This window comes from Capsicum annuum, chromosome 3 (genome assembly GCF_002878395.1).
Source record: "Capsicum annuum cultivar UCD-10X-F1 chromosome 3, UCD10Xv1.1, whole genome shotgun sequence".
Classification (NCBI taxonomy): domain Eukaryota; kingdom Viridiplantae; phylum Streptophyta; class Magnoliopsida; order Solanales; family Solanaceae; genus Capsicum; species Capsicum annuum.
This window is the reverse complement of record NC_061113.1, coordinates 75,788,740-75,860,828: the sequence shown is the minus strand read 5'-3', so window position 1 is coordinate 75,860,828 and position 72,089 is coordinate 75,788,740. Positions and strand designations below refer to the sequence as shown.

General features: G+C 35.5%; 1 protein-coding gene across 35 annotated transcripts; it reads left to right on the top strand.

Annotated features, from left to right (window-relative positions):
* The first annotated feature begins 21,704 nt into the window (after positions 1–21,704).
* Positions 21,705–54,209, top strand: LOC107863758 (probable polygalacturonase). 35 transcript variants are annotated; one of them, XM_047408055.1, is made up of 8 exons: positions 21,707–22,006; positions 22,818–22,872; positions 23,563–23,634; positions 23,999–24,067; positions 24,471–24,591; positions 25,217–25,432; positions 26,828–26,932; positions 27,035–28,930. In XM_047408055.1, the coding sequence occupies exons 4-8, from the start codon at positions 24,032–24,034 to the stop codon at positions 27,238–27,240; spliced, it is 684 nt and encodes a 227-aa protein (XP_047264011.1). In that variant the 5' UTR covers positions 21,707–22,006; positions 22,818–22,872; positions 23,563–23,634; positions 23,999–24,031; the 3' UTR covers positions 27,241–28,930. The 35 variants fall into 35 exon arrangements, 27 of the variants coding, with proteins under 27 accessions (XP_047264018.1, XP_047264017.1, XP_047264011.1 ...); XM_047408056.1 differs by having other exon boundaries at positions 23,529–23,634; XM_047408058.1 differs by having other exon boundaries at positions 21,707–22,038.
* The last annotated feature ends 17,880 nt before the right edge of the window (positions 54,210–72,089 follow it).

Sequence of the window (72,089 nt, the reverse complement as noted above, 5' to 3'; positions counted from 1 at the left end):
GAGAAGCACCGCATCGCGGTGAGGGGACAAATGGCATTGCGATAATGATGCATCATGCTAGTGGCCATTTTCCCAATTATCAAAATCTAGTGAGACTCTACAATGATGTCACGTCACACTAAGGGTCTATTTCATATTCGTCTTTTTTATGAACAGTGCCATCCACATTCCAGTGGCTCACCGCGATGCCACCACATCGCGGTGGTGGCCAAATTTAGGATTTTTTAGTGACAAAAATTAATTTCTTCCCAGGGGTAAAATGGTCTTTTTCCATGGCCTAATCAGTCCTAAACACAAAATTAAGCCCTAAAAGAGCACTAATTGCTTATTTTTTCATTATTCACTCAATTTCTTTTAAGATTAAGTCATTATATCTCAGAAAGGGCAAAACCCTAGTTTTCAAGAATCAAGAACAAACCCAAGAAATCCTCCAAAAACCTTAAAGAATTAATCTTTCCATGTATGTTAGGTGTTGATTCATGGGTTCTATCACCTATGAAAACCAAAATCCCTTTTAAACATAGAAGATCTTAGATTTATGATTTCCATGCTTGAATTAGATTGAATTCATGTTCATGATATTATTTAGGATTTAATTCCATAATTAATTAAAAGTCTCATGAAAAATAGATAGTTTGTGGGTTGAATTATGTAATCTTCATGTTGAACTCTTAAATTACAAGTTGAATGTAGTAGCCATGATATTATAATATGTTTAGAGTTACATGAAGTAAGCATGCTCCTCAAGTGTTTGATAAAATCCTCAAGTACATTGGATAGTGAATTTATGAAATGTTATTATGTGGTTCCATTTATGTACAAGTTTATGTATACCATGTGTTTGACAAAATGTTTAAATGAGTGCATTGTTGTGCTTTTATGGTCACGCTATGCTTTACTTTTAATCCTATCGAGTCCTGGAGGTATTCAGTACTTGAAAAATCTAGTTGTTTACCTAGAGCTACAGTAATTATAGAATAGTCTCTGTAATATCATGATCAAAAGTAATCAATCAGTTACAGAACTCAATGAAACTCAGTATCATTCCAGTTTAGTCTAGTATAAGACATAGTGTCTTTTATATGGGAGTAGGATTCAACATCGAGTGAACCCAAGGATGGAGGCTCACCTGCCAGTATAGGGTGTGACCCTTAGTAGCAGTCCTTGCATTCCAAAACTATGTAGCTAGCATAGGTTGAAACATCAACCTGCCAATTAAGGGTTGATGAGGTATTTTACCTGCCAGAGGAGGGTGACTCTTTAGCTTCTCTTTACTTATGGCACAGTACTGATACCTTTCCAATTGGGGTTATATGTTGGACCCCAATTATTTTATTTGAGGAATGTCAGTTAGATGACTAACTTCCACAATCTTAATTCAGTCTCAGTATAAAAATCAGTTCAGTTATACAAAATCAGGACTATTAGATATAGTCACTTAGTTATTAGAGATTTAGTTATTAGAAATCTCAGATATCAGTTACTCAATTATTAGAACTCAGTATTTAGTTTTAGTATATATGTATATGCACAGTAGTGCATACTCAATACTTACAGTAGATCAGTTATCCATGCACTCTTATTTAGTCATTCCATATCATTCAGTTAGTTATTATTCATGCATATGAAACCTTGCATTTAGTATTACCTCATATAGCATACCAGCACATTCCATGTATTGATGCATACTTTCTTTTTTCACTATGATGTCTCATATCATAGGTTTAGAGGCTCAGTCTCCTGACCGTACATAGACAAATTTAGATAGCCGTAGTAGTTTCAGTAGTGAGTTTTCATCTATCAAGGATATACTTTTATTTCAATATTTCAGTAGTTGGAGTTAGTTGACGGCTTGTACCATCAACTTCATATTCAGATAGTTCAGTTAGAGGCTTTTCAGACTAGAATAGTTCAGATAGTATTTAGATTTTAGATGTTTTTTAATCAACTTTTATTATTATGAATATTCAGATTATGAACCTTATGGCATTTTAGCCTAACTTCCACATTATTTTAGTATTATTATTTAGTGCTCACAGCAGGTACCAGTTATGGGTTAGCTTGTGGTCCTTCAAGGTTATACGAATCGTGTAGCGTTTGGGGGTACAGACTTGGGGTATTACAAACTTAGTAGTCGAGCCTAAGGTTCAACAGAGTCCTAGGGAGTCTAAAAGTTGTATTAAGTAAAGTCTTATGCATGGGTGTGTAGTGCATAACACTTTTTTATTAGTATTCATATTGCGCTAGTAAGCATACGCTTATGTTAAAATCTTAGTCTAATTCATTCGTTCCTTACATCTATAGAACATGCCTCCCAGAAAAGTTAATAGAAGAAGGAATGAAAATTAGCCAGCACCTCCACCCGTTCAGGCAGATCCCCTGAATAAGTACTTCTCCCATGCAGAATTCAGAGCTATTTTTATTGCCTTAGCTTATTCAGTAGTTGCTCAGAGCAATCAACTGGCGATTGTTCTATCTAGGATTATGGCCTCTGTTTCGCATAGCGAGGAGAAGAAGCATAGGGAAAAGGGGAGAAAAAAATAAGAGGGATAGAATGTTAAGGCCAAAAAATAATCGTACTAATCCTCTCTGTAGAAAGTGTGGTTGGAATCATCAGGGCATGTGTAGAGATAGTAGTGGTTTGTGTTTCAGGTATGGTGAGCCAGGCTATAAAATCAGTGATTTTCCTCAGTCAGGATCACAGGGACAGTACAATCATCCCCAAACTCTGTCCAGTTGCCCGAATCAGTAGGGTGCCGCTTCTAGTGCCACCAGTGGGCAACGCCAAAATAGGCTTTATGCACTTCAGTCCATATAAGGTTAGCAAAGTTATCTTGATGTGATCACTGGTATGTTACAAATCTTCCATTTAAATATTTATGCCTTATTAGATCCAAGAGATTCTTTGTCTTTTGTAACTACTTACATAGCAGTCAACTTCAAAGTCAAACCAGAAATCTTAATAGAACCTTTCTCAGTCTCTACCTAGTGGGTCAGTCTATCATAGCCCGACGGGTATATAGGAACTATCCGATTATGATATCTTAGAAAGTCACTTTAACAGACTTAGTAGAGTTAGAGATAACAGATTTTGATGTCATTCTCGACATAGATTGCCTCCATTTATCATATGCCTCAATTGATTGTAGAAACAAAATTGTTCATTTTCAGTTTCCAAATGAACCAGTCCTTGGATAGAGGGATAGTACCACAGTACTAAAAGGTCAATTGATTTCATACCTTAGAAAGATGATATCCAATGAATGTGCCTATTATCTCGTGTGAGTCAAAGACTCTAGTTCGGATGTGTTTCCCGAAAATCTTCCTAGAGTTCCTCCCAAAAGGGAAATCAACTTTGGAATAGACCTTTTTTTAGGTACTCAGCCCATATCTATTTTGCCGTACAGAATGGCTCAAGCTAAACTTAAAGAATTAAAATAATAGTTAAAGGACTTTTTAGATAAGGGGTTCATCAAACCCAGCATTTCCCCATGGGGCACACCAGTCTTATTCGTACGTAAGAAAGACAGTTCTCTTAGAATATATATAGACTACCATCAGTTGAATAAAGTCATAGTAAAGAATAAATATCCACTTCCTAGAATCGATGACTTGTTTGACCAACTTCAGGGTGCCGGGTACTTTTCTAAGATAGACCTTAGATCAGGCTCATCAGCTTAGAATCAGAGAATGTGATATTCTGAAAATAGCTTTTTGACCCCGGTATGGTCACTTTGAGTTTCTTGTCATATTCTTTGATCTTACAAATCCCCCAAAAGACTTCTTGGACTTAATGAGTCACATGTTCAAGCAGTACTTGGATATGTTCATTATAGTTTTCATTGATGAAATTCTTGTCTATTCTCGTTGCAATAATGATCACATAGATCACTTCAGGATCATACTTCAGACTCTTAGAGCTCATTAGTTGTTCGCCAAATTCAGTAAGTGCAAATTTTGGCTAAGGTCAGTAGCATTCCTTGGTCATAACATCTCTGGTGATGGCATTAGAGTTAATTCTCAAAAGACCAAAGCGATGCGAAACTAGCCTAGATTCATTTCTCCATCAAATATCAAGATCTGGGTTTAGCTAGCTATTACCGTCGGTTTATTGAAGGGTTTTTGTCTATTGCATCTCCCATATCCAGATTGACTAAAAATAAAGACAATTTTCAGTGGTCAAATTCTTTTGAGAAGAGTTTCTAGAAGTTGAATACTCGACTCAGTACAACCCCAGCTTTTATGTTACCAGATGGTTCAGATGGGTTTGTTGTGTACTGTGATACATCCAGAGTAGGTTTGAGTTGTGTCCTAATGTAAAGAGGTAAGTTCATAGCCTCTTCCTCTAGAAAGCTTAAGCCCCATAAGAAGAATTACCCTATCCATGACCTCCAGTTAGCAGCAGCGGTATTTGCCTTAAATATTTAGAGGCACTATTTATATGGGGTGCATGTAAATATGTTCATAGATTACAAAATCTTGAAGTATGCGCCCTCTTAGAAAGACTTGAACTTACGTTAGAGAACGTGATTAGAGTTGTTGATTAAGTAGTTCACAAAATTTAGAATTATGGCTTTAAGCTAAGGAGAAGATGATAGGGCAAATAACTAAGTTAGGCTCTCAAATTCTAGTGGCAATACAGGGTATTGTAGATCATCAGTAGAGGGAAAGATGCTCGAACTATTTGTACCTCAGTTCAAACTTTTGTACTTTAGCTATCATGATATCTATTCATGTCTTACATGTCAGCCATATGATCATAACCCATATCCATGCATTTTCCATAGAACCATGTACGCTTCCATTTCCTAGTATGAGGAGTTCCAGTTGCTCAGAAGTCCAAATCATATTCCATGAAGTTATGGACTTCAAACCTAGGTCATGTAGCTCATGACTCATGTATTCATGTTTTACGGTGTGTTCTATTTCCATGACTCATGCTATATTCCTAATGATCAGGTAAATTCAGATTATGTCATGTATATCCTCAGTTTAAATATCTTGATAAATCAATGATGTTCATATTCTGTTCCTCGGGTCTCAGTTATATGTCAAGTCCTGTATAGTATCCATTCATGCTTCAGGACCTTATGTTTTAACCTTTTACTGAACTTTCCTTATAAAATGATGTAGTGATAAGCAATTACTTAGACGAGAGGGAGTAAATATGTCTTGTTAAAGAAAGATTATTGCATACTTATTTTACACAAGGCTGCAGTTATGAAGATAGGCTTGAAGGTCATGTTGGAGTGTAAGTGTATAAATGTATTTTGCATAGTGAATGGCTAGTAGGAGGTTGTGTTTAATTGTTGAAGGGAAAATTAGAATTTATTCAGGATATAAGAAGTTATGAAATGCTGAGCTTATTGAGTTCATGAATCAGGCTAGTAATACAGTGTTATGTATGCATTTCGTAGATTTGAGTAGGCTTGAACATAGTGGGAGAATTCAGTCCAGCTTAGAGCTCAGTAGGCAGAGTTATCAGTGCCCTTGTGAATATTTTCAGTAGCCTCAAGTGAAATGCGGTGTTAAATTTGAAATGGGGCTAAGATTGCATGTTAGTAGCTGCAGTGCATAAGGCTTAGTAACTCTATCCTTGATGATGTTTCATAGGCCTTGCTCCATGTTATAGAATCTTAGCCCTGCTATGATTTCTTATTCAGACCATGCTAAGATTTTCTTGCTCCCTGAAGTTAGTAGAACTCTATAGAAAGAGTGTCAAGAAATGCTCCAGTTGAGTATAAGTTTTTAGTATGAGTTAGTCCGTAAAGCCAGCAATTTAGTTTAGCAGTCAGGCGGACAAGTTTGTATGGTTTCCCATTTTTCCACCCATTTTTCCAATCCGAAGTCTTACTAATATGTCCATTCCAAGATGGATAATTCTGGTAGTTGCAAGTTCAGATCACTTCATGTATCATGCCTTAGTTTTAGATCCCAGTTATTCAGTCACGATTCAGTTCGTAGGTGCCTCGTGCCTCGTACATCTTTTCAGCTTTTTCCTCAGTATCTCAGCCAAGTCAGCATTCTTCGGGGGACATAATGTCCCAACGGGAAGATACACTATAACTCCCCGAGCTTTTATATCCTAAACCTTCCAGTTTCTCTTCACGTAGCAAGATCCAGTTTGGAGTAATAGGTACTCATAAGTTGACTCTCTCATTCTAATGTCAGCCATATGAAATGTACTCCAGGGATCAATTCAGCTCATGTATTATGTTTCAGACTCAGTTATATTCTCATGTTCCCTTTCATGCATGTTCAGTAAATAATCTCAGGTTCATCAGCATTCTTCGCTTGAGGTAATAGTCTTTCTTATATTTACTCAGTTTCTTGATTCAGTTTTAGTTACAAACTTGGTATCAATTACTGTTACATATCATCTTCATGATAGTCATGCATTCATGAACCAGTTTAGTTATGTACTCATGCTTCAATTATGCATGTTCAGTATGTAAACTTAGTCTATCAATATATCTCAGCTTAATCAGTCTTATTCGAGGATGAATGTTCCTAAGGGGGAGATATTGTAATACCCTATATATCTCTAGCTTAATTTAGCTCTCAGTACATAAGTAATTCTAAATAAAATTTTCAAAATACTTAGAATTTTCCAGTTTAAGACCTACCATTGTGTAGGAAATTCAGTCAACTTTCCAACGATATAAAATTCGCGCAAATCCGATAACCGGGTAAGAAGTTATAGCAATTTTTGTAAAATAGTGTGCCAACTGGAGAAGCACAGCGTCGCGGTGAGGGGCCAAATTATATTCGTCACTTTCCAGTGTGCATTTGCGATAATGACGCGTCATGCCAATGGCCATTTCCTAATATCAAAATCGAGTGAGACTCCACGATGGTTCCGCATCGCGCTAAGGATCCATTTCACGTTCGTTTTTTTTATGAACGGTGCCAGCCATATTCCAGTGGCTTACCACGATGCCACCGCATCGCGGTGGTGGCCAAATTCGGGATTTTTCAGTGACAAAAATTAATTTCTTCTCAGGGGTAAAATGGCAATAATTGCTCTATAAGAGCCCTAATCAGTCGTAAACACAAAATTAAGCCCTATAAGAGCAATAATTGCTCATTATTTCATTATTCACTCAATTTCTTTCCAGATTAAGTCATTCTCTTTCAGAAAGGGCAAAAGCCTAGTTTTCAAGAATCAAGAACAAACCCAAGAAATCCTCCAAGAACCTTAAAGAAGTAATCTTCTCAGGTATGTTAGGTGTTCATTCATGGTTTCTTTCACCCATGAAGTCCAGTAACACCTTTTAAACATAGAAGATCTTCCATGCTTGAATTAGATTGAACTCATGTTCATGATATTATTTAGGATTTAATTCCATGATTAATTACGTCTTATGAAAAATAGATAGTTTGTTGGTTGAATTATGTGATCATCATGTTGAACTCTCGAATTACAAGTTGAATGTAGTAGCCACGCTATTATTATATGTTTAGATTTATATGAAGTAAGCACGCTCCTCAAGTGTTTGATAAAATGCTCAAGTACATTGGATAGTGAATTAATGACATGTTATTATGTGGTCCCATTCATGTACAAGTTTATGTATACCAAGTATTTGACAAAATGTTTAAATGAGTGCATTGTTGCGCTTTTATGATCATTCTATGCTTAACTTTTAATCCTATCGAATCCTGGGGGTATTCAATACCCGAAAAATCTAGCTGTTTCCTAGAGCTACAGTAGTTATAGAATAGTCTCAGTAATGTCATGATCAGTAGTAATCGGTCAGTTACAAAACACAGTGAAACTCAATATCAGTCCAGTTTAGTCTAATATAAGACATAGTGTCCTTCAGATGGGAGTAGGATTCAGCATCGAGTGAAACTAAGGATGGGGGATCACCTACCAATAGAGGGTATGACCCTTAGTAGCAGTCCTTGCATTCCAGAACTATGTAGCTAGCATAGGTTGAAACATCAACCTACTAGTTAAGGGTTGATGAGGTGTTTTACCTGCCAGTTGAGGGTATCACCATTCTTATTTAGGGCACCTTCCAGAGGAGGGTGACTTTTTAGCTTGTTTTTACCCGTAACACGGTACTGACACTATTCCAACTGGGGTTACAAGTTGGACCCCAGTTATTTTATTTGGGGCATATCGATTAGATGACTACCTCCCACAGTCTCAGTTTCAATCTCAGTATATGAGTTAAGCATGCTCCTCAAGTGTTTGATAAAATGCTCAAGTACATTGGATAGTGAATTTATGACATGTTATTATGTGGTCCCATTCATGTACAAGTTTATGTATACCAAGTGTTTGATAAAATGTTTAAATGAGTGCATTGTTGTGCTTTTATGATCATGCCATGCTTTACTTTTAATGCTATAGGGTCTTGGGGGTATTCAATTCCCAAAAAATCTAGCTGCTTACCTAGAGCTACAATAGTTACCAAATAGTCTCAGTAATGTCACAATCAGTAGTACTCTGCCAATTACAGAACTCAGTGAAACTCAATATCAGTCCAGTTCAATCCAGTATAAGACTCTGTGTCCTTTAGATGGGAGTGAGATGCAGTACTAAGTGAACCTAATGATGGGGGCTCACCTGCCAGTAGAGGGTGTGAGCCTTAGTAGTAGTCCTTGCGTTCAAAATCTATGTAGCCAGAGTAAGTTGAGACATCAACCTTCTAGTTGAGGGTTGATGAGGTGTTTTACCTGCCAGTTGAGGGTACCACCGTTCTCATTCAGGGCACCTGCCATATGAGGGTGACTCTTTAGCTTATCTTTACTCATGGCACGGTACTGACACCCTTCCAACTGGGGTTATAGGTTAGACCACAGTTATATTATTTGGGGTATATCATTTAGATGACTACCTCCTACAGTCTCAGTTTAAGTTTCAGTATGGAAATCAGTTTAGTTTTATAGAATTAGGACAGTCAGATATAGTAACTCAGATATCAGTAATTCAGTTATCAGAAATCTCAGATATCAGTTACTCAGTTATCAAAAATCAGTATTCAATTTCAGTATATATATATATATATATATGCAATAGTACATAATCAGTACTTACAGTAGATTAGTCATCCATGCAGTCTTATTCAGTTATTCCATATCATTCATTCAGTTATTGTTCATGCATATGAACCCTTGCATTCAGCCTTACCTCATCTAGCATAATAGTACATTCCATGCACTGATGCATACTTTCTCTTTGTGCTATGATGTCTCATATCTTAGGTTCGAACGCTCAGGCTCCTGACCATGCTTAGACAGATTCAGTTAGCCGCAGCAGATTCAGGAGTGAGTCCTCATCTATCGAGGATATGCTTTTATTTCAGTATTTCAGTATTTGGAGTTAGTTGGGGGCTTGTACTATTAACTCCGCATTCAGACAACTCAGTTAGAGGTTTTTCAAACTAGACTAGTTCAGATAGTATTTAGATATCAAATATTTTTTATCAGATATTATTACTATCAGTATTCAGATTATAAACCTTATGTCATTTCAGCCTAACTTCCGTATTATTTCAGTATTATTATTTAGTGCTCATAACAGGTACCAGTCAAGGGTTAGCTTATGGTCCTTCGGGGTCATAAATACTGTGTATCGTCGGGGGTACAGACTCGAGGCATTACACTGACTAAGCTAAATCATGATCTATATATGATAAAATACAAGATAACATAAGTAAGTAGAGATAGAGACTAACCTGAATCAACTCCAACATCATTATAAATAAATAGGTAAATAACCGGAATAATAACATAACATAAAGGATAAAACACATGTGATTATACATACAAAATTGCCCCCCATAAGCCAATAAGTACATAAAAGAAAATAACCTAATGTTGGCACCCAAAAGTATGGAGTGTACACACAATGATAGTATAACCTGAATCCCCATCACTACAAACCTCTATTATTCGACTAGAATCCATCCAAGTCATGTCACACTATAACAATTTTCCATTTCCAAACTTAAGCCAATATCCATATTGCCCATATATCATACTCCTTTGTTGGCCTTGAATAGATATCATATACTCAATAACATAAGTAATAGCCGAACTTGAATCGACTCGACAAATATATCATCAATAATGTACTCTATAGCTTAACTCAAACCTGTAATAATATCATTAATGCCATTATTATATTTAGACTCAAATCAATATTAATATCATCATATTTTAATAAATGCACAAACTTTAATTGGTTAGTAGATTATCATTATTAAAAGTCAATATCAAGACTCAAACTGATAATCATATAATCAATATCATTAGCAATAGGATAATCACTAGATCAATCAATAGAATAATAACTAGCATAATCAATAACATAATCTCTAACACTATAAATAAGCCTCAACTCTCAGTATTTAACCCATTATCACCATCATGTGCCAAAGTTTCTCAATATTACCTCAATAAGCAATTTCAAGACGTATAACAAGCGTATCAAAGGTTGTCAATAGCTGACACAAATCTTGACCTAGGGAAGGTCAAAAGGCCCACTTCTAAATCCCTGAAATTCATTACTAGGCAATATTCACCCAAGAATATGCTATAATATCTAAATACACTTTTAGATTTCAAACAAGCCTTAATTAACCCTAAGATACAAATTCTACTAATGATCTAAGAAACTAAGCCGATGCACCTCAATTACGATTTCTGAATAGCCTAGATAGTCCAACAAACCCAAGTATTTCCAATTTTATCATGAACACCTAAAACCCATCCCAAATCTAACATAATATCATAAATATACTATGACATAGCTAAATCTATGAAGGGGGGAAGCCTAGCTTACCTGGACACCAATGAAAGCTTAAAGGATTCACTAGATAACTGACTTTCCCCTTTGAGAATCTTCCGCATGATGCCAAGCTATCAAAATCACAATCTACTCTTCAACACAAGAATAACGTTACCTATATTGCACCATTGTCCTTTGGGTAAAAAAGTTGCACTAAAAAATCCCATGTGAGTTACATTTACGAAAATTGCATCTCAGAAGCCAACCCAATATTCCATCATGCACAAGGAGTAATTATCCTTAAAAATGGTAGAAATCAGAGCTATATTGGTGCTAAAATCAAGACACCGGGGTTTAGAGATTTTAGGGAAGAAAAGGGGAAATTAACCATAAAATTAGTGAAATCATACCTTATATTTGGAGAAATGACGTAATAATGTTTGCCCAAGCTCCCAAATAACCCACAATCTTTAATTCAAAGCTTTTAGATTTCTTAGGGATTAAATCTTAAGAGAACGGATGATTAATTTGCAAAAAAGAGTTGAAAGACGACCCGGAACCTCGCAATCCCACATATGGTGGCTACCATTGTAAGTGTTACTACCCGATTTCATCAGGTCATGATGGCGCCTACCATAAACCACAAGTAGGCAACCCAACCCATAGTACAAAATAACTGGTAACGGACTACTCAATAATATAACAAAAAGAATATGGATTATATAAAAAAAAAAATCAATACATAGAAGAATCCCAAAACCTGGTGGTATAAGTACAACTACTTCTAATATAAAAAGATTACAAAAGTGAAATATCAAAAGAAATACACTGATACAACTTATATCTGAATACAACTTAGAGACTAGCCTAATACAAAAGAGAGAGATAAGTAATACACCAAACGTCAGGAGCTCACTTTAAGTCTCTGAACCAGGGCTGCTTCGCACAATGCACACATCAACAGTGATAACTCGTACAATGATCTATAGGCAGCAGAAGTGTAGTATGAGTACCAAATGAATGGTATTTAGTAGGCAACTGGCAACTGAGCTCCAAAGTTAAAGCAGATATACATAGAAAATAAACAGAATAGAATCTAAACCCTTGAGTCAAGAAATCATATAATAAGTTAATGACAATAATAAGGGACAACTATTCTTTTCATGTCCAAGAGTATAACATAGACTAAGGACATATAAGGGTGAACTATCCTACTCCAGCTACATTCTATATACGCTAATGTTATACCATATATCATAGGTCAATATACTATTAAAGTGCAAAAGAAAGATACATAATAATATATAATGGTAAGAAATGACTATACAACATGAACAATGAAGGAAGGGATATACGGTAGTATCATTGCTTCATATAGCTATATATATATATATATGTATATATATATATAAACACGAGGTCATATTAAAGCATAACCTATATCATCATATTCTCATTTTGAGACCTTATTATAATAGAATCGGGATTTAAATACTATCATACTCGGGGTTTCTAATCCACATGGATAGACATGAAATAATTGTGCATAATAATGCAATCATAAGATAGGAGTGGCCGAAGACATACCTCAAATCCCGATACCGCATCAAAGAGAAATCTGTCATAAACTAGCCATAATAATGATCATAACAATGATAACAATAATATTAATAACAACGTGAAGAATTGGCTACTTCAGACAACCAAATACCTAGCCTAGCCTACGCATACCCCTACCGTCCCAGGCTTAGAAGGTCCAATCAACATACAACAACACAAGGCATATTTTTACCCATATCTATGCAGCCATCCCATACCGACTGATATACATAGGTGCATACTGGTGATAGGCAATGCGTATGCAAGAATGAATGCAAAGTACACAATCATTATCATAAATCATCATAACTATCCTCATCAGGACCATCATCATCTTAATCAACCTTCGAACTTGCCGGGTATCAATACGTTATCAAATATCCTTTGGCCTTGCTGGGTATCAATATATCATCAATAAATCCTCCGGCCTCTCGGGTATCAACAGATCATCAATATATCATTCTACCTTGCCGGGTATCAACATATCATCACTATATCCTCCGGCCTTTCGGGTATCAACATATCATTAATATATCCTCTGGCCTTACTAGGTATCAACATATCATCCATAGATCCTCCATCCTTGAGCATCATCACAACAGTATCCTACGGCTTTGCCAGGTGATAATATCATCAAAATGTATCCTCCAGCCTTGTCGAGTATCAATATCATCACAATAGTCATTACCGAATAACATACACTAAAATACTCATAAATATAATCATGTCACCATAGAATTTCTATCTAGTCAATAAGTCTAAACTACTCATTATTATTTAACCAACACTTATTATAATAGAATCACTAGTTCACTAATCATCGCATAACCTCTACTTATTAGCCTAAACATTATCCTTCACATAATCCTTACTCATGAGATAGTAACTAACCACTATTTATTAATTATCCAAAATCTATAATCTAGTCAAGGTTAATCACTAGGCCAAAACCGCAATTTATCCACCATTCATCCTTACCAACTAATCACCCTATATCCATTAATAATTACTAGACCAAACCTTACTACTTGTCACATAACCATATTTTATTAACTGACACCATTCATTAACTAACCATTGTTAGATACCATGTTTCAACTAAAAAATATTAATTAACTAATATATTAGATTCCTAGCAATCAAGTGCTATAGTCACCTAATAAACAACTAGTTACTACATAGCTTGTTCGTCTAATAAGAAGAGAAGTCATAAGATCACATTTAAGCTATAATCACATTATTTATAATGGTAAATAATCATGAACGTACCAAATCTATGCATGCCATCACCAGTATTCAATCAATGGAATAATATGCATCATACCGTATCTTTCTCCGTCCCATATCGGCGAGATATGTTTACAAACATATACATATTCATTTTCATAAACTGTAATCACATCATTTATAATGATAAACAGTTCTTGGCTATTCAATCAATATCATAACACGACCCTTGGACCATTAATTTATATAAAATAATTATAACATCATAATCACGACCTTAGGACCATACACATATTCAGGACTCATATCAATAATCATATTTATAAGTCGTATCATATCTCTAATCATCTCACATATAGGAGGCATCTCACATATAGGAGACATAATATCAATAAGCATATATTTATCTCTCACACAAGAGGCATCTCACATCTACAAGGCATAATATAGATAGATCTTTAATCAACTATAGGATAATCTTACATCAATAGGTCCTATATGATGACTATGAGAAATATCACTTCTCTAGGCCAATTTACATATCCATGAGGAATATCGCCTCTATATGTCAAACAATCATGACTAAAGGAAAAAACAACTTTATAGGCCAATCATAAATTCTAAGAGGAAATAGCAACCCTATAGGCCAATAATTAAGTCTTAGAGAAAAGAGTATCTCTATAGGAAAAATATCAAGTCTAAGAGGAAATAGTATCTCTATAGGCCACATAACGTATCTAGGAGGTATCTAGGAAGAATATCATCTCTTAATGTCCAATATCACTTCCATAAGGATTATCATAACCATAACTCAAAAGCCACAATTCGGGTACATCAATGCAAGTTACCAAGTTATGAAGTAACCTTATTCTAAGGTATAATAGTCTCATTTATGTCTATCATCCACACTAAAACCATAAGACTTAACACAAGCTTAGGCATAAGTGGGCCGAACGATCCAACTTCTAATCCATAATTTCCATAATTAGGCATACTATTCCCCAAACTAGGCTAAGGTATATAGTTCTTCTTCAAGACGTCAAGTAAGCCATATTCAAGCCTAAGATAGCAATTTAAACTAGAAACAAGGGTACGCAAGTCAATTCTACCCAACTTATGGTTTAAAGACTACCATACAAGCCCAATAAGGCTAAATATACAAATCATGCTTCAAAAGATAAAACCATATTCCAAACATAGCATTATATCATATCTATGCTATAACTAATCTAAACTAAAGAGGGAAGGCAATAGGATACAAAAAGGTTAAAAACATGCCATCATACTGTCCAAAACCCTCATCTAATCCCCAAATATCTATATATCAAGGCTAAATTATCCCACTCTTAATCAAGACAAACATCCATATTAACATGCAACATATATCACACATCATCTATGAAGAAAAGTAAACAGAACCCTATCTTAAGGCCAAACTGGAAGACCTCACTTCATGCATCATATGCTTATCTTTACTTTACAACCCTCAAAATGTCATCACACTATCAAAACAATAATCCACTCATCAATACGAGACTAATAATACATATATTGCACTATTGTGCTTTGGGTTCAAAAACAACACCAAAACTACAAGTGGGTCCCATATATGGAAAATAAGTTTTTGAGACCAATCCAATGTTCACACATGAATAAGGAATCATCACCCTCAAAGAATGGATGAAAACTAAGCATACTTGGGCTAAAATCAAGACCTAAGCAAAATTGGGTTTTGGGCCCAAACTAAGAAATTCAAGCATGCATTCAAGGAATTCTTACCTTAATCTTGAAGATAATCATGATACAAGATGAAAATTAATCACCCAAGTCACTCCCAATGACCAATTTTGAGTTGTTACACTTATTTTGGGGTTTCTAGGTCTAAATGGTGAAGCGGAAATTCCCCAAACATGTCCTGGGACCTTTATATAGCCACTATAGGTAAAGAGATACCGCTATCGCTAACATATGTGCCGCAACCGTGCTCCTGCGATCACACACTCTTGGCTACGATCGCGATTGCATCAGATGACAACAAACTCAAAAATAAGTTTTTAACCCTCAGAATGCATCCGCAATCTAAATAACATAATTCAATAGTGAATTTGAGTTTAAACCATATTTCAAATCCATTGGAATCATCAAACCTTTCATGGAAGATTGTTTAGGCAAAACATGGGGCCCCACACCTATAGTTTCATCACTTTTCATAAAATTCGCTCAATAGCCCATAATAAGTCTAGGAGCCTTAGGACATGAACCAAGGGTCTCCCTAGCCTAAAATAGACGTTTTGGACTCAATAGAGAAGTAAGATTTTCAATTCGAGCTCGTTTGACCAAAAATAGTTCACATACCCATTCTTTCCAATTTTCAACTTTTCGACCAATAGGTCAAAATGAGCTCGAGTTCATTGGGACCCGAACAAAAGGTCTACCTAGACTAAAATTAATATCTTGAATCTACTGACGCAGTCAGAATTTGCATCTGAGATTGTTTCACTAAAGTTTTCTCCTGGTGGCTAGTTGGAATCAGTGAAGACTTCAAAATAGGGAATTGGCTCTAAAAACCGAATGAACTACTCGATAACCAAACCGTCAGATCCAACTAGTGATAAATAACTTGGGGCACCCATGGAGAAGCTCAAACAGTGAAAATAAGCATAAAATTGGAATATGACATGAAGAGTCAATATAATATCCACTATTAAAAGGACTTTCATCCTCAAAAGTCAATGGATAGAGAGAATCTAAAAAACTCAAAATGATAAGGTACTGGGCCCACATGCTCCAAGCATGACTTCCTAGGTAACCTCAATAGAGATAAAACATTTCTAAGGGATTTGTCCACAAATATCCCTTTTTTAACCAACACTCTCATTCTACTTCAAAATTAGTCAAAACTCAACTTAGACCGCTAACTGGCCTCCAACTAAACTAAAAAGGGTAATAATCATAGACTGAATCACAACCCACTAATACCATCACTATATCCACATAAATTAACAAAGGATCATCCAAGCAAGTGGCAAACCCAGACATGAGTCATAAAACCCACTCCAAATCCAAAAAAAAATTCCTTAACCATTTTATACATGCTACAACTCAAACCAGGAGGAAAATCACTTAAGTCTCATCCACTCTATCTCATCGCAGAGAAATCAAAGAACTAAAGCTAATCCGTTGAAGGTATATAATGAAAACATGGAAATAAGCTCTTAAATCTCTATTCGGGCATACAAATGGAGATAATCACGGAATGAAAATTGTGCCAATACTATAACAAGTCCGAATAAAAATCAAACTGAAATCTTAAAATCAAAGGTATAACTACTCATGACTGAACACTGCACTCCAAGATGTCTCATCCATCGGGAATGAAGCCATACTGAATCAAACTCAAGTATTTTACTCCCACTGAGTAAATCATAAAAAATCTCCAAATAATACTGAGACTTGAGGTCAAAATTGAAATAACCAATACGGGGTCCATGGTCTATCATCCAATCATTTATTATGTATAATCCAACCAAAGTCTAGAAGACCAAATAGGCAACCACGGAGTAGGATTAACAAACTTTTAAATGAAATCTGAAAAAGGACAAGTCTAAAGCAAAAGCTGCATTCAAGCTCTACAACACCAAGCTAAAATCTAATATAAAGGCTGAACCGTTAGATCTCAAATATCCAAATCAAAACTAACAACAAGTACAGATTAAAGCTCTATATTTATCATACTTCCAAGTTTCCATTGCAAGGAGTCAAATCAAATACTAAGCCAATAACGCTATATCAATGTCAACTATCTCAAATCAACTCTAGTATCAAAATCTGACATATTCAAGATAAATCATACCAAGCCATAGTCGAGACATATCTAGAGAGAAAACTTACCACAAGGATAACTACTGATGAAAAATAAAAGTAACCAACTCTATATCAGTTGGGGGAACAAAACATAGCCGCAAAATAAGAATCATGCACAAGGAAAAATCACTAGCTAAATGTGCATATAACCCACTCTATATCCACTGGAGGTCAAGAACTATCATAACATACTCAAAATATCTCAAGGATGAAAACAACACCTGTGAAGGCAAAAACTTTAGAGACTCAAAGGAATTCAACTTAAGGGGGAACTAACCAATCCTATACTCTATCTAGGCAAAGAAACAACCACAGGCTCATATCATTGAGGAGAATCACTCCACCAAGAATACCTAGGCTGAACAAATGTTGAAAAGGGGATTTCCCAAATCCACCAATAAAATCATCGAAGAATAAATGTCAATCTCAAAACCAAGGTCAAAGTCGAGATCACTACTAGAGAACCAACAACTAAATCTAAAGAGTTTCAAATTTTCTAACTTAAGAAGCGATCACAGGAAAGGACAACTTCTTCTAACTTTCTAGCCCTACTAGGTAAAATTATATCACAATAATAAAAGAGTATCTACTATCCATACTAACAACAAGGCAAACTATCATGAGGGAACAAACCCAACATACCTATGAGATAAATCCATTACATCTCAACATCAATATTAAATTGCTATTGAATGATGACATAACCACAAACAAAGAACGAACCTCAAATTAGCCCATCTCACAAATAGGTTATATCGAAAGGTATGCCAAAACAAAATCCTTCACAACCCAGGAGGCAAGTCTATGGATCTCAAACTATAAAACAGGCAATATAACTAAATTGCTGACTCAAAATTCACAAAAACCATGAAAGGTCACGTACCTTTGATACCACAACATATCCCCGAAATTAATATAATACAACTAACCAAGAGGGAACACAGTTATCCTTGCTACACTAAGGAAAAAAATCATCAAATTGGGCTATATCTACTCAAGTCACAAAATAGTATCACCAGAAAATTAAGGTCTAACTAGATAAAAATAGTCTATGCAGCTACCCAATGAGAATCAAATTCATTATGTAGCAAAATCTAGTAACAATATCAAGTTATATCAATAATCTCACACAGTGTTAGCAATATCAACAACAATATCGATATCAACGTACTGAACAGGTGATACTAAAATGAATATCAATATCATATACCACTCAATGGCCATAACAAGTCTAATATGCCAAGATTAATGGGATTCAAACCCAGAACCATACCCATATGGGGAAAACATCAATATAGATCTACTCCATCCACTACTAAAAGAAATAAACCATAGTGTAGTAACATAATATGGAATCAAATAATAAGGCACATAATAATCGATATCAATTCATCAAGGCATATAATCTTCAATGGGTATGAAAACCTCGATACACATAATAAGAGATAAATACAACAAATAAGAGAACACCAATCATGGTGACATCTACAATCATATGCCTAATGGGCATAGGGAAAATATATTTGAATGGTTCTAAATCAAACCGACCGACTGAATTATCAATTGAGGCCCCAAGTGCACCATCTCTAATTGAAGATGTCACAACATCACAAGCTAATCTATCTAAGCTAAATGATTAGAATATCATGTCAGAGACAGTCCCTAGACTAGTAGTCGGTCTCTCTACGACCATAGCAATTTTTGAAGTATTAATATGGAGAGAACACAAACTGAGCAGAAATGGCTAGCCAACTGACGTTAAGAGAAATTCCTAAAATCATGTCAACACTTCCAAAATCACAGCCTATCTAGGAACTCCAGGCTGGCGGGGAATACTTACTAACTCTAGCTGATTACTTCTCTCATACTAGGGGCATTCTCAGAACCAGTGTCTCATCATAACACAACCAAACCAAGATCCTAGAATACTTCAAGATACTACCCTTCATAATCATGAATGGTCGTCATGGCCCTAAGAACCATACCATACTCCAAAAGTCTGATGGGGACTCTGCCCAAATCTTTTTTAGCTATTGTTGAAGATCTTCGATATCCATCTCTAACTTGGTGCTGCACTGAAATTTTGGAAATATGTGTTGGAGTCTTATATGCATCTATCAACAATATAGCATTGTCCTTAAAGATAGAATAAAATCACAAATTGTGTTTAAGATTCATAGGAATGCGTACAGACGATAAGGAGTCATAAAGTAAATTTCCTAACATGTCCCTATAACCTCTCAAAGATAGGTTACAGATGTCTCCATACCAATCCGCAAGACTTTAATATCACTTATCTCTTTTACTAATACACCTATGAAACCTAGGCTCTAATACCAATTTTTCACTACCCAATTTCCTCAGGTCATGATAATGCCTACCATAACCCACCAGTAGAAAAGCCAACCTATAGTAAAGAATTAATCGTAACAGACTACTCAATAATATAAGAAAAAGAATGCAAAATATATGAAATAGAGATCAATACATAGAAGAATCCCAAAACTTAGTTGTATGAATATAAGAGCTTCTATTATAAAAAGAGTACAAAAATGAAATATCAAAAGAAATACACTTATACAACTTATCACCAAATACAACTTAGAGACTATTCTAATACATAAGAGAGAGATAAGTAATACTCCAAACATCAGGAGCTCACTCTAAGTCTCTGAACCAGGACTGCTCCGCACGATGCACACATCAACAATAATAACCCGTATTATGATCTGCAGGCTGCAGAAGTGTAGTATGAGTACCAAAGTAATGGTACTCAGTAGGAAACTACCAACTGAACTCCATAAATAAAGCAGATATACATAGCATATAAACAAATCAGAATCTACACCCAAGAGTCCAGAAATCATATAATAAGTTAATGGGAATAATAAGGGACAACTATCCTTTTTTATGTCCAAGAGTCTAACATAATAAGACTAAGGAATTAGAAGGGTGAACTATCCAATTCCAGCTATATTCAATATACATCAATGTCATGTCTAATCACCTTATTCGCGACCTCCATACCTTCTTATCTAGTGTCATGTCCTCGGTAAGAAGCAGCTACTCTATGTCATGTCTAATCACCTTCCTCCAATATTTATTCAACCTACCTCTACTTTTCTTATAGACATCTAATGCTAGCCTCTCACACCTATGAACTGGGGCATCCACATTCCTCCTCATTACATGCCCAAACCATTTCAGCCTTCCTTCCCACATCTTGTCCTCCACCGAAGACACTCCCACCTTCTCTTGGATAATTTCATTCCTAACTATATCCCTTCTACTAAGCCCACACATCTAACACAACATCCTCATTTCTACCACCTTTATTTTTGGATGTGGGAGTGTTTAGCTGGCCAATAATCCACTTCATACAACATGGCTGGACGGGCTGCCACTCTATAGAATTTGCTTTTAAGCTTAAGACGCACCTTCTTATCATACAACACTCCTGAAGTGAGCCTCTATTTCATCCATCCTACTCCAATACATTGAGTGATATCCTCATCAATCTTACCATTCCCCTGAATCATAGACCCAAGATACTCTAAACTATTTCTCTTACAAACATCTTGGGAGTCTAACCTCACCACCACTTCGTACTCCTACCTCAAGTCACTAAACTTGCATTCCAAATACTTCATCTTGGACCTACTCAACTTGAATCCCTTAGACTCAAGGTTCACCTCCAAACCTCGGGTGTCTCATCAATCAGTACCACATCATCCAAAAATAAATTACAGCAAGGCACCTCACCTTGAATACTCTGTGTCAACACGTCCATCACCAATGCAAACAGAAATGGAATAAGAGTCGATCCCTAATGCAACCCTGTCGAGACCATAAAATGCTCTGAGTCTCCTCCCGCTGTCCTCACCCTGGACTTTCCTCCACCATACATGTCCTTAATAGCTCTGATGTACGCCACTGAGACCTCTTTCTCCTCTAAGCATCTCTAAAGAACCTTCCTCTGGACTTTATCATACATTTTTTCTAGGTCGATGACACCAAGTGTAGGTTCACTACTATAAATTACCCCTATTGCAATAAAACTTTTGGAAACGATTCCAAAAGCATTGCTATAGAGGGTCTATTGCAATAGTATCAACCATTTCAAAAAAAAATTGTTCTAATAGAACTACTAGATGTTATAACCATTTCTATTATTTGATAACCATTGCAATAGGGTGCTTTATCACAATAATTACTAGAACCGTTGCCATAGAGTCAGCTACACAATGCTTTATTAGGAAAAAAAGGTACTATAACGGTTTATTTATTGTTCCCACCACAAAATTTTACTAAGGTCAGCCAAAAAAAACCCTTTTATAATCTTTTTAGCATATAATTCCATGACTAAGACCGCCACTGCTACTGCTCCGACCAAGTCCGACCCGCCGCTGCTACATCGACCATACTCTGACCACCATACCACTGCTCCAAAAACCATTCTACGACCATCGTACCACTACTCCGACCACCGTATCACTACTCTAACAACCGTACCTCAATTTTGAAGCTACTCCGACCCATGTTCCTCTTTTGCAAGAATTATTCTCATTCTTGGTACTGGTCTTTCTATTTACCTGGTCTTGCTGGTACATTATCTCCAGATATTTTGTGATTTCTATAAGTTAACTCAACTTGTTCTTGTCTCTGGCATTGTTATTGGTCCAATCCCTTCCCTACCAAGAAGACTTGACGAAGCCGAAAAGTGCGACCACCATACCTTGATCTCAAAGCTGCTCCGACTTTAACTCCTCCACTGCTCCGACAACCACTTCAATTTTACTTTAATTTTTAAGAAAATTTAGGCTTTTATTCTTTAATTTAGGGATTATTTGGTTAGTTAATTTTTTAATTGATGATTTTAACCTAATTCTTGAATTTTTATTTTCGGTTTTCTTCCCCTTCACTTTATTTGCTGACCGAACATTTGGGGATGAGTTTGATTTGGGTGTTTTCAATTGCTACCTCTTTCTAGGTTGATAATGCATTTCCTTGTCTCTGCTCGTATTGTTCTAAATAGATGACCAAATACTCGAACAAGAATGTTGTTAGTTAACTGGAAGAGAGACATAGAGTAGTAGCATCTGTGTTGGAGTTAATCAGAAGGAGAACACACGGAGCTGACGGGTATAATTAGGCAGGACATGCCTGATAAATAGAGGACTTCATATGAATTCTGCTTTGCACATGCTGAGCTGGTTCATCCTACCTCAGGGGTAGAACTATAATTTACCACTATACCTATCATGCCAGAGAAATGGCACATATAATTGAAATTCATATATATTTAAGCATAATTAAACTATAAAAATTGGTGTATTTAGTATTCATTGCATGACCAAGAGATTTATTTTCCTTTCATTTTCAGGTTGATAGGGTGAAGAAATAAGCATTGTGTTGAGAAGTGGATGGCCCCTCAGAAGGTTTGTAGTTCTGCACCCTTCCGCTTATCACCTTGAGATGTAAATAAAATTAATTTTAACTGTTAGAGCAATCATCGAAAAATATCTTTGATGAAATTAATCTTAATGGAGTAGTAGGTTTTGAATTCTGGCTTTAACAACTCCTCTCTTTTCTGTATTAGATAAGTATCTTAGCTATTGTAGAAATAAGTATGTCATTTACTTTTTGCAACTTAGGAAAGGTAATATTTCAGCAGAGGGGATTCATTTGAACCCCTTCGACTAAGAATATCATAAACATGGATTGAGCTTAAATAAATGAGTGAAGATTTACATGCCCAAACTATACATGTTTGGAACTGAGATTTAATTATTATTGTTTTGTTGTATAAAGTATAAAACAAAAATGAGAAGGATCAAGTGGACGCGCTCATCTGGTTGATAGAGAAAATTCAATGTCCAAAGCCTTTTTATTCCAGAATTTTCAATTGAGTTGCTGAGGTCTCTGAATGATTCAAATAATAGAATTACAGATTGGAACATTAATTTTATGTCTCCATGTTTCAGTTGGTCTCATGTTACATGCAGAAATGGAAATGTCATATCCTTGTAAAAGTTCTTTTCTTTTTGTTTTAAGTAAATCAAGTGGATTCATATAGTTAAACTCAACTTGTTAGGGACTGAGGCGTAACTGTTGTTGTAATCAAACAGGAGCTTAGCTTCTAATGGATTCTTAAGAACACTTTCTCCATGGATAACCAAGTTGAAATTTTTGGTTAGCTTGTAAGTATGCTGCAGTTTTTACTAAAATTACTGAAATATTGTGTATCTGATACTAACCCTCACCAAGAACCCATAAAGTAGAAATCCTGACTCCGCTTCTAGTACTATACCGCAGTGTCTTGGTGGGCCTAGGTAAGTTTTATCGATTGTTGCTAAACTACTAACGGTCTATGCAGGGATTTGCAGAACAATAATCTATCTGGTGCCTTACCTGATTAACTTAGTAGCATGTCAAATCTACAAAACTTGAATCTTGCAAACAATAGTCCTAATGATCAATTCCACCAGCTTGGGGTCAGCCCTACAACCTTAAAAAATTTAGTATTTATTTTTTCGTTGTTTTTTTGTTTCCCCGTTTTCCCAGGATACCAGCAAATGTTGTTCAGACTCTTAAAAAATGGCGGCAAATGCATTTTTGGAGGATCCAACATGGGTACGGCAATATTTTTGGAGAGTCTATAAACAACATAAGACTAAGACCATTCTTGCAACAAACTCTTTCTATGAAATGTCTTTTTGTCCTGCATCTAATAATCTGACTGGAGGTATCCTACTGCAGTTGTTTTCAAATTACTCAATATCAAATATTAATAAATATTCAGTAAAATAATTGAGATGTATGTAAGCTGGTCCAAACACCACGTGAAAACATGAATCTTCATCCTACACAAATTAGGACTTTTTCTTTAAACTATATCGAGAAAGTGACCAGTGGACACTATTTCTGCAAAGGTTTTTGGCTAGTTGTTCAGGATATTTGCCACACTCTCTAAAAATAACTAGTTAGGATTTTGTGTTTTTCTTCTGCTCTCTAACTGATCTATATTGTTCTTTAGGATGAAAATGACTATCCGATGATTGCACCATTACTGTCCTACGGCCGAGGAGGGGATACAGATGTCGGTAGATTCATTAGTCTTATTTTTGGAACCAACCTTACTGATGTTGTCATCACAGGTATTCTTATTATGTCTCATTTTTTGTTACTGTTAGCATTTCTATAACTCAACATTTTTAGCTAAAAACTTATGTATGAATGCACATAAAAAATTAGAATATTTTTTGCTGATACTCTAAATGTACTCAAGCTAAGGGTCCTCGAATATAGGCTCTCTACCTCCATGAGGTAGGAGTAAGATCTGCGTACACTCTACCCTCTCTAGACCTCACTTGTATTTCCACTAGGTATTATGTTGTTGTTGATACTCTAAATGTAGCACATTTTTTGGCATAGAGTGAGTATTATAGAAATTAAGATGAATGTCCCCCTAAACTTTGTTTAATAAAATGGCCCCTTTTTATTTCTCTTGCAATTTGTAGACCTTTTATACCTCAGTCTAAAGACCTCTATTGAGCAAACTGAAAATTTTTTATGAGAAAATCTTAAGACACTGGTCCAATATTTGCAAGTTATTTCAAATGCTAGACTCGAGTCTGACATTGTCCAGTAAGGATAATTTCTCTATGGTTCTATTTGTGCAATTTTTGAGTCAGTCGGAGTATTAAGTCCATTGCCATTTTTAGTAGTAGTAGTTGTTATTTATTCCTAAATCATTGTAATATTTCTTTGAAATTCACCTAGGGGAAAATGGAATCATTGATGGACAAGGGCAGCAATGGTGGGAGAAATTCCACAAGGGAGAACTAAAATTTACAAGGCCTTATTTGATAGAAATCATGTACTCCAATAATATTCAAATCTCCAGTCTTACTTTATTTAATTCCCCTTCTTGGAATGTCCATCCTATATATAGTAGGTCCATCCACAGTGACCTCTCATCCAAGGATCTGACTGGAGGTATCCTACTGCAGTTGTTTTCAATACCAACATACAAGTAATGTCATCAGTTATTCTCTTTCTTTCCATCAGTTAATCAGTACCTTATTCCATCACGACTTTTTATTTACTGGAGTGTGGACTCTTCATGTTCTATGCCGCACCCATGTCGGATTCTCCAAAAATACACTAGTTTTGGTGAATCCGACATGCACCCGTTGACTTTTTGAAGAGTTCGAGAAACATAGTTTTGAACTTGTGCAAATGAGACCTGACCTTTTATTCAGAAACATTTCACTCCTCATGATAGTTGTATACAACTGTCCATTCTTATGAAGTAGAAGACTAATATACTTAAATCAGAGTAGTTAATGTCCTTCATTAGCAAGTTTCTCTTGTTAGGTTGCATCGTTGCAGATGTTTGTTATCTCTCTTTAGTTCTTTAGTGATCTTAAAAACTGATCAATTTTCTTATATTAGATATGGTTTGTTTCTTAAAACCATTTGTTGCAATTTTGCTATATGCATTTCTCCCGCAATTAGTCTTAGTGTTTTGCAGCTTCACCTTTTTGTTTATGATTATGTTATGAGTTAAATGTGATCCATTTTGTAATTGAATGAAAGCAAATTGAATTCCTTTCCCAATATAGCTGGTCGTGCTTGTAAATTATGTTCCTAGTGTTAATAGTATTGGAAATTACATGCTTTGAATCCATAACCTGTAGTACAAGATAACTACAGGTTTCTCTGTGAAAAATACAATTGTCTTGGAAGAAGGTGAAATGCAGTTGGATGATGTTTTTCAGGTCCCTTCTTTTACTGAATTTCTTATTTGAAATTCAGGGTTGGAGCTATAAAGTGCTTTAGAAGAGGTTTTTGAATATCAAGCATCAACCTCAATTTTCATGCTTACTGGTGCTTAGGCTCCGAGAGAGTTTCAGTAGTCTCCACTTTTAGTTTCTTATCAAAATCTGATGTAACTGCATTAGAAGTAAATTCTACTCATTTAGAACTAATTTATATTCCTATTTCTACAACTGAAGAGCAAGATCAATAAAATTTTCCAAAGTGATTGATTTTTTCTCTTGAGCCGATTCTCTATTCAAAGTTCTGTCATCAAAAGCTTGTCAAAGCTGGCGTGCTCTAATATCTTTTTTATGTGCTGACTGTTTACTTATTAGAAGCTTTAAGTAATTAAGAAAAGTCACCTTTAGCCCTGTCTTCCTCATTAATTATTGATAAGGCACAGGGAAGGCATCATCCTTATAAGACTTGCTAAAGAAAAGTAATTCTTTTCACATTCAACCAATAAGCCACCTCATAAAATTTGATGTCAAATTTAAGGATGAGTTTGGATATGCTAATTATATGATTGGTGGTTTAGTTTATAGCTAATATGATAAAAGTATCGTGTAGGTCAGGATATGTGGATTTCCTCCATTAGAGGACAAAGAAAAGTTCATGGCATTTTTTGCAGGCCTAGACTTCTTTGGTGGTGGTATTCTTACCTAAAAGGAAACTATATCCTTTTTGACTTGATTCATTAATAGAAAAGTAAAAATACCATAGCAACTATTCGTGGTAGCTTAAATAGATATGAAACTTCCCTAACTTCTGCAACAGCTAAGACTGGGAGAGCTGGAGAAAATGCTGTAAATGATATATTTGTTATATTATCTGATAGCTGGCTGGACAATGATGAGGTATATATGCTTCTTTTTTTCTTTGTAAGCCTCTCTTCCTTTTTAATACATTTGGACTTGTTATGGTTTCTTGATCCACCATTCTCTCCTAGCCTTACTACTTGTCACCTAACCATTTTTTATTAACTAACACCATTCATTAACTAACAATCGTTAGCTACGATGTTTCAACTAAGAAAGATTCATTAACTAATACATTAGATTCCTAGCCATCAAGTTCTATAGTCCCTTCATAGACAACTAGTTACCACATAGCTTAACCGTATAACAAGAAGAGCAGTAATGAGATCACATTTAAGCTATAATCACATTATTTATAATGGCAAATAATCATGAACGTACCAAATCTATGCATTCCATCACCAGTATTCAATCAGTGGAATAATAGGCCTCATACCACATCTTCTTCCATCACATACCGGAGAGATCTGTATACAAACATATACATATTCATGATCATACATTGTAATCACGTCATTTATAATGATAAATAGTTCTCGGCTATTAAATAAAAATCATAACACAACCCTTGGCTAATTAATTTATCCCAAATAATCACAACATCATAATCACGGCCTTAGGCCCATACACATATTCGGGACTCATATCAATAATTATATTTATAGGTCGTAGCATTTCTCTAATCATCTCACATTTAGGAAGCATCCCACATATAGGAGGCATAATATCAATAAGCATGTAATCATCTCTCACACAAGAGGCATCTTACATCTAGGAGGCATAATATAGATAAACATGTAATCGTATCTATAAAATCTTCTATCAATAGGTCATACATCATAACTACGAGGAATATCACTTCTCTAGGCCAATTTACATATCCATGAGGAACATCGTCTCTATAGGTCGAACAATCGTGACTTAAGGAAATAGCAACTTTATAGGCCAATCGTCAAGTCTAAGAGAAAATAACATCTCTATAGGCCAATCATCAAGTCTAAGAGGAAATGGCATCTCTATAGGCCACATAACTTATCTAGGATAAATATTATCTCTAAATGTCTAATATCCCTTCCACAAAGAGTATCATAACCATAACTCAAAAGCCACTATCCGAGAGCATTAATACAAGTTACCAAGTTATGAAGTAACCTTGTTATAAGGTTTACTAGCCTCATCTTTGTCTAACATCCATACTAAGTTCACGAGACTTAACACAAGATTAGGCCTAAGTGGGCCGAATGATCCCACTTTTAATCCACAATTTCCATAATTTGGCCTAATATGCTCCAAACTAGGCTAAGGTATCTAGTTCATCTTATAGATGTCAAGTAAGCCATATTCATGCATAAGATAGCAAGTTCGACTAGAAACAAGGTTACTCAAGTCAACTCTACCCAACTTACATTTTCAAGACTACCATACTAGCAATAAGGCTAAATATACAAATCATGCTTTAAAAGCTAAAACCATATTCCAAATATAGCAGTCTATCATATCCATGCTATAACTAATCTAAAATAAAGAGGGAAGTCAAAAGGATACAAAAGGGTTATAAACATACCCTTTTATGGGTCCTAAAGCCTTATCTAATCCCCAAATATCTATATATCAAGGCCAAGTGATCCTACTCATAATCAAGCCTAACATCTATATTCTCACGAAATATATATCACACCTCATCTATGAAGAAAAGTAAACAGAACGCTATCTCAAGGCCAAACTACAAGACCTCACTTCATGCACCACATGCTCATTTTCACTTTACAATCCTCAAAATGCCATCACACTATCAAAACCATAATCTACTCATCAATATGAGTCTAATGATACCCATATTACACTATTGTGCTTCGGGTCCAAAAAAAACACCAAATCCCCATGTGGGTCCCACATACCAAAAATGAGTTTCTGAGACCAACCCAATGTTCCCAAATGAATACGGAATCATAACCCTCAAAGAATGGGTGTAAACTAAGCATACTTTGGGCTCAAATCAAGCCCTAAGCTAAATTGGGGTTTTGGGTCCAAACTAAGAAGTTCAAGCATGAATTCAAGGAATTCTTACCTTAATATTGAAGATAATCGTGATACAGGATGATAATTAATCTCCCAAGTCATCCCCATGACCAATTTTGAGTTATTACACTTATTTTGGGATTTATAGGTCTAAATGGTGAAGGGGAATGCCCCAAACACATCTTGGGACCTTTATATAGTCCATACAGGTAAATGTATGCCTGTATCGTGGTCATACGAGTAGTGATTATGCTCCCACGATCAAACACTCTTGGCTGCGATCGTGGTTGCACTAGATGTCAGCAAACTCAAAAATAAGTTTTTGACTCTCGAAACTCATCTGAAATCCAAATAACATAATACAATGGTGAATTTTGAGTGTAAACCATATTTTAAATCTATTGGAATAATAAAAACTTTAATAGGAAACCGTTTAGACAAAATGTAGGGCCCACACCTATAGTTTCATCACTTTTTATAAAATCTGCTCAATAGCCCAAAATAAGTTTAGGAGCCTTAGGACATAAACCAAGGGTAGCCCTAGCCTAAAATCGATGTTCCAACGTGATGGCGAATTCGGATTTTAAATTCGAGGTCATTTCGACCAAATGTGGATCGCATACCCATTTTTTCCAATTTTTAACTTTCCAATCAATAGATCAAAGTGAGCTCGGGTTTATTGGGATCCAAACAAAAGGTCTACCTAGACTAAAATCGCTATTCCGGATTTGCTAGAGCAGTCAGAATTTTCATCTGAGATTGTTTCACTAAAGTTTTTACCCGGTGGCCATTTAGAACCAATGAAGACTTCAAAATAGAGAATTGGTTCTAAAAACCAAATGAACTGCCCAGTACTCAAACCGTCAGTCCGAGTAAGTCATAAATAACCTGGGTTAGCTATAGAGAAGCTTAAATGGTGAAGATAAGTATAAATATAGAAAATGACCTAAAAGGTCATTACAGTAAGTCGTTATTACAACATATCAGCACGATCACGACACTTGGTGCCTGCCAAAGGTATTGCGATCGTGAACCATGGCATTGCTATTGGCAATTGCACCTGATACAATTAGGACTTGGAAGTTTCAAAGTCTCTACCAACCCCTCAGGATTTTTTTGGAATCCTGTATACACAAATGAACTATGCTACTATGCAAAATTCAATGTTCTTGAATCAATGGCGTAGTCAAAATTTCAATCTAAGGTCATTTCAATTAATAGTAGGTCCACACCCATATTTCATTTTCTTGACTTTTGAGCCAATAGGTCAAAATTATCCCAAGAGCTTCGAAACCGAAATAAAGAGTCCAACCCTAAAATTAACATTCCAAAGCTATTGGGATAGTTAGAATTGACATATAAGGATGTTTGATGATAGTGTTTGACCGATGACCATTTGAAAACAACAAATCCTTCAAAATAGGGAATTGGCTCTAAAAGCCAAATGAACTGCTCGGTATTCAAACTGTTAGTCCCAACTAGTCATAACTGAAAAGGCTATTACGGAAAAGCTCAAATGATGAAAATAAGTAGAAGTATGAAGAATTACCTTAAGGATCATTGCATAGTTATTGATTATTTGGGCAACTCAGTCATCTACAGAGTAGCTTCTCCAATTAGAGAAAATGGAAACAACTACAGTTTAAAGTACCTTGACTTAACCCAAGTAAGTTGTAAGAATTACAATTCCCTACAATGTTCATTATATAAAAGTTTGAATCAGCAGTAACAAGGCTCGTCATTAACTATATCATAACATATGTAATGTCAAACTTAATTCTCGATGGAAGTAGTGGTGGACAATACCACTTGTTCACCTACCTTTTCCAAACTTTATCATTATTTGCATTATTAAAATAGGTAATATAATGATGGATATGCTAATGGTGCCTATTGTTTCTTTGCCTCATATCTTCCTCAATGACAACTAGTTGATCTACATTTACTTGTTTGTCCTATTCATTACGTGCTGCCTGTCGGGTAACATTTTGTCTTTGTTGTTATTCAATGAGCATATGGGAAGCTCCTCCATCCATAGTCTCACGAACGCTTTCATTATTAACACCTTTATTTTGCCTATTGTTACCATTTTTCTCTAATTTCTTATAGTCATGTCGATCTTAGAATGAAGAAAAAATTAGGGGATTGCCTTGACTTGTAGTGTTGGGTGTGCAACAATGGGCATCCTATAAGAAACAAAATAAGTAAAATTGAGGAAACAAAAACTAATAGTTAGAAAAACATAATTGATCTAATCCTAAAACGTATTCCTCGACAACAATGCCAAAATATGATGTGGCCCAAATTATACCTCACTATAAAGTACTAATCGTTTGTTGAATCAAATATACAACCCAACAAAGGTTGGGATCAATCCAATATGGAATAGGCTAGAAGCTTAGTTGATGTAGTTATCTAAGCTATTAGTTAAGTATTTTCATAAGTTTGGGGCGTTTTAAAATTTGCTTTTAAACAAGTAACAACAATGAATTTTGTAAAGTTTTTGATCAATAGATGAGAGACACTGAAAGTATAATCCCTATAAATTCATAACTCTATCTATTCTTTGTACTGATGATGTCTCTTGGAGCTTGGCCTATAAATTTGATAAGTTAAGTTCATTTAAATGACCTTATGCCCTAATAAGATATCCTCAATTATGCTACCATGTAATTTTACAATCTAACCCTTATCTTGGATCCTAGATTAGCTTTCCCAAGATCACAACTCAAGCTATAAGTAAAGGTTGGCATCTCTAAGTCTCCGTTGTTTGTTCCCTTTTATAATCCATTACCCCTTCTTCCCAAGGAAGTAAACATAGGTGAGTTATAATGTTGTCCACTGTTAAAAGCAATCAAAGAAAAGAGAACAACAATATATGCACTACAACCATTCAAAAATCACCTTATATGTCGAACCCTACTTTGCAAATCCAGCATGCTTCCCACAACCGTAGTTTTTGTGTTTAGGTACTAATTATTGTAAGAAAAAAAGAATAATTTTTTTAATAAACATAATTATGCATTTATAAGAAGAAGATAAAAACCACAAATCTTAATTATGAATTAAACCTTTCAAAATCTGAGTTTACAACTCTCAAAAACAAGTATATTGATTCAATAATAGTAATAGAATGTAAACTAAAACATAAAATATAATAGGAGTATTGATAAATAAAAAAAATATATAAAAAATAAAATAGGAGAGCTGGGTCGGTAGTGGCAATGAATATGGCATCAATTCATAGGGTCTTCCCATGACTCATTGTATATCGAGGAGATTCTTTTGCTTGATATTTCTTGATGCTTGAAAGGTATCTGAAAATAAATCGTAGTATGTCCTATTGACCCATTAGGTCGGTCGTTACTGTCTTGGATGTATTCTTTGAGAATCTCTAATCAAAATAAGTCTAGGCAATGACTAATATCCTTTTGTGAGAACTCTATAGATTATTCATTTCCACTGGGAAGAATTTACACCTCTACAGAATTTTTGGACCATGCGCTCAATTATCATCTATACCAATGACTCATAGCCTTAGGTCATTGCCATCACTTGATTTTCAAATTCTAAAGTAACTCTCAGTATTAATGTTATGGGTTAGACCATGACTCCTAGAGTGACTCAACGAGTCATGTATAAGAATTAGTTTCCCACACTTGGTCAAATTCAACTCTTTTTTTATTTTCTTACCACCAAGACCTATTTTCATACAAAACTAACACAAATAGATCGTATCCCCATAAATATGCCTTTATACTATCATATTTTACATATTGAGCATCGAAAGTTCCATAAAACCATGGCATATCATCGACCAAATTTCTAGGTTATGTCATTGTGATAGGCTAACTAGAAAGGATAGTAACAGGTACATAGAGATGGAAACACCTTTACATCTACTTAAGTTAAAAAGTTCCACATCCAGATCAAGAAAAATAGAAAGTTGGGAAAGGCTGAGAGTATCCGGGCAATAAAAGAGGATGATAATGATGCCCTTTCTTCCCAAACCCCATTTTCTATGAGCGACTAGAGCAGGAAAATAAGGATAGTTTAATAGATGTGTGGAATTTATAGGAGAGATGGATTTAGAAATGAGATTATTCGGGAGAAGGTGAGAGTTTCTTCAATCTAGGACAAGATATAGAAAGTTGGGTTATAATTGTTGGGGTATGTGATATGGAGGTGCATGGATGCTCCAGTACGGAGCTGTGAGAGTCTGGATGTGGATAATTTAAGAAGGGATAGAGGTAGGGTGAAAAACTATTGGAGGGAGGTTATTAGGCTTGATATAGAGTGGTTACAGCTAAAGAAGACATGATCCTTTATAGAAAGGTGTGGAGGACGAGAATTAGGGTAGAGGGTTAGTGGGTAGGAGTTCATCCATAAAAGTAACGAAGAGTGATTTGTTTATATCAACACCTTGAGTTTTTTTTGCAGTCTTTTGGTGATGTCTATGATTTCTAACAGATAGTTTATGGTATTTTCATGTTGGTGTCGGGTTCCCTTTATCATCTAGTAGTTTGTTATCCCATTTAATTGTGTTCTTTTAAGTTTTTTTTGTTTGTTATACTATTATTTGTCGTGAGCCATGGGTCTATCAAAAATAACCTCTTTACTTTATCTAAGGTAATGGTATGAACTGCCCCTCCCTAGAACCCACTTTGTGGGAGTACACTAGGTACATTATTGTTGACTAGAGCATGACCTTACTGTCGATAGGAAGATACTAAAGTAGTTACACCCATATCCCTAAGTTATAACTCTTTTTTTCTCCATAACCCTACCTCCTACTACCCAGGTCTATGCAGACCATGAAGAGCTTCAAAGAGAGCTCAATGAAGAAAAGATGATGAAGAGCTCCTGGGATCACATGCTTTCCTGAATGTGGATAACCATCAACGTCATGTTCAACTGTATTGTCCCTAATAAGGATCTTCACTATTAGGATCTTAGAGATATGTTATAGTTTTCCTTCTTGAGTTAATTGGGAGAAGAAAGCCTCGATCGCACAACCTTTTACTATAATAAGGTATCCAGATAGGTACTTCGTGCATATCAGCTTATTCCTCCCCTTTTATCCAGACAGCCCATACCGCTATACCAGCTTGAACATCGCTACCACAACGCCACTATAATAGTAATATTCCTACTATAGTAGGATCACCGTAGTTGGATAGTTCCTGCTAATGCAGCCTATAGAAGTAGCATACACTTTTTAAGTTTTTTTTTCAAATCCCTTCACTTCCATTCCCTTCCACAATATTTACTTCTAAAATAACATAAGTTTAATACACAATACCATGATCGAACCTAGAAAATAAATTAAAATAATAAATTAAGCATAACACCACTCTATATCATGATTATAGAATACAACAAGGATCTAACCTTTCAAATCAATCCCCACTATTTTGCAACATTTGCAGTTTTTATTGCCTTTCATATATAAACCTCTTGAAGAAAAAATTTCACTATCATGCACCTTTTTCTCTATCACATTTACATGCAACAACACCTTGATTGGCACTTAGCATGTAGTTTCTTATTCAAATCAAACAACACATAATTTCTTAACTACAAACATAAAATAATTTACAACCATGTCACACATCATAAATTCATAGTCATCTAGTTAGTTACAATGCATACAATTATCATCACAAAAGATTTCATTCACCAAATAAGCCATTTCTTTATTTCCCTAATCATGTCCTCTACTCACGCTATTGACAACTATTAACAGATTATTTAGAAATTATACACAACCCTTACATCCAAATATTGATTGGAACCTTCCCTTTTTCAATCCTATTGCCTTAGTCATTCCAAATTGAATCAAGTGACACATATTTGCCTCATTGATGTACAAATTGGAATCAAGAGATACCAATTAGAATCAACCTATACAAAAAATCATACAGATCACAAGAGATGATAGAAATAAGTGGAACAATTTCTTCGATTCCTCATAGCTTCCAGAAAATTTAATGTGGATGTCATCACGTCAATTACATGACTCTATTCGACATTTGCTTTTATACTGAGAGACTAGCAACCTAGGCTATACACCATCTATCATGACCTAACTAACTAGATCATATGGGAACCTCCTCTAATTTATTTAGATCAAAGAGCCCATACAACCCTTTTGGGAAATGCATGTCATACAAAAAATATTAAAACCTTTATTAATAAATAATATTAGGTGCAATACTTCAAGTATACAAGAAACTCTACCTCAAAGATCTAGTCTATACATGTGTAAGAGCTACTACAAGGAAAGGAAATGTAACTAAGACCTAACTTCCACCATAGGAATAAGATGAAAAAAACTATTGAAGATCTATATCTCATCGAGCAAGTAACGCCAATCAATCGAACAACCAGACTATTCCCCAAGTACATTCAGATTAGTATCAATACAAACAACACGTACTGGTAAGCCTCATCGGCGGACCCAAGTTGAATCACATAAACAGATGATAAATATTTGGAAGGAAAACATTAACTTTAATTGTTTTATTAGTCGAATAGCCTTCATGATTCATCTCCCTAGTTTGACACACTGTTATCAAAAATCCCATTTATTTTAGTCATTCTTACTAGTTCATAAGTCAACCATCACAGCATATTCTTCTCTGAAAGTTACTTATCAGGAACTCTACCACCTCTAGTTAGGCATCTAATACCCACTTTTTTTACTCGACAACAATGATCGTGACTAGCTCCAACCCTCAATATCCCTTTATTAACAATTATCATGCTCCTTCAAAATACCTACTTATACTTATAGAGATGCACTTACATCATATGAACATTTAACCAAGTAATAACAAGACATCAACACCTTTACTTAATAAATCTCAATGATGTCAACTAATAAGAGAAATATAATTTAATTCAAGAATCCACTAAGGCAACAACATGTCCAATTACAACACCTAATAACCCAAAAAATATAAGTTATTACATGCAATTCATCAAGGAAAGACTAGGACCAACACTGACAGGTACAATCTTGCCTCAAATATTTAAGTAATTAGACATCTATAAAAAAATATACCATTGATGTATACCTTTAACCCAGAACACATAAGGATCCAATATAACAACAATAATAATAATATTAAAAAAAAATAGGTCCGCTCAAGGAACCATAAAACTCACCAATACCTTGTACACAATGTTAAGGGTCTTATGGTTGACCACTAGGGGAGGAGCTCTTGTCTATGGACCAAACATTCTAGATATCTAGTCTCTGCCAACCTTATACCATCAAACATTGCAATGATCTACTTTAAAATCTAATCTCATAATAATAACATATCTCGAGAAGATATACTTTATTGGATTATCTCAGAATAGCAACATATATTACCACAATCATAAACACAATGGTTACAAAAGCAACCATACTTTTACAATCAACAATCCTTTAGTATAACCTCCTTATATGTGATTAAAACTTAGAATATTAATCAAAACTTTACTCCCCTAAAAGATGCATTGTAACACGAATACAAAGAAATATTTAACATGCACACATAAATCAGGCTGGGTTTTCAACTACATTTAACCATCACCTACTAAGTCACATGCCATACCATTAGTCTGTATATCGATTGAGGACTTATCTATGACTTTTAATATATAAATTACACATTAACACATTTTATTTGCCTTTTTGTACATAATACCTTCAAAATTAATTCTATGTTATTTCCAAAATTACCATTACCAAACTATTCCTATTAAACTTAACATGCATCATACAATCAATCAACTGAAAAATCACAATCATTAACCTTTAACACAGCTCGAGCTTATTAACCTTATGACCATCCACCATTAAGGTTGGCATTAAAAATAACATATACTAGTTCAAATCACAATTCAACATTACATACGACCATAATTTGTTTTAAGAAAGTCTGAGAATTAATATTTTTCTCCAACCAAACATCATGCCTGCAGGCCTAAATAAGAAATTTCATGTCAATATACTTCATGAATATGTTTTCTAACCAAGATATCAGCTACTTTATTAAACCTAGCCTACCTAAACACCAAGCAACTACTACCGAGGCATGGACATGAACCTATGACTTTGTGATAGTGATTTTTGACATGAAATTTGCAAGAAAATAATGGATTTTAACTCATTCCAGCATATTGCTTCTTTTATGTTGCTTTAAGGCCATAAGGAAGCCCTAGAGTTATTTTAGAGGTAAACCTCATCGTATTTTCAACTGATAAGGAGAAAAGAAACTAAAGAAAATAAGGATTGATTTTTGTCTCTGACGTCCCTCTTAGCAGCTGACAGACTGCGATAGCTTGATGACACCATCCCACCCTCAAATTAATATTCCATTGCTTTTAAATAACTCTTATGCACTAGTTCGAGACAATATTTAATAAAAATTCCCATACCTCAAGACCTTTTATGAGGTGCTATTAGTTAACGACAGAATAAGTCATTATAACTTATTGATAGTGCTAGTTATTTTTTATGAGTGATTTGATAAGGATTTATTATGATTAAATTGGTGGATTTCATGGAGGATAATGGTGGGGATTTTATAATAAGTATGGTATAACATTTTCTTTATAAGGGTAGTAGGCACTATTTTTCTTGTACATTTGGTACATGGACTGAGTTTGTCCCCTATAGGTTATGACATGACCCTTATTAAGCGTGTAAACTATGATTTGGAGTGTTCAATGATTACTTGAGTGAATTGACTTATATTTTATTTCTTATAATTTCTATTCCTTGTGCGAACCATTGGTAGTTTATATTGTCCTTAAATTTAGATAGTCTTTAATGTTGTATAACAATAAGATGTTTCTGGGGAAGTGATAAACTGAATAGGTAATACGAGTATTTTTTTCGTTGATTATATGCATGAAGGTTAATTCATTTATTTACCAGACTTGCTTGTTTCAAAAGAGAATTGCGGTGGAAAAATAGATTTGATGCATATTGTTAAGTCGACATGATTTGCTATATGTTTACAACCTTTTTGTTAAGTGTTCAGAATGATTTTGCTGATTCGGGCCTATAATCATAGCAGTACATAATGATATTTTACTGATACTACCATGTGCTATTCGTTTTGTTGAGCGTTGAGTATATTCCAACATAAAAGACCACAATTGTAGTTGACAGAGCAACATCTTATCCAAGGGTGAGCCATCTGATGGGAAGCCATGAATATCGTAATTCGATCTTGTCCACTTATTTTTGAACAAGAACTTTTTTCTTTTAATTATTTAGTTTTTGGGGATTATTTCCATTGACATGTTTTAGTAAGAGTTCTGGCACGATGACAATTAGTTTTTGTGGATGTTTAAGACACGATGACATTGTTTTAACATTTATTAATTTGTTAGCGATTATATATCTTATTAAATGATTTGGTTTCACTCTAATTAAAACGGCAAAGAAATTGGTACTAGTATTTTGGGTTATATGATGCTCTCACCATAGGATTAGTGTGGGTGCTACTCGTGATGGTTTTGGAACATGAAAATTTTAGTTTTAGATCTCTAGGTTCATTGATCTTATTATAATTGAATGGGTCTAGTAGAGTCTTATTGAATGATATGGAGATGTTTGCACTTCTCTTTGAGAGGTTATAGGACTCTATAAAAAGTTTTGCTCTTTTTTTCTTTTGTTCTATGACTTCATTCCAATTGGTATATAGAGATCTAAATTTATATATGACCTCTTCATTCTGTTTTTTTAAAGATGATGAATACGAGAGAGAATAGAGCTAGAGTAGAGTTCTTCCATCAACTGTTATAGTTGTTGAGCTTATAGTTTGGGGTCGAGGATGGTTGAGGGGAACAGGTAGGGAAACACCCACTAGGGGTGTAGCCTGAGCTAAAACTAATTCATCTAAGCAGAGATCTAAGTCACCTCCCCTACTAGGGATCATCATGATGAGATTCCAGAACATAAGGATGACACACTAGTTATATTATGACCCAACTAATCGAATTATGCGAGCATGTATTATAATCAACCAAGATAGGAGAACCCATACCACCCATTTCAAAATATATGCGAAGTTATAAGTAATTCCATAATAGATTTAAAAAATTTGATAAATGATCAGTCTCTTACTATAAAATTATACTTTACTATAGACCGAGTAAAGATAATGTACAAGTTCTTCTAATACAATAAAAGATAAAATAAAAGACACAACTCCCACCATAGGATTAAAATAAGTAGACGCTGCTAGAGTTAACTATCCCCGTCACCTAAGATATATCAATTGATATCATCGGCTGACGAGGATTAGATCACGTTAACATCATATAGAAATTATGGAAATAAAGCATGAAAAAATATAGAATAGATTAATTCACATCATTTTTACCCACTTAATGGTCTATTTCCATCTCAAATTACCTTAGAGTCTTTCCATTATTAGGATTGGTTAGTTGTACCTAATTCATTAGTAACAAGCAATCGGACCACTAATATTCTCTTTATGAAATTCACAATTTCACTTATCATACATCATATTCACATCAAATAACGTCCATCATAAATCTTGATTATCTATCCCTAATAGTTATTATAAGTAGTTGTATTTCACTTACATCTTAATTACGACCGACTAGTAGTTTAACTCTCATTAACTAAAGGCTCTGTAGATACCAGTCCCATATCTCAATTATTTACCGACAATTTAAGGTAATCTAGCAATATATAATTCTGTACCATATCCAGAAGTATACCATTATTAAATTTAAACATATTTGGTCATCAATTAAAATTTCAATCCTTAATTACTATGGTTTAATATCATAGCATAGAAATTTAAGTCAAGTAAGTTTTCAATTAATATTATCACCTCAAGGATTTGCCTGCAAAAGGAACCATATAATATCAACAAGTAACTGATATATATTAGGAATCAAAGTACAATATCAGATAACTGGACCGCACAAGGAGCCAAATATTTCAAAACAATAATAAAACTCGATCAACTCATGTAACTTAAACAACAACCAGAATATATGTCTGTCCTTTAAGGAACTTTGGTCCTTGGAAAATTCTTTGATTTTGAGCTTACTGATCAAACCATGATTTTCCTTATGAGTCATAAGGTCACCATATAGGTCATAGGACCCCAATCACAGGAGCTTACTGATCAAACTATGATTTTCTTTATGAGTCATAAGGTCACCATACAGGTCATAGGAGACCAATCGCAGGGTGACCAATAAGGTTGCCCAAGGTGTCTTTTTTTGAGTACGACTAGATGCAATGATTCACCAAGACTCTAAATAAGTCGTATAGTGCTTCCCATAACCAAACAATTGTGGCGCCCAAATATTTCTTCCTTGACCACGACTAGCAACCTACGTGTCATAATGAAACCTTACTAGCCATAGTATGTGACTCATAGGGTCAAAAATGAGGGATCCTTGAGTTACTCTTCACACTATTAATGTTGGGTGTATTTATGCACTCTAGTGTTACTATTCTAGCTTATTTAGCCTTGTTTTGAGGATAATTCACGTTCTTTGTGTGATAATATGATATAAACAAGAATATAAGTATCAAAGTGCGTAATTACAATGTTCAACATGTTTTCCAAACAAGTTTGTACTTAATTGAGTCATTTAGAGTTTAATTAAGAAAACTAGTTTTACTAGCTTGAGCTAGTTGTGTGTCTAGTAGGATTCATTTGATTCTAATGTATTAAATGTGTTGAAAATTGTTTAAATGTGTAGTTATGAGTAATGGATTAAGTTAAGAGTCGGAGCGATAAGTTGAAGATTATGGAAATTAGCCTTATCTTAGCTCTTGTTTTGATTCATAGTTGAGGATATTGCATTTTTATGATCTCTAATTTGTGGTGTGTGATGATATAGGAAGCTTTGTGAGATGAATATGGTTATATATTGATGATTTATAGGCTGGAATTCCATTTAAAATACACAACAAAAGGTATGGATAATAGGAGGAACGTTCAATACTTAACCAAAATTAAGGATGCAAATTCCAGTGAATCAATGCGTTGGAGCTGCGATACATCACCTAGTTGACTGGGACAGAAAATGTGACTCGATTCTTAATTGACTTGAATAGTCAATGTGCCGCACTACATTGTACAAGAACGACAAAAAAAAGTACAAACGGAATCCTATATAGTTAGGTATTAGTCCACTAAATATACATTACATTTTACACAGTATGAGGCAGCTGGTGGGAATCTCTTTGAAATCACCTAATATATTGTAATCCTATAAGGATCAGGAGTATTTTATTATAAATACACACTTTGGGATAATTCTTGAACAATCTTGGTCTGTTCTTGGACAGTTTGGACATAGTGGAATAGTATGGAGGAAGCTGCACGTTCTTTTTGTTTTTTATCATCTTTAATTAGTTTTTAATTATACCATAACTTACATTCAATTATTTGGATCAGGATTATGAATATTATTAGATAAATTCCTCTTTTCGGGCTTAAAGCCAAGAACATGAGTACTATTATTTTGAATTAATTTCATTTAATTTTGCTTATCATTATTGGTTGTTTGTTTATTCTTGATTTAATTATTTGATGAATTGATCTCCCAAAAAATATATCAGTTTTCTACCTATTGATCTCGGGAGACGGAATAGGGAGATAGAACATGGGAATAAACAAAGTAGGGTTTGTATTCTTTTATAAAATAAGGAATTTAAATTAGCGTCTAGGACAGGGATGTACGTAGATGCCTTACTTGATTCAAATGTATGATGATGGCTTAAAGAACTTAAATGGATTATTACATCTCCGCTCAATGATGTATTTATAATGTCCAAATTAGGTAAATGGTTAGAGGTTGGGAGACGATGATCATGCAATTAATCCTATGAATCAACATCCAAGATAAACGCATTAACGAAAGAATTTCAATAACATAGTATGATTGTTTGAAGTTCTTTAATCCTAGGTTTTACTCCATTGATTTTTTCAAGACTTTAATTTATTCATTATTTACTTTATTTGCAATTTACAATAATCAAAACTCTTTTTGGTTACTCTTGCACCAAGTTAATCTAAACAATTAACTTGAATTGGATCATTATTTGAAAAAGTTCCTGTGGGATCGACATTCGGATTTCTTGAAGGCCACATTACTACTTGATAATACGACATACACTTGTGTGTTCTCTTAGGCTCTATCAAGTTTTTGGCATTATTGTCGGGGACTTGTTATTTGAAAACTGTTTATTTTAGTTTTGCATTTTGGATTTCTTTGGTGTTTTTACACTTGGTGTCGGTTCTATTTTTGAAGGAAACATCTTTCAAAGTAGTAAGATGGCAAGGGATTAGGATTTAGTTAAACCAAGTTCTGAACCTGAGCAATTTTTCCATCAATACAGGAGAGAAGAAAATCTTCTCCCTAAAATTCCGCAAATCGAAGAAGATCAAGAGAATACTACCATCATGGCTGATGAATAGGCAACCCACAGGATAGTTAGAGAAGTGAAAATCCAACTTCTAACAAATTTGACCTCCCCATTTCAGAAGCCGATAGCAGGAGGCAATTTCAAGCTTAAACATAATATGGTACTACTTCTAATCAGCAGTGGACAGTTCACAGGGCTTTCTCATAAAGATCCACATGTCTACTTGTGGAATTCTGTTGAACTCAATGATACATACATTCTCATGAGTGTGAATGCAGATAATATGAAGAAAACTCTGTTCCCCTTTTCACTGTTTAGGGAAGCAAAAAAATGGTTGAATGCGGAACTGAAAAACTCAATCACCTTATGGGATGACATGGCAATAAAATTCCTTATTCAATTTTTCCCATCTGGTAAGACTGCGAGACTTCACAGTGACATGGTGTGCTTCAAACAGCATTCATATGAGAATATTTAACATGCTTTAGAGCATTCAAGGCTCTTCTTTGGAACTGTCCACACCATCAATAGTCCAACGAGGTATTTGCTCATACTTTTGTAAAGGCTCTTGATCAAATTACAAAAATTTTGCTAGATTCAGCTGCAGGTGGTCATTCTCTTTAGATGGCGTATGATGAGCTGTACACTCTATTGAACCACATATCTCAAGGGAACCCAAAATGGCATTCAAACTTAAGGAGTTCCACAAAAAGAATTATAGGTGTATTAGTGGTGGACCAATTCACAACATTATTAGCTAAGGTTGTGGAATTTGATAAACACTCAGTTTAGCAGTCTAAAAGTTAGAACTCTACAGCGTACTATAATAGTTAATGCAATTCATAAAACTAATTATTGTTGTGAGGTCTTTGGAAATAGTGGCCATTCTGCGACCATGTTTTCTTCAAATCTGGAATCGGTAATGTATGTGGGCAATGCTCAAAGACCAAATTATGGTAATGCCTAAAACATGAAGTGACAGACTTAGCCTTGGAAGGCCCAACAACAGCAAATTCAGCAATCACATTCACAAGGAAATCAATAACCTAGCAACTTGGAAGAGATGATGAAGTAGGTTCAAGATAATCAAACACAGTTGGCTGCAGACGTAAAAAATTAGTAGGCTACCAGAGAAGCTTAGAGTAGCAATTGGGGTAGTTACAGTAGGCATTGAATACCAGGCCTTAAGGTGGGTTGCCAGCAGAGACAGAAAATCCAAAACAAGTTATGGCAATCACCTTGAGGAGTGGTAAGGATATTTTAGGAAAATCTCTAAAGGTAACTAATGAGGTGGATGCAGATTTGACTCCCCTACAAGTTAATCACAAAGTTTCTAAAAAGTCAAGGAAATCTGAGTACTCGAAATAAAAAGTTATTGAACATGGGAAGAAGATGCCGCCACTTTCTTTCCCTTAGAGAAAAATAAAAGCGGAGGAGGATGCAATGTTTAAGAAATTCTTTGGCACGTTCAGACAGCTTCACATTAACTTACCTTTGTTAGTTGTTTTACAGGGTATGCCAACGTACACTAAGTATTTTAGGGATGTGGTTGATAATAAGGTAAAGATGCAAGAGATTGAAAGAGTAGCACTCATTGAAGAGTATAACGCTGTAATAATACAAAATATGCCGAAAAAACTTAAGGACTAAGGAAAGTTTACTCTCCCCATACAAATTAGCAATAATGAGGTGGTTCAGGCACTTAGTGATTCAGGGAAGAGTATCTATATAATGCCCCTATCTCTGTTCAAGACATTAGGTTTGGGTCAGCCCAGACTGTGCACTGTACGTCTATAGCTGGTAGACGGATCCATTGCTTATCCGGAAGGAATCATTAAGGATGTACTCATAAAGGTTGGTACATTTGTTATTCCTATTGACTTTATTGTTCTAGACTTTCAGGAAGACGAACAAACCAATTATCTCAAGACGTCCATTCTTAACAACTGTAGAAGCATTGATTGATATAAGGGAAGGCACACTCATGATGTGGTTGGAGGATGAAGAGGCGGTATTTAAAGTTTATAAAGAACTCAACATAACGTCCTAATATAAAGAATTGTGTATAATTAATGTTATTAAAGGGGAAAAGTGTAGGGTGGCTAGTCTGCCAAAGGCCTCTTCTAACACCCTTATTGAGTAGCCAAAGCCTCTAATACCGCAGCCTGACATGATGCGAGTTGATGAGCCTGAAAAGGCTAAAGATAAAAAATCTGCTATACTTGAGACTTTACACCCAACAAGGGTGAAAAGAATAAGAAGATGGAGACCAAGTGTGAGAAGAGAAGAAAAGAGAATGGCTAAGTCGTTAGTTGGGTCGTGCGGCGACACTAAATCAGGAATTGCTAGGGAGGTAACCCAGTTGAGTAGGTATATTTTATTTTCAGTTTTTAGTTTTTATTTCACGTTGTTTTTTTTTGTTTTTGATTGAGTCACAGGTTATTAAGAAGTTTGAGTACCGAAAACTTGAACTAAGAGCAATGCAAAAACTGAGTGTGGGGTCCCCCAAATCTTTTTTATGCGAAAGATGCTACTAGCTAGGCCTAGAGGCCTCAGGGAGTATTTCTATCTCTTACTTTTAAGTTCACTTTGGGGACAAAATAGATTTTAAGTATGGGGTAGAGAAATTTCCAATTTTTGGCTAATTTGTAAAACTTTTTGTGTAAGATATTCTTGTTGGTACTATTTTTTATTACATGGGGCAAGTGTTTTAGTTGTATAAGCATGTTGAATTGTCTGAATTGCTACTTTTGAGACTCTTAGGCTCATGTTTATGACTCCTGTACCTGTTGGCTTAAATTGAATTCATGTTATTATTTGGTTTAGAGTCTATGATGATCCTATTGAGTTGAGCATGTGCCATGTCCGTGCAGGTTATTTGTATATTCCTTGTTACATGTGATATCTAGAACTTGCCCGGTGTATGTGCAAAGAGAAATAAAGAATGTGAGTTTAGGAGATGATTTAGGCATTTATTTGATAGCCTTGTTTTATACCTTTTTTTGACCGACCCTTGTGCAAAATTCTAGTTAAACTCCATTCATCCTTTAGCTTATTTTCTTTGGTAGCCTCATATGTAGCCTAATAACTTCTTTGTTAAACCTTAATTTGATCCAAAATCTCCTAGGCACTTTATTAAAAAATTAATTAAGGAGTTTGAGAAATAAGAAGAGAAAGGTGAAATTGATACCCCAAGGTTTTAGTTATTGGTGTTGATAATTGATGTGTAGTAGTTGGGGGTGATAGAAATTGAGCTATAAATATTACCATGATTGTGAAAAAGAAAAAGATTTTTTTAATTCATGTGGTAATAAACAATACTTCTACCATGTGTTTGTGAAAATGCTTAAAAGAGATGGGGCAATACAAAAGATTTGGGTAGATAAAATTGGTGTAAATTGGTTATTGGAGATTGGTTCTAAATATATAATGTAGTGTATTAAAGCGCTTAGAGAGGTTAGTCACTATTCCAAAATAGTTCCTACCCATCCCTTAGCCTACATTACAACTAGGAAAAGACCTAATTGATCCTAAGTTTCAACATTCTAATATTAGTGAAGCAATACTCTAAGGGCAAGCCTATGATTCATTATTTATAACTTGTGAATTCTTTGTGAGAGTTAGCGAAATTTGATTCTTGTACCCATTATGGTGTAAAATGCTTTTATGTATGTGATTATGGGTAACTCTCTTGTTGTAAGAGCACATGTTTGATTAATGTTGGTGAATTGTATGATGTTTTTATTGAGAAATATGCATGAGTTTTCCAATTGGTGAGTCAAATCTTGAGTCTAGGACGTTTTGGGGTAGTGTTCATGAGCTATCAATTGTGTAAATAACATCTTTAGTTTGGGAACTTGCATTCTGTGTAGTCATTGTAGTACTAGCTTGAGTGTCTTGCATTTAGTTAATGTGTGGAGTCTCCTCAAATTATTTTGCTTAGAGTAAAGAACTGTTCGAGGATGAACAAGGCTTTAAGTGTGGGGTGGTGATGTTGGGTGTATTTATGCACTCTAGTGTTACTATTCTAGCTTATTTAGCGTTGTTTTGAGGATAATTCATATTCTTTTTGTATTAATATGATATAAAAAAGCATATAAGTATCAAAATATGTGATTACAATGTTCAATGTGTTTTCCAAACAAGTTTGTACTTAATTGAGTCATTTAGAGTTCAATCAAGAAAACTAGTTTTACTAGCTTGAGCTAGTTGTGTGTCTAGTAGGATTCATTTGATTCTAATGTATTTAATGTTATCTAAATGGTTTAAATGTGTAATTATTTTTGTAATAACTTTTTTGCAATGGACAAAGTTTAATTGGACTAAGTTAATAATCGGAGCGATGAATTGAAGATCATGGAAATTAGACTTATCTTAGCTCTTGTTTGATTCATCCTTGAGGATATTGTGTTGTTATGATCTCTAATTTTGGTGTGTGATGATGTTGGAAGATTTGTGAGTTAAATATAGTGATATATTGATGATTAAAGGCTGAAAATTCATTTGAAATACACTACAAAATGCATGAATAATAGGAGGAACATTCAACACTTAACCAAAATTGAGGATACAAATTCTGGTGAATAACCAAAATTGAGGATACAAATTCTGGTGAATCAATGCATTGGAGATGCGACGCATAACCTAGTTGATGGGAACAGACAACACGACGTGATGCTCAATTTACTTGAATAGCCAACGCACTGCTCTACATTGTCCATGCACGGCAAAAAAGTACAATCTGAATCCTACATAGTTAGGTATTAGTCCACTACATATACATTACATTTCACACAGTATGAGGCGGATGGTGGGAATCTCTTGGAAATCACCTAATATATTGTAATCCTACAAGTATTAGGCATAGTTTATCATAAATACACACTTTGGGACAATTCTTGAACAATCTTGGAGAATTCTTGGACGGTTTGGATATAGTGGAATAGTGTGGAGGAGGCTGCATTAGCTTTAATTAGCTTTTAATTATATCATAACATGTATTTAATTATTTGGATAGTGATTATGAATATTATCGGCTAAACGCCCCCTTCCCGGGGTTAAATCCAAAAACATGAGTACTATTGTTTTAAATTAATTTCGTTTAATTTTGCTTATCATTATTGGTTGTTTGTTTATCCTTGATTTAATTATTTTATGGATTGATCACCTGAAAAATATATTAATTGTATACCTTTTGATCTTGCGAGAGGGAATAGGGAGATAAAACATGGGAATAAACAAAGTAGGGTATGTATTCTTTTATAAAATAAGGAATTCAAATTAGCGGCTAGGATAGGGATGTACGTAGATGCCTTACTTGATTCGAATGTAGAATGATAGCTTAAAGAATTTAATTCTATTATTACATCCCCACTCAATGATTTTATTGTAATATTCAAATTACGTAAACGTTTATAGGTCGGGAGACCATGATCATGCAATTAATCCTGCAAATCAACAATAAAGATGAGCGAATTAATGAAAGAAGTTCAATAACATAGTATGATTGTTCGAAGTACTTTAATCCTGGGCTTTACTCCATTGATTGTTTCAAGACTCTAATTTACGCATTGTTTACTTTATATTCAATTTACAATATTCAAAACTCTTTTTGGTTACTCTTGCACCAAGTTAATCTAAACCGTGAACTAGAATTGGATCATTGTTGAAACAAGTCCCAATGGGATCGACATTCGAATTTCTTGAAGGACACTTTACTACTTGATAAGACCACGTAAAATTGCGTGTGTGCTATCAACTACGAGTCGTGGATACAACTCATAGCCAGACATTACGAGTCATGAGGTGACCCATGACAACTTGGCGACTTTTTCTACACTTTTAAGTGGAGGCATTCTTGTCATTTCCCTCCTTCCCACGTATGATCCACATACATAAAACACCTAAAATGGGTTATTTCCATCACTTTAATAATCAAATATATTCTGTCTACTCTTTGAAATCCTTATTTAATGAACACCTAGGGTTTCACAGAAATTGGCAATTAGAGCTCTCAAGGGTTGGTTTCTCTCCAAAATTCTTGCTATCTTAGGAATGTAACTCTTCCCCAAAGTTTATTTAGGTAAAATCATGCATTTACAATTGTTATTCATTTGATTGAATTATGGGTTATGAATGGGGGTTGAGGGCTTTTGAGCCTTAATGAATGAATTATTTTTCCCATGATTTTTATGAATAATTCATGGTTTGAAATGATGGTTTTGAACTATTTGCGGTGCATGAGGGTGGTAAATTGGAATGAGGATCATAGATTTCCCCAAATTTATGGTTTTGAGTATTATACTTGGTATAACCTTAACCAAATCTTACAAAACTTGTTTTGAACATGACGGTATGCACATTGAACTACTTTTGGAACCATTGCATGATAATAAGAGGATATTGAAACATAATGGTTTTGATTTAATGAATAGAGGGAGTCGTGGCATTCCATTGATGAGTGTTGAATTTACCAATTATTTGCACTCATAATTCGTTAATGCTATCATGTTTTGAAGGAATAAATAAGACATAATCATGATTAAATATGCTAATATCCACATGTTGTAGGCACAAAATTGATGAGATGACAAGGAATAAATTGGAGCTAGAAAGGGGATCAAATGGAAGCAAAAGAGCGCAGCTGAAGACCTAGACCTGACATAGCCTCAGTTACTACTGTCGCGGTTTGAGGACTGTGATCTTGGTCAGTTAAGAAAGTCACCCTACCACAACCGCGTAGATCTGACCACGGTCATGGTAGCTGCGGTCGCTGTGAAGCTATGTGATCTTGGCCTAGTGGGATTAATGAGCAAAGGCATTTTGGTCAAATGGGACAGTTGATTAAAATTCCTATAAAAGAGTCAAATTATTTTACCCATAGATATTAGGAAATAGAGGATTTATTTTAAAATTGAAGGGAGGAAGTGAAGTCTATCTATACCCTTCTTTATTATGGATTCAATGAACAAATTTCTAGGTAGATTTCTTGTCTTTCATTTCATGAGTTGCTAATCTCTCTAGTCTTGGGATTATGCCAAACTAAAGTATATTTTTGTATGGGTGTTGATGTGTTTACATTATTTTCAGTTGTTGATTATGGATTTCACCATTGATTGAGCTTAATAGTTGGAGCTTGTGGGTTAAAACCCTAAATATCCAAATGGGTTTGATGGGTGAAAACCCCAAACTCTAGAAAACCTTCATCATCCTTGAAAGAGGGATGAGGGTGAACCTATGGGAGCCCATATCATATTTGAAAAAAAGCTATAGAGGGACAAGGAAATGGTGTACAATTAATTTTATGGTTTACTGCCATTTTCAATCCTAGAAATAAGTGCAAATGGAATGTAAGTCATGTCATGGACATCTTCCTAGAAATAGGGATGCCCGATTGAGGTTTCGGGTGACTATGGATGGAAAACTTGTTAGGTGCTCGAAAGAGCCAATGGGTGAAATCTTTGAGGTTTGGTTGAAAAACTAACCACAAATACTTTTGACCTATCCTATATCTTACTCAACAACTAGATGTCATGTTGAACCATCACTAACCTACACACTTTTTACCTTTAGGTAGACATAATCCCAAGATTTTCTCCAAACATGATTTTGAATCGAAAGTGTTATTGTGGCTTGTAGTGTGACTCAAGATTGACACAACTCAATTCCTAATAAAACCCCCAATTTACATTTCATGTTTCTTTTTGCATTCACTTTGGGTACCCTTTTTAGTAACTAGAGCACCCATAGGTCTAGAAGTTTAAATTCCACTCCCTGTGGATTCGAACCCAACACGAGGTGGGATATTACTATGTCCGCCTTACCCATAAAAATATAGGAGTGAGTTGAGCTTTATCAAAAAATGGAGCCGTTGCTGGGGAAAATTTTTGTTTGTTTAGTTAGTTTGGAGTTTTTGCTTACTTTGGTTCAAACTTGTAAATATTTGTTTGTTATTTTCTTTTGTTTCTTGTGTTAGGTATATTTTTAGTTTTGTTTATTTGGTACTATGGCATCTTGGAATTAATATGAGTTTGGTGGTTGGAAATCTTATCTTGATAATCAATGTCCATATTGTGGTGGACCCCACTTTTAGCAAAATTATAAATATGCTCCCCAGAATGAGATATGTGCACTATCTCGATCCTCTTAGGAGTATGATTTTTACGTATGTGGTGGTCGAGATGGACATCGGAGAGATTGTCCAAATGCCCCTTGCACTCATTATACTAACCCAAATGCTAGTTCTTTTTATGAGCTTGATAGGTCTTATGGTGAGAAAAAGGAAGAACAATGTGCCGGATATAATGGTGTTGAAGCAATGCTTCAACTTATCTTTGACCGGGTAGAAATTACGTGGGATAACATACAACTTATGCATCAAGACATAGGGGCTTGTAAAGAGGAAATCAAGAGGATAGAAGAAGTCGGTATGGAGGATAATCTTTCAAATACCATGGGTATGCCCACTCTTCCACATGAGCTCAATGTTGAAGAACCCTCGATGATTTCATAACAATCCGAACAAATCATGAAAGATGATGCCAAAATTGAGGAAATGGTACTAGAGTCGAAAGAAAAAGCTAACTAACTCCTTTGTGAAGACTCTAGCCCATTTCAAGATAAGAATGTCAAGAAGTATGCGACTTTAAAATTAAAGGAAAAACCTCACTCAACCTACTTTTCGACATTATTCTTGGCAGAGGTGATGAAAGTAGAACCACCCAAGAAAATGACAAACTTTGGGGATGAGGAGAAAAATCCCTATATTTTGGAGTTTGTCATTCCAAAAGGGCAAAAATAAGCCCACCACTTGAAGGTCAACAAATGCGAAATCCAAAGAGTGGCAAGTGGATTCTAGATGTTCTTGCCAATACCCAACGAGCTAATTAGGAAATATTATTTATAATTGGGTAAAAGATTTAAGTCTTAAAGTGGCATGATAGAACATGTGTCGTTATGCCATCACATTTGCTCATCGTCCCTCAAAGATCTAATGATCGAAAATTTAGCAGGAAATTTAAATCCTCTAAATGAAAACATAAATGAGGATAAAAAAGGTGTCATTTTGCGATGATAAATCAAGCGCTTGATGGGAGGCAACCCATCACTTTCATATTTTTATTTATTATTTTTTGAAATAATTCACATAATTTTCATGCCTTGCAGGTGCTATAAGAAGATTTGAAGAAAAAAATAGGGACAAACCAAGTTTAGAAATGTGGAATCCACGTATAATAATAGTGAAAAAAGGGGAGCAACGGTCCACAGGTACCACAATCGTGGCCTGAGGATTGCAATCGCGGTACCACTATCGCACCATTTATGTCACGATTGCTCCTCTTAAGTAATCTTTCATCATTGTTAATCAATGCAGTTTCAGGGAGCCCTTTTACCCTTCTTATGCTTTTGAGTTGTGTAGTGAGGTCACTATCAGCCTGGGATTTCGTGATCTCGCCCTTGTGTGAAGTACTTATTGGTTTGCAATTCTTGAATTTAGTTCATACGAAGCATGGAAATTTTATGAAATGATTATTTAAGTTTTTGTTTACTTTTACTCTTAATAATGATGGTGGACGAGCTTTTCCCTATGATGGATTGAGTAGCAACATTCTTAAGGGAAACTCGTTGTGATTAGCTCTTGAGCCTTAGATGCAGGGGAAGTCTGAGTACCTGTAGTATCAAGGCTATAAATGCTAGGGAAGTTTGAGTACCTGTGCCATTATGAATTTGGGATTGCTCTAATACTATTGGAGAAGTGTAGCCATAGGGTTGGTTAGCCCATATGAAGTAAAAACATGAGAGCAAGACTTAGGTTGTTGCCATGGTTAGCAAATTATGCATGGTGTTAATGCAAAGCAGACATCCCTCTCCGTCAAAATATTTTTGAAAATAAAGGACATGGATGTGCGTAGAATTATATCAATTCCTTTTCTCTTTTTGTGACTCAAAATTTTTTACTTGTGAAAATTGGTAGATACTCCATTTTTGTCTCTAGCGGGAAGGGCAATTGAGCCTCCTTGGCAAATTTACATTCCATGTGTGGTGAGCTTATTTGTTAGAATCTCATGTATATTTGTACTATCTAGAACTTGCCTCATTAGTCTCTTAAAACTAATTTTGATTGTAGTTGGCTGGGGAAATGATCTTAGGCCATCTTTGCAACTTTGGAAGTTTGAGTTAGCCTAAAAATCCTACCATTGCATAGATGTTATCCCTAGTCACCCACATTGAGAGTTTAGACTATTCTTTGGCAAAAAAATTACAAGTCGTGAGCTTTTCAATCTTTATCCTTCTTTTGAAACCTATCCTCCTTAAATTTAAAATTGTAACTAGAGGCTAAAAGCCTAAGTTGGGGGTGTTTATGATTGAAAAAAGAAATTTTGGGCCACGAAGTTTTAAGTTAGTGCCTAAGGGCTAAATTTTGATAACAAATGAATAGGAAAAAGAAGGGACCAAAGAAATAAAATAAAAGCATGAAATGTACAAGGCAAAAAGGTAAAAAGAAGATTCTTTCGACAAGATGGGTGAATCAAGGTAGTAAATGTAGGCACATTCTTAAAGAGTGAAAACAAAAGAAGTGGCCCATGGTCCAGAGTTGGATGAAAAAGTATAATATAGATGTTCAAGGATGGTATAGTCACTTTGTTCCCAAATAATTTCCTACCCTATCCCGAACCAACATTACAAGCTCAAAAAGCTCTTTGAGATCTCCAACCAAGTGAATTCATGATAGTGACAATTGAAAATAGGGGCAAGCCTATGGAGGGGTAATTGTTAGCATTGAGAGTTCTTGTGAGAGAGAGAGAGAGAGTTCTGTACTTAAATTCTTTGTTACATATTTGATAACTTGGTGTGCTGAATTATCTTTCTTGTGAGTAGGCATGTAACAAGTTAAGGTGGGTGATTTTGTTATCTCCCAAAAAATGAGGCAAAAATAGTTTAATGTAGTTGAGGTCAAAGAGGAGTCATTTCTTGAGTATTAGTGATTGTTGCATAATTGCACTTTGAAGTCCTTTGCATCCTTAAAAATTGCGCATTTTGTTGAGAGGTGTCGTCACAATAGTCTTGCCCATGTTTCTAGATCTATTTCAGGTATTAATAAAGTTGAAGTCATCATGATCATTTGGTTCATCTAATTTGGGCATAGAAGTGCATTGTCTCATGATAAAAATTAGTGTTGGTTGTGGATAAGCAAAGCTTTAAGTTGGGGAGTTGATGAGTGGTGAATTTACCACTCAACGACATGTAAATTAGCGCACACTACTATGCTCTAAAGGTATGAATGAGACTATTTTGAGATTTAAATGCACTAATTCACATGTTTTGCAGGTACAAAATTACTGATATGAGAAGAAGCAAAATGAGCTAAAAAAGAAGTGAAAAGGGAAGATAAGTGCAAAACCTGGGAAATCGTGTAGGTTGGGCCTTAGGTATCGAGATCGTGGGTTGGCCACCGCGACTGTGGTATGTCAAGAAAGTCATAAGGTCGTGATCACGTGAAGAATGCAATGATTATGGAGCCACGATAACATCTAAGCCAATGCGATTACGGTATAGCAAGATTTCTAGCCAGGTGAAAAATTGTCATTCCACACCACTAATCCAAATTCTTACAAAAATTTCTCTAAACCCTCATTATTTTATCCATCATTCTACAACCCTACCTCCCAACTTTAGTTTAAGGTTTTTGTAACTTCTTGGAGCTTAGAGCTAAATTTGCACTAATTGAGAGCTAAGAAGAAATTAAAGTTACCTCCAAGTGGAGAATTGACAAATCCCATTGAGGATTCATTCAAACTTAAAGTGTGGTTTGCATTCTCTTTACTTTTGATGAATTAATTTAATGGAGATTTTTGTTTTTTGTCATCATGAGTAGCTAGTTCTTCTTCTTGGGATTATATTAGAATATGGTGTAAATTGTGGGGGTTTTGATTTATATGTGCTTATGCTTGTTAGTTGGTGATGGGTTTGTAATGGCCCGAATCTGGTACCCGGAATGCTACACGGTGCTTATGACCCCGAAGGACCATAAGCTAACCCATGACTGATATCTGTACTTGTATACTGCATAAAATACTTTATAATGTGGAAACATGAACTGAAAGGCCATAAGGTTCAAAACTGTAACATAACTAATAAAAATATAACATCTGGATGGGGTATGAAATACCCAAAACAACTGAAATAACTGTCTGAACATGATAGTCTAGAAAGCCTCTAATTGACTGAACTGTCTGAGTAAGGAGTTGATGGGACATGTCCCCAAATAACCCCAACTAATAAACTAATTAATGAGATAATAGGGAATAATCATGTCCTCAAATGATGAGGACTTACTTCTAACTCTGACTGATGAAACTGGAATCTACTACTGATCTAGAGCTCGTGTCTCTGAACCTATAGTATAAGACACCATAGCGCAAATGCGTCAATACTTTAAATGTACTGGTATGCATGTGAGGTAGGCTGAATGCATAAACAATAATAATAACTGAATAACTATCATGAGTGTGAGAATACATGCATGAGACATAACAACTGACACTAATACTGTGATAACATGATTACTGAATCTGAATATAACTGATAACATGAGTGACTGTATCTGATAGTCCTGAATCTGATGGAACTATCTGAGTTCTGTACTATGTCTGAGTTGACTGTATCTGACAGTCCTGAATTCTGAGAAATTATCTAAGTTCTTTTGCTGAGACTGATACTGAGACTGTAGGAGGTAGTCATCTAACCAACATGCCCCAGATGATGCATTATAGCTGAATTAGGGTCCAATTTATGCCTTGATTGAAAGGGTGTCAATACCGTACCACTGGTAAGGACAATATGTGAGTAAGCCTCATATAACAGGTAATTCTAGTGAGAACGGTGGGAACCCTCTTATAACCGGTTAAGCCACCTCATCTATCCTCATATGGCAGGCTATGATGTCTCAACCTATGCTGGCTACATAGTTCTGGAACGCAAGGATTTCTTCTAAGAATCACACCCTCATATAACAGGTGAGTTCCCATCCTTAGGTTCACTCGGTGCTAATTTCTAATCCCATCTGAATAGATACTAAATATAATTTTCTGAACCAAACATGGACTGAGATACTGAATTCTATTGACTGACAGAATATTATTGATATCTGACAACTGACTGAGTTCATGAGATCATGAAGATTTCCTGAGTCATAAGACTGTCTGAGGTCTAAGGATTCACAGCTAATAATTTGGGTACTAGTACCCCCGAGACTCGATGAAAGGAAATTGACCAAGCATAACTTACTTGAACATGTAACTAACATCATAATCCATAATACATTTATAGAAGCATTTCACCAAAATATGTGATAGGCGTAACTTGTATATACATGGAGATTTCATGATATCATACAAGTTGGGCATTGTTTCTTTATCTAGGCATTTAATCAAACACATGGTAGGCAGAACACATGTAGACAACATTATACAACAATTAATCATCATGATTCATCTCTAATTTCATCATCTAGGGTTTATTCATAGGATCACATGAATATACATTTATACAAATTAATTCCACAGAAAATTTATCACCTAACATGGATTTGAATTCAGTTGATCATTCTCAACATAAACAAAACAAACCCAACATGAAATTCATAAATAAATCCATAAACTTAAACTTAGAAAAGAGATTCTAGGGCTTCATGGATGAAAGGAGTTCATGAATGAACACTACGCATACCTTAGTTCGTGATTTTGAGAAGATTGATGAAGGAAATTCTTAATTCTGAATCTTCTATGAAAAGCCCTAGATTGTTCTCGAGAGGTTTTTGAGAGAAACTAGTATATTTTGGGTAAAAAGTGGCTGAATCACAGGTAAAAGGGCTTAAATAGGGGTGGGAAGTTGACCCTCTTAACCCTGGACACCTCATTTAATTTCAGAAAAATTTTCCCAAACTGAACCCCTGGCGCGAAGTGGCACTATTGCATCGTTTCACTGGAATTTGACAATTGGGAAACTGAGGGATAGCGCAACGCGGAGCCATCGTGTTGCCCCTTCTTTTACGACTTGGAACTTTGGCTCGATGAGGAGGAAATCGCGCTAAGAAAATGTAAAAGGACATTTCTAAATTTGGGCCCTAGCGTAACCCACCATAATCGCGGACCCCCACTGGAATTTTCCAAATGCCATTTCCTCTTGTGGTGTGGCGCGCCACTGACTAATATGGCACTGTTTTACGACGGAAACTTTAAATAGTCATAACTTCTGACCCGGTTATCGGATTTTGGTGAATCTTCTATTAATGGAAAGCTTATTGAAATTTCCACATGAAAAAAGTGAAAGTCTTGGAAATTTCTCATGGAATAACCATCATTTAATTTAGAAGCTAATACTAGTAATTCTTGAGAAGAAATTAACTAGGAAAAGTGCGGGGTATTACAATATCTTTTCCTTGAGAACATTCATCCTCGAATGAGACTGACTAAGAGGGGAGAAAAGACAACTGATGTACATAATGAACATGAATAACTAGAACATGATCTCATGACTGACATGACTAACAAGCTAAACATATAATACTGAACATGTATATCTGATACATGTGTAACTGAGTCATGAATGCATGACTGAGTCTTCTGAAGAACTAAGTTTCTCATAATAAGAATTCATGTCTGATGCATAATTACATAACTGAACTTATACCTAAGTACATGACTGAATATGCAACGGTACTTGATACCAAGTTTATAATGGGAACATGAGCATGAAACTGCATACCAAGTTTGTGATGAACACTGAACATGAAATTGAGTAAGCTTAAGGAGAACTGTTACCTTGAGCTTGATCTGAGTTGGCGAAGAAGAGGTGAGGGTACTTGGTATGCATGTCTACCTCTGCTTCCCAAGTATCTCCCTCGACAAACCAATTTCTCCAAAGAACCTAAACTAGAGGGACTTCTTTGTTCCTCAATCTACGAGTCTGATAATATAAGATTTTAACTGAAATCTCTTTATAAGAGAGAGTGTTCTGAACACCAATGCTCTAAATAGGGACTACAACTGAAGGGTCACCTATGAACTTCTTGAGCAAAGAGACATGAAATACTGGATGAACTAAGGCTAGATTTGATATCAATTCAAGCTCATAGGCTACCTTGCCAAAGCAACTGCGAATCTTGCAGGGACCGACATATTGAGGACTGAGCTTTCCCTTCTTGCCGAATCTCTTCACTCCCTTCATGGGAGAGATCTTTAGATAGACATGATCACCAATATCAAATTCGAGATCTTTTCTATGAACATCTGCAGAAGATTTATGTCGGCTCTGAGCAGCCCAGAGTCTTTCTCTAATCAATTAGACTTTTTCTAAGGCATCGAATACAAAGTCAGGCCCTATAACTGAGGCCTCACTAACTTTGAACTAATCAATTGGATATCTACATCTCCTACCATAGAGAGCTTCGAATGGAGCCATCTAAATACTGGAATGATATCTATTATTGTATAGAAACTCAATCAAAGGCAAGTGGTCATCCTAACTCCCTTTGAAATCAATTACACATGCCCTTAGCATGTCTTCGAAAGTCTGAATGGCCCTTTCTGCTTGACCATCTATCTGAGGATGGAAGGCTGTACTGAGATAAACTTGGGTACCAAAACCCTTTTGGAATGCTTTCCAGAAATAAGAGGTGAACTGGGTACCTCTGTCTAAGATAATAGATAGCAGAACACCATGCAATCTGACCAACTCCTTAATGTAGAGTTTTCCATAATCCTCAGCTAAATTAGAGGTATGAACTGGAAGGAAATGAGCAGATTTGGTCATTCTATCTATAATGATCCAGACTGAATTATGCTGATGACAATTTTGAGGTAAACCCATCACAAAGTCCATGTTCACAACTTCCCACTTCGAAGTAGGAATACTAAACTCCTGTATAGACCTACTGGGATTCTCATGATCTATCTTAACCTACTGACATGTAGAGCACTTCACCATAAAGTTTGCAATGTATCTCTCTATCCCACTCCATAAATAGATTTCCCGCAAGTCGTGGTACATCTTTGTGGCCCCTAGATGAATAGAGTAGCATGCGCCATGCACTTCTGCAAGAATTCGCTGCCTTAAGTCATCTACACCTGGAACATAGAGACGACCCTAACAACGCAAAACACCATCTCCCCCTTGGGAGAAAACCTTTACTTTCTAATCCTGGATTGACTCTTTCAACTTGACAAAGCTGGGATCTCTATCTTGCTTTTCTTTTACCTCAGAAACTAAAGATGATTCTGAACTACTCTGAACCCATATATCACCCTTTTCTATATCGACTAAGCAAGTGCCTAGTCTGGCAAGCTGATAGACTTCCTGAGATAACTTCTTCTTACTATCCTCAACATGAGAAACACTACCCATAGATAGTCTACTGAGAGCGTCGGCCACTGCGTTATCCTTACCCGGATAATAAAGGACACTTATGTCATAATCTTTCAAGAGCTATAACCACCTTCTCTAACGAAGATTGAGATATTTTTGAGAAAATACATACTAAAGACATTTAAGATTAGTGAACACATCTACATAAACACCATATAAATAATGCCTCCAAATCTTCAAGGCAAAGACTACGACTGCTAAATCAAGATCGTGAGTAGGATAAGTCCTCTCATAGGGCTTAAGCTATCTGGAGGCGTAGGCTATGATCTTACCATGCTGCATAAGGACACAAACCAAACCTACTCTGGATTCATCACAAGATACTACAAAATGATCTGGACCATCTGGAAGAGCTAATACTAGAGTTGAGGTGAGTCGAGTCTTCAACTCCTAAAAAATCTTCTCACAAGGATCTGACCACTAAACCTTGACTTTCTTCTGAGTTAATCTAGACATAGGGGATGCAATAGAAGAAAATCCCTCAACAAACTATCTGTAATATCTAGCCAAACCTAAGAATCTCCTAATATCTGATGGAAAGATAGGGCGAGTCCAGTTTCTTAATGCTTCGATTTTTTGAGGATTTACTGTAATGCCATCACACAAAATAACGTGACCAAGGAATGCTATTGACCTTAGCCAAAATTTGCACTTACTGAATTTGGAAAATAACTGATGATCTCTGAGAGTCTGAAGTATTATTCTGAGATGGTCTGCATAATTGCGCTCACTGCAGGAATAGATCAGGATATCATCTATGAAGACTATGATGAATATGTCCAAGTACTATTTGAACACACGGTTCATCAAGTCCATGAAAGTGGTTGGGGCATTGGTAAGACCAAATGACATAACTAAGAATTTGAAGTGACCATACCGGGTGTGGAAAGCTATTTTTGGAATGTCACATTCGCTAACTCTGAGCTGATTATACCTGGATCTAAGGTCTATTTTATAGAAATAACTGGCACCCTGAAGTTGGTCAAATAAATCATTGATTCTAAGAAGAGGATACTTTTTCTTGAACTTAACCTTATTGAGTTAATGGTAGTCTACACACATCCTAAGAGAACTGTCTTTCTTGCACACGGATAATACTGGAGCTCTCCACAGGGAAATACTGGGCCTGATGAATCCCTTATCTAAGAGATCCTTTAATTGTTCTTTCAGTTCTCTGAGTTTTGCTGGTTCCATTCTGAATGGCGAAATAGATATAGGCTTAGTATCTCGAAGATGATCAATATCGAAGTCTATTTCCCTTTTGGGAGGAATTCCTAGAAGATCTTCGAGAAAGACATCTAAATATTCATTCACTACTAGGACTGATTCAAGACTAGGAGTTTTGGAACTAGTGTACTTAACTCAAACAAGATGATACACACATCCTTTAGATATTATTTTTCTTGCCTGAAGGTAGGAAATAAGTTGATCCTTGAAAGCAGATACACTACCCTTCCACTCAAGGACGAGTTCATTTGAGAACTAAAATTGGACTATTCTATTTCTACAATCGATTGTGGCATAGCAGGAATAAAGCCAATCTATGCTGAGAATGACATTAAAATCAGTCATCTCTAATTCGACTAAGTCTGCTGAAGTGACTTTCTAAAATATCATAATCGGGCAGTTCCTGTATACCCACCGAACTATGATGGTTTTACCCATTGGGGTAGGACTGAAGAGGACTCTTCTCAAATTTTAGGACTGAACTCCGAAATTGACTGCTATATAAGGAGTGACAAAACATAAGGAAGCTCTTAGATCTAGTAAAGAATAAACATGCACAAAAAATATTTGTAACGTACTAGTAACTATAATACGAGAATTTTCCTGATCCTGTTGGGACTGAACAACATAGAAATGAATTGGATATTGCCCACTAGTAGCACTGGAGGTGGCACCCTGCTGATTTGGGTGACCAGACTGGGTTAAGGAGTGATTCTGTTGACCCTGAGGACCTGGCTGAGGATAGTCTCTGACTCTGTGGCCTGACTTATGACATGTTTACCACTGCCAGCTCTGGAAATACCCTGATGGTGCTTTCCACAAGTCTGGCAAAGAGCATAGGTACGGGCATTGCTAACACTAACCTAGGGCTTAGATCCTGGTGCTCTATCTTTGTTACCCTATCTAAACTTAGGAAATGGAGCACTGGCTGAAGAAGGAGCTAGAACTGATGACTTAGGATAAAATTGGGAATGGTTTCCTTCTTCTGATTTAGGCTGGGCAAAGTTGAAACTAGCTGTCTTCGTTCTCTTATTCTACTTCTCCCTCTATTTAATGTTCTGCTCCTCTATCTGCTGAGCATGACTCATAAGCCTAGCTAAAGTCATGTCATTATTTAGCATGGCATATCTGCACTCATTTACCACACTATTATTTACCCCTGAAGCAAACTTACTCATCTTGGCTCTGCTGTCTGCAACCACATAAGGGGAATATCTAGCTAATTGAGTAAACTTAAGAGAATACTCTTTCACCGTTATATTACCCTGTCTGAGGTTGATGAATTCTAGCCCCTTAGCCTCTCTAAGCTCTTGGGGAAAGAATCTGTCTAAGAATGCAATGAAAAACTCCTCCCACTCTATAGGACCTGCATTATCTGAGCTCTCTGACTTTCACTGTTTGAACCAAGTATGAGCCACATCCTGTAACTGATATGCAACTAGCTTAAAACTCTTAACAGTAGTCACTCCCATGATTTTTGTCCCCTTCTGAACCTGATTAATGAATTCTTGAGGGTCATTATCTACCTTAGACCCGAGGAAGGATTGAGGATTCATTTAGGTAAAGTCTCAAATCCTAGCTGTGGCTAAATTAGCCACTGGCCAGAATGACTATTGGCCATTCATTTTGAGTGGCAACTGACTGAGAAAGAGTAGTGAATGTGTTCCTAAACTCCGCATAAGAAATATCATCACCCAAAGTATCTTCAGACTGAGGGTCTGACTGGTGTTTGTTTCTTCTTTTAGGAGGCATGTTCTGTAGAAGAAAAGGGGAATAGATTAGACTGAGAGATTAAGTTAAGATTAAGCTCACTGGCACGGCATGACTACTGAAAGAGGGTAAACTATTCCTAAAACATCTTATAGCTTTTGCACATAAATGTGGCGCATAATACACTCATGTACAAGACTCTACTAGATGTGGCTTTTGGACTTCCTAGGATTCTATTGAACCTTAGGTTCTGATAGCAAGTTTGTAACACCCTGAATCTAGTACCCAGAATAGTACACGGTGCTCATGATCCCGAAGGGCAATAAGCTAACCCATGACTGATATCTATACCTGTATAATGCAAAAAATACTTTATAACATGGAAACATTAATTGAAAGGCCATAAGGTTCAAAACTGTAACATAACTGATAAAAATATAACATCTGGATGGGGTATGAAATACCCAAAACAACTAAAATAACTTTCTGAACATGATAGTCTAGAAAGCCTCTAACTGACTGAACTGTCTGAGCAACGAGCTGATGGGACATGTCCCTAACTAACTCTAACTAATAAACTAATTAATGAGATAATAGGGAATAATTATGTCCTCAAATGATAAGGACTCACTTCTAACTCTGACTGCTGAAATTAGAATCTACTGTTGATCTGGAGTTCGTGTCTCTGAACCTATGGTATAAGATACCATAGCGTAAATGCGTCAGTACTTTGAATGTACTGGTATACATTTGAGGTGGGCTGAATGCATGGGGTTCATATGCTTAAACGATAATAATAACTGACTAAATATCATGAGCATAAGAATACAGGCATGAGACATAACAACTGATACTAATGCTGTGATAACATGATTACTGAATCTGAATATAACTGATAACATGAGTGACCATATCTGACAGTCCTGAATCTGATGGAACTACCTGAGTTCCGTATTGTGTCTAAGTTGACTGTATCTGACAGTCCTGAATTCTAAAAAACTATCTGAGTTCTTTTACTAAGCCTAATACTGAGATCGTGGGAGTTTGTTATCTAACCGACATGCCCCAAATAATGTATTATAGTCGAATTGGGGTCCAATCTATGCCCTGATGGGAAGGGTTTCAATACCGCGCCACTGGTAAGGATAACATATGAGTAACCCTCATATAATAGGTAACTCTAGTAAGAATGGTGGAATACTCTGATAACAGGTTAAGACACCTCATCTATCCTCATATAGTAGGCTATGATGTCTCAACCTATGCTGGTTACATAGTTATAGAATGCAAGGATTTATTCTAAGAATTACACCCTCATATAACAGGTGATTTCCCATCTCTGGGTTCACTCGGTGCTAATTTCTACTCCTATCAGAATAGAAACTGAACATAATTTACTGAACTGAAAATGGACTAGTTACTGAATTTCGTTAACTGAAGGAATATTACAGATACCTAACAACTGACTGAGTTCATGAGATTATGGAGATTTCCTGAGTCATAATACTATCTGAAGTCGAAGGATTCATATCTTGACTGAGAGTATTGTGGAAACATGACATGGCTCTAGGAACACAACTAATATTTCAGATAATAGTACCCTTAGGACTCGATGGAAGGAAATTGACCAAGCATAACATAGTTGAACATATAACTAACATCATAATCCATAATACATTTGTAGAAGCATTTCACCAAAATATGTGATAAGCATAACTTTGTACATACATGAGGATTTCATGATATCATACTAGTTGGGCATTGTTTCTTTATCTAGGCATTTAATCAAACACATGGTCGGCATAGCATATGTAGACAACATTATACAATAGTTAATCATCATGATTCATCTCTAATTTCATCATCTAGGGTTTATTCATAGGTTCACATGAATATACATTTGTACAAATTAATTCCACATAAAATTGATCACCCAACATGGATTTGAATTCAATTGATCATTCTCAACATAAACAAAACAAAACCAACATGAAATTCATAAATAAATCCATAAACTTAAACTTAGAAAAGAGATTCTTGGGATTTATGGACAAAAGGAGTCCATGAATAAACACTACGCATACCTTAGTTCGTGATTTCATGAAGATTGACGGAGGAAATTCTTGATTTTGAATCTTTTATGAAAAGCCCTAGGTTGTTCTTGAGAGGCTTTTGAGAGAAACTAGTATATTTTGGGTAAAAAGTGGATGAATCATGGGTTAAAGGGCTTAAATAGGGGTGGAAATTTGACCCTTTTAACCCTGGACGCGTCTTTTAATTTTAGAAAATTTTTTCCAAACTAAACCCCTGGCGCGACGTAGCACTTTTATGCTGTTTCACTGGAATTTGACAATTGGGAAATTGAGGGATGGCGCGATATGTATCCATCGCGTTTCCCCTTCTTTTGCTATCTGAAACTTTGGCGCGACGTAGAGAAAATCACGCTAAGACACTGGAAACGGACAATTCTGAATTTGGGCCCTGGCGTGATGTTCCATAATCGCAGACCCCTATTGAAATTTTCCAAACACCATTTCCTCTTGTGGAGCGGCATGGCATTTACTAATATGGCACTGTTTTACGATGAGAACTTAAAATAGTCATAACTTCTTTCCTAATTATCAGATCTGGCCGAATCTTATAACGATGGAAAGCTTATTAAATTTCCTACATGACAAAAAGTGAAAATCTTGAAAATTTCTCATGGAATAGCCATTATTAAATTTTAAAGCTAATACTAGGTATTCTTGAGATGAAATTAGCTAAGAAAAGTATGGGGTATTACAGGGTTCCTCTATTGCATAACTAAATTTGTTGGAATTTGTGGTTGAAAGCCCTAAATACTCAAAAGGGTTTGATGGATGAATATCCTAGGCTCTTGAAAGACTAAACCATCCTTGAAAGAGGGGTTTGGGTAAACTTTAGGAATTCACATCATCCTTGAAAGAGGGATGTGGGAACTAAGGCATATGTAGATAATTATGGGTATATTTTTCTAAGTTTCACTATCTGTGAAATAAGGGTGATTATGAGGTTTACTATACCATAGGTATCATCCTAGAAATAGGGATACCCAATTGAGGTGTTGGGTGGTTTTCATTGTCGCACTCATTAGGTACTTGAAAGGGTTAATGGGTGACATATTTGAGGAGTTGTTGAAGAACAAGCCTCAAGGTCTTTAAATGTAGCCTACCATAACATCAATGAATAGAATTTACACCGATTCATTACATAACCACACCTAACTTACCCCTAGGATAGCGTAATCCAAAGATTCATGCCTAATTAATTTCACTCTAATTATTCTTAGTCTCGAATTAGTCCCTCGAATCCCAAGAATTACTCTCACATTAGTAAATATTGAAAACCCTCAAACCACCTTGTACCATAGGTTTGAACTTAGCAAGCAACTTTTATTTTAAACTTACTCAATTGACACTTTCATTGTTCTTTGTGGATTCGACCCCAATTCTTGGTTGGATAAATATATTGACAAAAACTTCCTTGCACTTAAATTAACGTGTAAGTTGAGTGTTATCAGTGATCACTCTAGTTAAGTTACTGTACTAATGGCAAAGATAGAATAGCTCTCCCCAACATGGGAAGATGTTGGACTCCATACTAGCTCACAAGGCCTATGTTGGTTATAAGAATCTCCCATAGTAAATAAGATTTGAGAAACTAAGTGTAATGACTTACAAGAGTTTCTCTAATAATGATTTATGACTTATGGTTATGCTAATTCAGTTTTCAGTCTCTGTAATGATCAGGGTGAGTCTATTTACACTTAGTATGTACTTTTTATAATCATGATCACTATAAGTTTTTCTTAATGCATTATCCCCTATATATTTTGTAAATTATAGAAGTACTGATCGTATATATAGTTGTGTGTCTATGTTATTTCATAATGTAGCTTCTTGTGTTCATCCTCAGTAGTAGGATCATGCGCGATCATGATTTCCTACATCCTATCATTTGGTGATTCCTCATGTTATGAGGGCCAAGTTATGGTTATTTTAGATGTTAATTTAATTAGTAGAAGTTCAAACTTTTTTCTCATATCAGCTGGGGTCTGTCCTAGTAGCTCTTTAGTTTAGTTAGAGGCTTATTAGGACATGTTAGTTTTCTTTCTTTGGAAATTTAGACTTTAGTTATTATTTGGTTTGTCCTCTTTTTATAGAGATTAATAATATAAATACAATTCACTTTATAAGTTTAAGTTCCAGATTATGTCTATGCAAAGTCTTTCTCATTTAACGCTAGGTGCATACCATAGGTTAACTCAGAGGCAACTTATAGTCCTAAGCACCGCGTGATACAAACATGAGAGCACAAGGATTAGAAGTTTTTGTTGAAGGTCCACATTTCGGATTTGCAAAGAAATTGAAGACCTTTTGACGCCTTTTTCAAAGCCTTGTCCAAGCTCAGGAACTACAAAGACTATAAGGCGCATTTATGAAAATGGACGCGGTTGAGCTTGTCTTAAGTTCTTCCAAGGGAGTGTATGTATTAAAGTGTGAAGACATACCTTGAGTGTCTTAAAAACACTACAAGTCATCCCTATTTATACACTCCAAACCTACCCCCTTCATTAAGGGTAAATGTGTCATTTCCCATCTCTTTTGTAATAGACTATAAGTAGGAACCCCTTAGTCTTATTTTCTTAGTTAGCTCATTTTCAAATCTCTTTGTAACATTGAACACCATATTTCCTCTCAAGAAGAGAGTAGACCACCAAATATTTTAAGCTTCACAAGTGAAAGGTTCTACTTGTGTTGTGAGACGGCTAGAAACGAGAGTCTTTGAGTGAACCGAGTTCCTCTTATGTTCCCATAAGAACTTGGTGCTTGTTACTGTGATTTTTAGAGGTTTTAGAGTTTGATACACTCTTTAGTTTCTACATTTTATATTATATTTATGTCAAGTTATCTATCTCCTTATCTTTCAAGTTTGTGTGTTTGTTGTTTCTATTTGATATCTTGTACGTGTGGACTATTTTTGTGAGCTTGTGGACTATTTTGTGCTCTTGTAGATACCGTTTGGTATAATTTAGTATTAGAGCTAAGGTTGGATGTGTTCCTACACTACCAATCTTGGGCTCTCTAAGTCGAAAAAAAAAGAGGTGTTGAAAAGCTGAAAATTCCAAAAAGAAGCAAATCTGTCCATTCTTGTTGTCTTGGCCGAAATTGTGTCTTGTTCTTATTTTGGTCGAGATTTGTGCCTAGTTTTCTTGTGAATTTTGTGTGTTTTGTGTGTTATAGTGTTATATATTTGTTTCCTAACATTATAAGAGGTGTCCAAGGTCGAAAATCATACAAAAAGAAGTTATTCTACGGGTTGGGTTTCTTGGCCGAAGTGGTGTTGTTTTTTGGCCGAATTTGTGTCTAGATTAGGTGTTATTTTGCTTGTCTTAGTAGTTTCGTGTGTTATCTTGTTTTTCACCTAGCACACTTGAGTCTAAAGTCCAAGATTTGAGCTTTGTTAAGTTGTTGTTGAAAGGTTGGACGGTTTAGCTATTGTTATTGTTCAAAGTGTTCTTGTTGTTGTTCATGTTGTTCTTGAGTAATATTCAACAAAATGCCTTGTTTTATTTGAAAAAGGAAAGAGAGAGGTAAGGTATTATGTTGTCTTGGGACTACTTTCAAGACAACACGAAAGTGGCAAAGAAACAAAGACCTACCAAAAGCTTGCCTACCAAAAGAGTGTCAAAACATCTTTCAAGAAAGGCCAAAAGAGGAAAGGGAAAAGACAAGGCAAAAAGGTGTTTTGCCATTTTAGTGCAAGTTGGTGAAAGATGATGTACACCTTTCTGAACTTTGGAAAGAGAATCCAAAGTCTTGTCTTGTTACTCCAAAACCAAAAATTCATCACCAACAAACAAGATTAAACAACTTATGTTTTGAAAACATTATACTCCACATCAACAACAATATCAACGACCAAAGAAAAAAATAACAATAAAAATCGTGGGCCATGCCAATAACCAAAAAAAAAACTCAAGTTTTTGGACATCCATAATTTCTTTCCTTTTCTCTATTAGTTTCATTTTCATTGACTCCTATACTAGTTGACAACTAGTAACAACCTACTAAGTTGTGAACTAGTTTTTGAGTACTTCTTTCGTGTAAGTATTACTTCTGGTTCTTTGCTCTTTTATAGTTCGTAGTTGTTTTTCGTTCAAGTGCGTACAAAACTTCTTTGAGTATTCTAACCGAAATCCACTCCAACTCAAGAGTAGACTCATTCCTAAGCACTCAAGGATTAATAGCTGGCTTACAACACTTGAAGGACCAAGTGAGGAAGCCGAGTGTGAAGAATGGCTAGCGTATTTTGAACTAATGTTTGCTTGTTTTGTAGGTACAATTGCAAATGGAACCCAAAAATTCCAATTCCCCAACCAAGGAAAATAATTTTATAAATGTCCTCTTAGCTAGTCTTGAAATTTTGTCTCAAGGCGTGGCAAGGATGAAGGCAAATGTTGAGAAGTTGGGTTCAGATGTGGCTTCAAAGAGTGAAACATTGGAGAGGGTGGAAATCCAAAGGAGTTCTTGACATCATATCACTCAAAATGCCTTACCTACTATTACTCCTAAGACCTTGCACCAAAGATTGTATCCACCAAGTGCTACAAACCAAGTCAATATTTACTCATAAAGCCGATAATAAGATGGACCTAGCCGTTCCTCACTCTACCAAGTTCCACATGGAGGACTTAGAACCTAAATTCTATTCCTAAACCCGAATCCTTCACTCTAAAAATCCTTCAATTCAAAGACCCTACACTCCACTAAATCCAATGTCTCCTTCCCAAGCTACACTAACCCAAAAACACATTATTCAAGTAGAAAAAGAGGGAGAGTTAGGATCTAAGGAGAATGAGGCCAAGACTCAAGATGGAGAGAAACTTAGGGGTGAGATACAAGAAGAATGTGTAGAGTAGAGGGCAGGGGAAAGGGAAACCGTGGGTAGTGAAGTAGGAAAAGAAAAGAACAATGTGTTTGTGGGATTTTCCCATAAAGGATCTTTGAAACTCACTAACCCATATGCTAGCGCTTTGCCTAGAATTGACCCTTCTTATGTACAGGTTGTAGTTCCTATACTATCAATGAAGGATCAAAAAGGGATTCCACACGATAACATGGGAAATGATCTAGTGACACCTTTGGACGAGAGCTCCAAACAAGTGGACTTCCGTGGCATACACCAAGGTATAATTGCTGCACTCTACACTTTCTTAGGCTTGAACTTTTGTGATAGGGATATTAGTATCCAATGTGAAGTAGCTTCAGGTTTACATAATGTAGAAATGCATGAATCTTTCCTTGTTAGTTCTCTTGTTGCATATGTTGGTCAATTTGCTCTTAAGGATAGTTCACTACTTAATCATGTGAGTAAAGTGATTCAAAATCCTCAAGTTAGTGTTTATTCTTGTAATATTGACCACGATATTGGACATATTCCTTTAAGCTTGTGTGATGCAAACCGTGCTACTAGTTTTGCTCAAGGTAATCATATGATTGGAAAACTTTTGAATAAAGGTGTGCTTTCTCTTAAGAGAATACTTCTATGCCACAACTCTTTAGTCTTGGATGATATCCTAGTAAAAGGATTGGTTAATCTCAGCTTTTACCCTTGGTTACACCATCCCTTTGATCCTAAAACACTAGTGGGTTAGAAAAGGGGTTGCCTCAACTTATGCTTATCTTTCCTGGATGATTATCTTATCCGTATCCTTTGTAATTTTCAAACTACGTGTTTCATCGTAAAAATAAAGGATTTCTATTTGAATTTTAATTGTGTACCCCCTCGACAAGATGTCTTCATACTTGATTCCTTTCTATACTACCTCTTTACCTATGATGATAACCATGTTAATTTCGAATTTGTATTGCATAGTGGTAGGAAGTTTGGTGGATGGTTTTCTTATTTGTATGATGGTGATAAGTGGTTGATCTGGATCTTAAGATCAATTGTGGCACTATATTTGAGGAGGTCCTTTGTAGAGGTAATGAAACAAATATATCTTATGGTTCCTAAGATGAAGGTAGTCTTCTTACCTTTTGGGTATAGTAAAGACATTAAGACCATTGTAGTTTGCTTATCTCTTGATATTTGCCAAAGCCACTTCCTATGTGCCATTCATTCTAAGCTTTTCATGTTACACACAAAGGACCCATGGGTATATTCCAAATGTGAACAACCTTGGCTTAATGACACATGTGATAATTTCAGATTGCAATCCTCTTTCCTTGATATTTTTCTTAGTCACGTCCTTTGTGATGCTTGTGGTACGTGTTTCATGATCATAACAAATGATTGTTGGTTGTATTCCCAAAGTGTACCCCCTTGGCATGTCTATATAATTTGTGGTACTAATACTAACCCTCCTATTATGAGTATTGTGTGTTTGTTTTCCCTCTCTTTAATTTTCCAAGGTGCGAATTTGAGAACAAATTCCTTTCAAGGTGGAGAGGATGATACAAGCATGAGGACCACAAGCATTACAATTTTTTGTTAAAGGCCTACGTTTCAGATTTGCAAGGGAATTGAAGACCTTTTGAAGCCTTTTTTAAAGCCTTGTCCAAGCTCGAGAACTACAAAGACTACAAGGCGCGTTTATGAAAATGGACGCGATTGAGCATGTCTTAAGTTCATCCAAGGGAATGTATGTCTTAAAGTGTGAAGACATGCCTTGAGTGTCTTAAAAACACTACGATTGGATGTACCCCTCGTACCCTTAGATACGAGTTAGGGAGGTGTAAGTCATATAAAAACCAGTAGGTTTGGTCTTGGCAAGGTCTTGGTTACGAGTTAGGTTACCAATCGTACCCTAGGATACGGTTGGTATAGGTGAGTCGTACCCCTAGACGTGTAGTACAGATATTTCCTAATTTAAATCCTTTATGTTCTTATATTATATAACCCTTGGTGGCCTCACATAAAACTTATTAAAGGACGGAAACACTCCAAATACTTTTGAAGATTGGAGGCTAGGGATTTTTCATGTGTTCTTTAAAGGGCACATGAGTTACTACTTCACTCAATGTTAATTCCAACTAAAGGCATGTGTATTGTGTTCTAAACATTGATTTATGAATCATGAATTTTGGTTTTAAAAATATATGTTGAGGGTCATGGTGTATATGGTTTGATATTCGTTTAAACTATGTTTTTACATGTTTTTGGTAATGGTTTGCATATGTTGGTACTTGTTGATTATGGTCTAGTAATAGGGTCTTAAGTAACCCTAATTATGGTTTTTTATGCATTAGTTTTGGTCTTCGTAAAGGTAGGCCCTCAACATGTTTTATAAAATGCCTAAAAGAATGTTTTCACTCTATTGTTGAATTTTCGTAGGAACTCTTGCATGGTTTGGTTTGGTAATGGAACCCTAAATAGATTTGGATGATTTTGCATGGGTTAAATAGCGTCAATGATATAACTTCTTTAAATGTTTGGCATGGTCATAAATGGTTTGGAATGGTTTAAAATGGCAGAAATGTTATACATGGCTTGAAAGGATTAAATGGTAAAGCCTTGGTGGATATGAAATTGGTTATGCTTGTGGGGTACATTGGAATTACCCAAGTGTTTAATATAGTTAATGTAAGGGTACATGAAATCCCTTAAACCTATACATGGTTTTCTATGGATAGTACTTTCAAGTATAGTCGGTATGACGATACCACTACTAATGGCCTTGGTTAGTAAATGGTTAAATATATTGGTTGGTTGCTTGGTAATGGTTTTAATTGATCAATAATGGTGGGGTATGTAGTAAAGCCTTAGAAGGTGGAGGTCCTGAGAGGACCAAAACTGGAAACTCATATTTGCTGATGTGAGGTTTTTTTCTTGGTGACCATGTCATGATGTCACACATTATATTTAGGGGATGTACTAGTCATCCCAGGTTTTCTTCCCTGGTCGTGTGGGTTCATGCATTAGGGCCTTTTTAGTAGTAGAGCTAAGCCTATATAGCCCATGGGTGGTTTAGGATGGCAAAATGACACAACCCAGTTAAAGGTTTTAAAGGCATGTTAAACTCGGTTCCCTTTCTCAGGATGGTTATATATATATGTATGGTTCTATGCATTATGGATGGTTTTACTTGGCTTTGTAAATGGAATTATTCTATTTTTATCCTAAGTGCATGCTAGTGTTCAGCCACTAACTTATCTTTATATGGATGTATACCCACGCT

Excerpts from the sequence above, each read along its gene's own strand:
- LOC107863758 (XM_047408055.1), top strand. The coding sequence starts at position 24,032 with ATGGCGGCAAATGCATTTTTGGAGGATCCAACATGG. Across the intron at positions 24,068-24,470 it reads TTTTGGAGGATCCAACATGG|GATGAAAATGACTATCCGAT; the intron begins GTACGGCAATAT and ends ATTGTTCTTTAG. Across the intron at positions 24,592-25,216 it reads TACTGATGTTGTCATCACAG|GGGAAAATGGAATCATTGAT; the intron begins GTATTCTTATTA and ends AAATTCACCTAG.